The following is a 72,089-nucleotide window of genomic DNA, read 5'->3' as shown; positions in this document are numbered from 1 at the left end:
CTATTTATGTGGCACCTCTTTCATTTAGGGTTTTGGCCTTTACACGCAACATACACTTAGATGACTAGATGTTGGCCCACCCTTACATTGACCAATTCCTCACGAAAGAGGAGTTGCAAGTTGCTAGTCGCCTCAACTCTAGGGACATCTTTCATGATGTCTTGGCCTATATCACCCAAGCTTCCATACGACCATGCGAACTTTTCGTCATGCCCAGCTTGAATATAACCCTAACCTTTATACTTGGCTGTTGGCCAAGTAACTCACCCCACAAAGTCCACGCAAGCCCTCCTTCTCCCCTTGCTAATCCTAGGAAGGATTCCCTTAAAACTTAAGGAAAGGGGGGGAGCAAAGTGAGAGCCAAGTGATGTAGCAAGATGTATAATGGATGAAAATGATCAACTGAATTCAAATAGAAAAGAATGCAAGGAGGAAATAGATGTTGCTTTTGAATTATTTCCAAGTTTCATGCCTCTGAATCAGCACGGCAAATTGTCACACGCATTCTTTCTTGGGTTTTTGTTAGTGATGAGTCAATTCATAATGCTAATGTTGGCATGGTGTGATGATAGGCACCTACCATGGCACGACAGAGTAAACTCCCATTCACTAAAGAGGAGCTAACAAAGTATGGAATCAGCGTTGAGACACGTGGATTTAGTCAGTTCACGTTCAAGCATACCATGAATTTAGATGAAGCCATCCTGGAAGAGTCGGCAGTGAAGGAGTTGGTGGACAAATGCAACCTCCGAAAGTATATGAAAAAGGTCAGACAGATTGTACACTACAACATGTGCGCTGACTTCTTAAGGAGCTTTGATGAAGGTAGGAGCTGTGGCACAGTCACAGTAAAGACTGATGAACAAGAAAGAAGGGTGCAAGTGCCCCTTAATGTAGCTATTGTCAAGAAAGCCCTAGGGCTTGTGTCCAAGAAGGAGAGGCGCCCAAAAAGAGATGTGTATGCCATGATGGGAGTCAAAAAAGAGGATGTACACATGGTGGATGGAATCAGTTTGACTGATATTCCAGACCCCGCAACAAGGATGCAAGCTAAAATGGTCCACGCCCTTTTCTCAGGACACAGATACAATGCTCTAATGAACAGAATCGGGGTGCCATTGCTATAAAGCATCACTGCAGGAGTTCCACAGGAGGTGGATTGGAACGGCTTTGTTCAGAAAACTATCAAGAGTTCAGCCGCACTCCTGGATCCAACCATAACACCAGCTAGTTGGGAGTCTCCTGCCTTTACTGCACGATCCGCAAGAAAAAAACCAGCCTTGAAAGCCTCTACAATCAGATATGGAGGTGTCCTAACAGCAATCATCGATGAGGCTATCAAGGATGCTAGCATAGATAAAGAGCAAGCTGTGCACCAAATCTCACCTCACTACAAGGAAGAAGGCTCAAGTGAAAACACAATAAGCGACAAAGGAGAGCCGGAGGTACCACCCACTCAAGCGGCTAAACCACGAAAGCAAAAGAAGATCGACAAGAGCCAGAAGAAGAAGAAAGAAAGACTAAGCAAACAAGAGCGAGCTAAGATGAAGAGGGCTCAAGGAGAGTCAAGGAGGGTTGGAGGAGGAACAAAGGAAAAAGAAAGAGGAAGAAATCGAAAGAATTAGAGAAGAATCAAGGAGGGCAGAAGAAAAGAGGCAAAGAAGGGCGGAGGAGGAAGCCAACGAGCTAAGGATGAAAGAACTTGCCGAGTTGGCAGAGACCACTCGTAGATCAGTCGAAGAAACCCATGGGGGAGGAGAAATCAACCCTTTCATTCCCCGCCATGAGGCTAAAGCAAGTGGCAGTGTGGAAGCGACCCCAGTGGCTATAGGCAAGGGCAAGTCCCTGCTGCACCCCTTACCTTCCTCCATCATGCCAGTGCCAACCGACCCCACTACTTCCCCGCAACCCATGCCCTCGGTAGACACAACCCAACTAATGAGCATGATGCAGATACTTGTCAGTAAAGTGGTTGAGATTGTACCAAAAGTCGGAGCAAAAAGGCCCGCTGTCGTAGATGCTGAGTCCAGGAAAGATCCAAAACGACAAAAGCTAGAGGCATCAACCACTACAGCCCCTATTCCCATGCCGCCTAGTGTCGACTACGACGCTTATGTGGCTGAGCTTCTAGCACAGTTGGACGAGGTGAAAGAAGAAAAGAAGGTGGCCCTGGTGGAGCTAGAGAAAGAAAAGGAAACTTCAGCAGCCTTAAGGCTAGAAGTTTTAAAGCAAGGAGCCAACCGAAGAAGGGAGGTGAAAGCGCTACAAGATCAACTGGAAGCAAAAACCAAGGAGGCCCAGGACAATGAGAGCCGCCTAAGACAAAGGCTGGAGGATGAAGAGCAAAACCTGGTGTGGCAGAGCAGCAGAGCTTAAAGTTACTGGTGCAGCAGTATGCTGACCTGGAACACAGATAACTGCCAAGCTGGAAAGGTATGGACAAGTAGTAGCTCAAGAGGGCGAGCCAAGCGAGCAACAAGACGATACCATAGCTTTTCAACTATGATAGGGACTTGAGGAACAAGACAGGCTGGAGAGAGAGATAGAGTTCCTAGCACATAACCATAAAAAGCACTAAGTATACAAAGGTTGTCATGAGTAGAACCTTGCTAAGTGTAGACATGGAAAAAACCAACCATATAAAGCTAGAGGCTATCACAAGGCCTCACTAAGTGTGCAAAGGTTGTAGTGCATAGGTTACATGAGGATTACAAAGCTTATGATTGGATCTTGCAAGTACATACAAGGCCTTAAAAAGTTGATCTAAATTGTGGAAATAGAAGGACTGATGAGGCTTGTCCTTATGTTTTTCAGTGTCTTCTTCTTCTTCTTTCGTAGTTTCTAGGTAGGCCTTTTGTGATCTTTTCCTAGCATAACAAAAATTTTCAATGGGACCTGTTCTTTTGCAGAGGTCACAAAAATTTTCAATGTGATCTGTTCTTTTCCTAGCATAACAAAAATTTTCAATGTGACCTGATCTTTTCCTAGCATAACAAAAAATTTCAATGTGACCTGATCTTTTCCTAGCATAACAAAAATTTTCAATGTGACCTGTTCTTTTGCAAAGGTCACAAACAATGTCTTTCTTTCCTTTATTCTTGTTATTAACACAAAGAACGTGTTCTTCCTTTGAAGTGCTTGCTTCTTCTTTTCCTTTGAGCTTTTTCTCTTCTTCTAGGAAGAATGATTTAACATCTACCAGCTTTGGATTTGGCATATTAATTAGTGTGATGGAAATTTTGGAGGAAGACTCTTCAACAGAACTCCAATGCATACATCTTCATCCAATTTTAATTCGATCCCTACAAGTTGAGTTAGCAGACTTTCCATATAATTAAGATGTGTTGCAAGGATGTATTAGCCTTCATATCCGACCTAAAAAATTCAATCAACAATCCATATTTTGAAGATTTAGATTGGGCACCAAACAGTGGGTCCAACTGTTCCCAATTGGCATGAGATGTATCACATGTGTCTACATGGTGGATATAACTATCATCAAGCTCAAGCTTGATGATGGCTGGGCTTTGTCGTCATTCTTTTACCATACTACTACAAGAGTAGCATCTCTAGGTTTCTTTTCTTGGCCATTGGTTATTGACCAAAAACCCTTCTTCATCAGGATTAAATTGATCCTTGTCTGCTAAGTGTGGAAGCCCATTCCTTTGAAGCGGCATGACAATGAATCTTTTCCCATACTCGATGGTAGCAACAATAGCAAATTAGCTTCAACAACTAAGGTAAATCTAGCAAGAGAGCTGGAAGAGAAAACATTGTGCCAAAAGACATAATAGTTATTAGTGTTTAAACAACACTATTTAGTATCAAGGGATAGTATCTTGAAGCTTAATGCCGAATGTTGATGCTTGATCTTCTTGAATCTTCTTCTTGCTAAGTTTGAGGGTTGCATTTGCTAAAAATTCAATGGTATAGTGGATCAGAGTTGTAATGGGTTGTTTGAGCCAAGGGAGTGAGAAAATGAAGTAAATTTTGAGCTTGTCAAAATAGGGAGTAGCGACTGGTAAATCAGCTCCCACGAGCTCCACAAGTCAAATCTACTCAAACCCTTTGAGATGGAAGACCTACACTGGGTCTAAGTCCCCTAAGAGTGTTTGTACTCGTTGCCTGAGTTGAGAGATCTAAGCCTTCAAAGTGATCATTGTCAAAATTGCACCCAAATTTGGGAAAATGCAAATGCCATGCATGATATGCATCAATCTCCTTGATTTTTGTTCAAGGGAGTTGTGCCTTGACCTGAAGAACAACTCTAAGAAGAAGGCTTGAAGAGATATAGCCTAGTTGAAGAGATATGGCTGCTCCAACAAAGGTGGGTGTTGTTAGCTATGGAGGTCAAGAATGGTAGAGTGAAAATGAAGTGAGAGATGGAAGATTCTTATGGAGTTGAGCTAACCAGGAGTTGTGGGGAGCTAGATGAGCAATGAGCTTAGCTAAATAGAGCTCACTATGGCTTTGATACTATGTTGAGAAACATGGATCCTTAAGCAAGGTCTAGCTATGGAGGATGAAAGTCAATGACAAGAAGGATAATGACTAAGACTAGACACACTGATTGTTGCTCAAGTGAATTAGGTCCCGAGATAGATTAGCTTGGACTCATAAATACAATCTTGAGTAGAGAGACAAGACTAAAAGTACAAAGTACAATAGCATTCATTCTTTAACTCAATGTCAAGTACATGCTTTTATAGTTATAGGATGGTTCCCCTTTTCTCATTGTGTCTATGGGATTCATGCAACTTCTCTTAGGTTGTTGCATGTCCCTTGCCCTACTGCTCCATACAAAGAGGATATCTTAGGAGTGTGATTGCATAAATATTAACACTTGTTATATTGGATTATATTAAAAAACTCGCCACTCTCTAACATGATGATTTCTTTTGTGGTCCAATTTGTGGCATGGGCCACTGGACATGTTTGCAAGACTCTAGGTGGAACATGTTTAATGGAAGAGCATATATCCCATGTGTGGTCTACACTATCATTGTGGGACCACATTGACTAATGCAGCATTATAACAAAAACTTACCAATATGAGGTGCAAGTTTTCTTCTATGAGCATGGGTTAGTACATAAATGTATTACATTTGCATCCATTCCAAACTTTCAGAGATACATATAGTATAAGTGCTTGTGCAACATGATCTGTAAAATCCTGACAATTGCATGTTCGGTTCTTTGTGATGTGCACATCATAGCACTCTTACAAGACACTTGAGTTGGGTGTCTCTATTTTGAAAACCTTATCTTTTAGGGGTTTCACCATGATCCAAGCCTTTATAATTACATTTAGAGCATCAAATCTATCTTTTCCTTGTAGCTTGCAAGACACCTTGCTGATATTTGTGTGTGCCTTCATTGGCCCCTACTTTTTGTGGTACCTTATATTAAACAAAACCTCCACTCTTTAACATGTTAATTTCTTTTGCAATCACTACAATTATAGAATTGCATAAATTACCGCATTCTAGGTTGATTTCTAGGATCTCCTTGAGAGTGGATGCCCCTTGGGCCTTATTTCTTATGGTTTAATTCTCTCTCTCTCTCTCTCTCTCTCTCTCTCTCTCTCTCTCTCTCTCTCTCTCTCTCTCTCTCTCTCTCTCTATATATATATATATATATATATATATATATATATATATAATTTCTTTCTTTCTTTTATGTATGTAATAAAACTAACTTATTGATAAAACTTGAGTAAGGGGCTTTATTAATCATGAATGGCATTAAATAGGCATAATATAAGCTATATTTATTTTCACAACATGTGTTTTTCATCTTTTTTAAAATTGTCCATTATCATTGTAAAAAAGGAAAAGGTCATTCATGTATAGAAGGTTGATGCTTTTCTCAACCATATGGCCAATGCAAATGCAAAAGTAGGATGGAAGATACTAACATTCTGTTTAAATTAGGACAATTAGGACCAAAGAGAGAGGTGAAGAAAGGAATGCACACACACACACACACACACACTCTCTCTCTCTCTCTCTCTCTCTCTCTCTCTCTCTCTCTCTCTCTCTCTCTCTCTCTCTCTCTCTCTCTCTCTCTCTCTCTCTCTCTCTCTCTCTCTCTCTCTCTCTCTCTCTCTCTCTCTCTCTCTCTCTCTCTCTCTCTCTCTCTCTCTCTCTCTCTCTCTCTCTCTCTCTCTCTCTACACACACACACACACACATGCATATATATATATGGATACATTAGGACGGCCTCTTCTAAATACTTCTATTCATCAATTCAAACTTCTTCACCTATTGGTACCTTAGTGATATTTACACAACATATAGACCCAATATTGATGTTTAAACTGATGAAATTACTCTTTAAAAAAATTATCCCTATTGTTACTATTAACATCAATATTATTATCGTCACCATAAGTTTGTCACTATCTATGGCAATATGGGTGATGCACGTATTGATGCCTATACCAATGTGTGACACATACACATATAGCAATGGTTATATTAAAATAATGATGCTAAGAGCAATGGTTGTAGGTAAATTTATGATGCGAATAGCAACGATTGTAAACATTATTTTTGGGTGGTAGGGCTGCATGTAAGCAGCCATGCCACTTTCTTGCCACAAAAACAAGTAATCCATCGATTGAATGTATGAACAAGTACAATGACAACATAACACCCATAGTACTACAACAAGTGATATGATAGAACAAAAATAGGAAAAAAAACTACATTTAAAAGTTGCACAAGGCCAAAAAAGAGAAGAGTGCACCATGAATCCAAGCTATAAGCTCTTGCTATAGCTAGTCACCATCTAACAACTCATCTAAATGCAATTGATCATCAAAAGGAGTCTACAATATAATGAAAGATCAATCAAGAGTAGAAAATGTGTAATAAGAACTAAAATTTTGCTATACTCAAGAGACATGACATATCAGACTATCGTGCACATAGAGCTTGTCAATAAGTGCAATTAGATTGTCTTTTTGTATATTATGTCTCCAAGCTTGTAGGATTGCGATTTGTAATAGAGGACTACCCCAAAAAAGAAAAACTAAGATTGTTAAAAGTAGGTTTGTACAACAGGTAACACATAAGGTATGAAAGTCTATATACTAAAAACGCTATATTAGGGAATTTGGGAATTCCCAATATAGTTAAATTTTGGCCACATGTTCAAATCTTGTCCCCTTACTTTGAAAGTGGAGTCTACCCTTATTACTATATAGGTTGTTTTAAGTTCCACTTTGAAGCATGGGTTAAAATTTAGCCACATGGTCAAATCTTTACTCCTTATTTTGAAAGTGAGACCTAGGAGATTTCCAAATTCTCTAATATGGTGTTTAAAAGGGAACTTACAAAATCCTCTAGGTACATCCTATGACCACCACTCCTAAGATGATTCACAACTCTCCTCTCCAATCATGTCCTTGGTACTACCGCTATCATTTGTGAAGAGTCCATAGCCTCCTCTTTGAACCTCCTCTAGTTCTCCTAGTCTAGCCACTCAAGCTTCCTTGTGTCACTCATCATTACCTTCTATGCATTTGATAGTCTATGGGGCATGTAGGTGTGCATCAGCTCCATCATCCATCCTATGGAGAATTGATAGGTCGCATTACTGAAGGTACTGGAAAATCCTTATGCAAGGATGCTATGACATAGTCATTGCTCACCTCAAGTATATTTTTCTACGAATAATCCAATGCATTGTGCCTAAAAACTTATTGGCATAACTCATGCATACATGCAATGAGCCTCTTTCCCTCATTCCTATATACTGCACTAGTGGTTTGCCTCATCAGGTACCCATAGCTTGGTGGGATATGTTTGGTATACATTCTCTCCTACCTAGGATATAATTAAGAGACCCCAGTATATCTAGTGTACCTACAACAGTGGCACCTATAGGAGTGCCTCCCATAGACAACCGCCCATAGACAACAAGGTAAACCCTAACATCATAAGAGTGGAAGTGCCTATAGGTGTAGCCATGCTAGTGGGTGATGGGCATCTACTCAGATCAACGGGAGCGGGACACTATATCAATATCTTTGCAACAAGCACCACATCCATCTTCCCTAAAACTAGAATGGAAGTGAGGAGTATCAACCATATCTCTGTAGCGCTCCCCCAAAACTAGACTTGTATGACGAGGAGAGGAAGTTCATGGCTCTCCAAAGCATCCACCAACAAAGACCACCTCCTAGTCAAGTGAGATATAGTTGAGCCACCTCCATCTATGTCCAACCTCAAGTGTTGACTCTACTTGCTCAAAACTGATGTGTCGGAGTGTACCGATGTAGAATGCCTAGACATCGATCAAGACAACTCCGCATCTACTCTATCTCAGAAGTTCACCATCTAATTTGGATACATACTCATGAACATCTCCTCTAGCTCCTCATTTGTGAATTATCAACTCATACTACTCTTTGGACTATCTATAATGACCTGCACAACCAAAAATAGATATCAAAACATTCAATACAAAGGTAAAAGTGAAGCACAATAACAACATATATCAATGGACTTGCATATAGTACTGATGTAAGTAAGGGCCCAATCACTCTAGCAATAAGCTAACGTAAATACGATCACTTCTACGGCTCCATAGCTTCATCTTAGCATAGCTTAGCATACATCAGAAGGTCTATGCAAAGATTTCCACAAAAAGAAGAGACTATTTTGTTCTCTCAATGAATACTTGTACGCCAATCTCCTCTGCTACATTGCCCATGCTTGTTTCCTCCACTTTCTACAAGTCATTCTCCCCTACTTGCATGCTCTCCTTATCCACACTAGGGATACCGCTTTCATTATACACTTGAACCATTTTCCGAGGTACCACAAACGACCAATGAGGTTGTTCTGAGTTAGGATAAAAGATCACTTGTATGGAACCAATTAAGAACTTCAAGCAAAATAAAAGGTATTGGTGGCCTTTGATTTCCTAGATTAAAAGCAATAATATGAGCTCCACTTGCTCACAATGACTTAGCAAGACAAATGTATCTCGCAAATCATTCCACTTTTCTTCAGAATATACCTCTAAGAACGTAAACAACCCTTGTTGAACAGTTTCTCCCACTCCTCCTAATGCTACTTTAAACCATTGCACATCAAATGTGATCACAAAAGGCTATAATAATCTACTAAAATTACACTTTGTAAGTTGTCAAAGCACTCCGTCTCATTCACTAGAATATTTAGCTATGTGGCTTGTCATTAACTTTTTTGCTCAAACTTTGCCATGGTGCCACAATCCATCATTGAGTGCAATCTATTGATGCACTCTATTAAAAAATGTCACCCATGCAATCATACCATCCTATAGACTTTGTACTATACATTAAAATTGTTTGGCTTAGTTTTGTCACTTACAATTGCTAGATACAATAATTATGAGGCCACATGTTTGAAAGGGAAGTGGAATCCCGAAGGAAGAAGCTTGGCGGTGAGAGCTATGGTGGATGGAGAGCAAGAGCAAGAGAGAGAGTGAAACTCAAAGTGGGAACTCCAACAACCACAATGTGTGGCCGGACCTTCCTTTATTCAAACTATCACTAAAAGAATAAAGAATAAGTGAGTGTGACGGGCACCCGCCACCTGTAGTGTGTAATGGCGGGTACTATCAGTGTAGTAAAGTGTAGTAATACACGGGCAGCTAGGCGGAGGCACCTTTACCCCCAACAACCACCCACTTAAAGGCGAAATTGCTCGAGTGAGAGAGAAAAAAGAAAAGACAGTACAACATGTACACATGTACAGCAGGATGAGGAAAAATATGTCATCTCATCCAACGCAATCTCGTGGGGAAGGCAAAGCGCTCTGTAGTGAGGCTCTTCATGAGCAAGTCTGCAGGATTCTGCTCAGTCGAAATCTTGACAAGGTCAACAGACCTATCCTTAATGACCTTGTGAATGAAGTGATACCTCACCTCAATATGTTTCATCTTCACATGGAAGACCAAATTCTTGGCCATTCTTGGCCGGCAGATTCTTGGCCAACTAAATGGTACTCATAGAATCCGAATGCAGTGTAGGCATAGCATTTGTCATACCAAGGTCTGCAATCAAACGGCCTAACCAGATAGCCTCCTTGCAAGCTTGTGTGGATGAAATATAATCGGCCTCTATAGTAGAAAGAGCCATACACTTCTGCGTCGTGGACATTCAAGAGATAGCCCCTCCAGCATAAGTGAACACATAGCCAGAAGTGGACTTCCTACTATCTGCATGTCCTGCATAATCAGAGTCAGTGTACCTCATGACTCCTGTATCCTGGCTGCCATAGTAAATACACATATCTGTTGTGTCCTTTAGATACCTCATGATACCCTTCACATCTCCCAATGCTTCTTGCCATGTGTGGCCATATAACGTGCCACAATCCCAACTGTAAAAGCAATATTTGGACGGGTGGCTATCATGGCATACATAAGACTGCCCACGGCTAATGCATAGGGAATCTTGGCCATCTCGGCCCTCTGCTCATCGGTCTGTGGACAATCGGCCTATGAAACCTTCACATGAGAAGGTAATGGACAGCCAATAGGCTTAACATCCTGCATGCGGAAGTGGTCAAGGACTTTATGAATGTACTCCCTCTGTGACAGATAGAGTAGTCCCTGAGATCTATCGTGCGTAATGCACATACCAAGTATATAAGAGGCATGTCCCAGATCTTTCATCTCAAAGCTCTTCTTGAGCTGAGCCTTAAGAGCATCTAGCTCCTCATGAGCTGTCCCTACTAAAAGCATGTCATCCACATAGAGTACCAAAATCAATAAAGAACCGTCACGGGCTTTCTTCGTGTACAAGCACGGATCCATAACACTGCGGCTATAGCCCTGTGACTGCATGGATGCATCAAACTTATGGTACCATTCCCTAGGTGCCTGCTTCAAGTCATATAGACTCTTCTTTAGCTTGCACACTAGGTGTTCCCTGCCAAGGTCTACAAAGCCCTTAGGCTGCTCCATGTAAATCTCATCATGTAAGTCCCCATGTAAAAAGGCCATCTTGACATCCATCTGGTACAAGTCCAAGTCAAGCTGTGCAACCAAGGCCAAGACTAAGCATAGGGTGGTCATCTTGACCACATGAGAAAAGACTTCATCAAAGTCAACACCATGCTCCTACTTAAAACCCTTAGCAACCAATTGAGTCTTGTATGCTAGCTTGGGGTATTCAGGGGTACTTTTCAGCTTGTACATCTACTTGCATGGCAAAGCCTTCTTACCCTAAGGCAGGGAAACCAAATCCCAAGTCTAATTCTTATGCAATGAGTCAAGCTTAGACTACACTAGTACATAATCCATAGAGGGCGCAAAATGATCAAGAGTTCGTCTATCTCTAGTAGAATGCCTCAACCCAGGCTCTACTGCCTGACTGACATCCTATCTAACATCTGGGCCATGAGCATCATATGATGTTGCACGCTGGCTAGCTGGCCGTGGAGCGAGCTAAACGGGAGCAAGTGGCTCCTCCTGAAAGATAATTCTGCATACCTCAACCACTTTCTCTGGCTGCATATGCATTTTGTCCTCATCAAATATGACATCATGGCTGTGGATCACTTTCCACGCCTGTGGATCACACAGATGGTTACCCATCTCTCTTGCATCTCCATAGCCAATGAAAATGCATTTGACACTTTTAGGATCTAGCTTATTGCATTTGTCCTTGGGCACATGGTAGAATGCCTCACACCCAAAGACACACAAATGATCATAAGAGGGGGGCTTGCCTGCCCATATCTCCTCTGCAACCTGAAAGTCAATGCCACTGCTAGGCAACCTGTTAATGAGATGCACTGCAATAGTAACTACCTCAGCCCAAAAGTGATGCAGTAAGCCAGCCTGGCTAAGCATGCTACGGACCCTTTTCTATTCATGTGTTCAGCCATACCATTCTGGGGTGGGGTGTAAGGGGCGGTCAACTGACCCTTGATACCCCGCTCATCACAAAACTGCTCAAAACACATACTCACCCCCATTATCTAACCTTAGGCATTTTAGCCTTTTCCTAGACTGGTTCTCTGCTAATACACTAAGACATCGGATTTTCTCTTTATGGGATAAGCCCAAACCTTACGTGAGTAATCATCTATAGAAGTAATAAAATACTTTGCCCCACCTAGTGACTAACAGGGCATGGACCCACATACATCTGAGTGCACAAGAACCAAGGGCTCACCCACGCGTTTTTTACTAGACTTTTTATGCGTATTTCTAGTCTACCTGCCATACAAACAATGATCACAAGAATCAAAATGCAAAGAGTCAAAAGGCAAAAGATACTACAAAGCATGAAGCATTTTCATTCCTCTAAGGAACATATGCCCCAAACGAGCATGCCAAAGGGATACATGAGGGATAGAACCCACAGACAAAACATGGTCCAAGGTAGCTCCAGATACAAGTAAGGGATAGAGGCTGCCAGACTTGGCACCACTTGCAAGCACAAGCCTGCGACAAGTAATCTTCCATGCAAAGTCTCCAAAAGACACAAAATACCCTGCATCATCAAGCTGTCTAGCTGACATAAGGCTGCGAGTCAATGCAGGAACATGGAGTACATCATGCAAAACAAAAGAACTACCAGAAGGAAACTGCAGCCTAACATCTCCAATGCCCACAATGTCAAGAGACCTATCATCACCAAGATGCACAGAACCAAAGATGGTACGATAGGTATGAAACCAATCTTTACAGGGTGTCACATGAAATGACGCACTCGAATCCAAAAGCCAGCACTGTGCATACATAGAATGTATCTTAGAAGCCTGTAAGGCATTGCATGAAGAAGCTGTAAGTATGTAATCTTCATCTAAATCAGTGGCCTGCATGACATTAACCTCTTCTATCTTCACACTGGACTTTGTAGGTACAATACTCAGAAAACTTTTCATGCACTTTCTCTTTTCCCTTTTCCTTATGCTTATCATCGCACATCTTATGGCACTGCGGCCTAATATATCCTACTTTCCCACAATAATGACAGGTAAGATCAGACTTCCATCCGTGGGACTTACTGCGACCACGTGATTTGGACGTGGACTTCTGAGAGTCCCTGCCCTTATGATCATTATCATGCATGCCATGTTCTGCCACCTCTAATGGCCAATGTGCATGTGAAGAGCGAGAAGCATCATCATTTCTCCTATTGATTTCCTCAATCAATAAAGTACTCTAAACATCATTGATTTTCATCCCATCAAGCTTGTTCGTGCATATGGCAGTATGAAAGACATCCCAAGATTTAGGCAAGGTGCCAAGCAGAAACAATGAGTGCAAGTTGTCTTTGAACTCGATACCCTGTGACAATAGATTCTTCATGTCATGATAGCATGAAACTAACTGAAATGAGATGATAGGGATGTCCCCTTCTTCATGCGAAGGTCCATTAACTGCTTCAGCCAATACATTTGCGATGCAGGACTCTGCTGCACATAAAGCTCCTCAATCTTCTCCCATAAATCCCATACACTCTGATTCTCATCTTTAACAACATTATGATGGACCTCTTCTGAGAGTGACAAGATAATTGTAGACTTGCATAGCTCATCAACTTCCGTCCAAGCATCATCATCCATATCCTCGAGTTTAACACCCTTGAAATGCAAGGGTTTAATATCCAACTTCTACACCAAAACCTACCATATCTGGGACTTCCAATACCCATAGTTGGTACCATCCAACTTGGCAATGTTAAAGAGAGTTGTGTCTTTCAGAAGACCAGCCATATTGTCCCAAATCAATGCAAAAAAGAAAAATTGCATGTTGCTGAGAACCACCTGTCCACTAAATATGACCAAGATAACATCAAATAGTAAGCATTACTCTCATAGAAGTGCTCAAAATCTGCAGATTTCAACTTGCTGGAATAAATGACAGTAGTATGTAAAATTGTCCCAAAGTGAAGCAATCACTAATACATATGTCACTGCAACTGCCAAGTGGCAAGATACATCCAACCGTGAGTGTCAAGGGGCAAGAAGGTACCAAGAACTATCAAACCAATAACTTGTCAGGCAAGAGACATCTCATAGGTCTAGAAGTCATGAATGTAATGGATCTCAGGGTAAGAGAAGAGACCAAGCATAAGCACAACTAATAGAGCAAGAAGTTCAATGCATAACCATCCAAGATGCATACAAAACTGACAAACCTGTGACAGATATAGGTTCCTGCCCCAATAGGCGTATCAAATCAGCCCACTATAGATTAATTGCAGACATAAAGCTCTCAAGAGAGCAAATGAATGTAACTATCCCACAAGCTCAAGCTCAAGTGTAAGTAAGACTTTGTGTCCATCTGAATATACCAAGAGGCTCCCACTAGAAGTAAAGTCAAATACAAATAGAGCAAGCAACACTCTAATACATGGAGTACATAGCATCAGACATGCCAAATCCCAATAGGGTACATCCAGAGCATAGATCCCATGCTATCTCAGACCCGTAAAGCATAAGCCTGAAAACATTCAAATAGCATGTAACTCACAACCAAATGTAATGCCCAGTAGGTCCAGAATGGTCAAATACATCTGAAGACAAAGCTCTAAGTGACTGTTAAGCATGGGCAAACCAAGTGGCATCCATATCTGACCAAAGCATAAATGCAAGAAGCCTAAATGGCAAGCAGTGACAATAGGCATAAACCGGTCCAAAGCATGCCAACTGAAGCCAAATGCCAATGAATGACGACCAAGTTGGAGCCTAATCCACCAAGCTCAAAAACATTCCAGAACCAAAAAGAAGCATTTGACAATCTCCAAATACATCTGTATGATCATTCAAATCTCCAGTAAGCACCCCGTATCCAAGAACCAATGCATACACCAAGTAAATGAGCTTCAGCCCATTATATTATAGCAACATATTTACTATCAAATGAAGCTCAATCAGTGCCCAAATCTGCTCCAAATCAGTCCCAAAGCATAGACATAGCATCCCATAACATCGGGGCATCACCAGGCATCAATAGGCATCAAACGGGCAATGCCAAGAAGCATCAAAAAGTAAATGTCAAGTGCTGCCCTATTTTGATAGTCCTAAGATTGTGTATATAGCAATGGCTGAAGGTGGAAGCACTCGAATCGATCACCGAGAGCCAAGAACTAATGCCAGGGAGCCCAACAATGATTGGGAAGGTTGCTAGCAATGTTGGAAAGCCGAGGAAAGAGTTGGAAATGCTAGGAAGAGATCAGCCCAGCCCCCTAAAAATGTGCCACATTTTGCGTTGGCTGCTCTTGGGGGCTGGGGGGTCTTCAACAGTGCTCTAGAGCACTTGGCAATGTTGAGAGGGCTCCCATGCAGCCCTGCAAGGTGCCAATTGAAGTCCGGAAGCTCAGAGAGGAGGCGGGAGATCAAAACATATCTGTAAATGAAGGTGCCATGGCTGCCATTGAAACTTAGGTTGAAGCTCTTCAAATCCGGGCTAAAGAGAATGCTGGGCAAGCTCCAATGCCTTTGCTCTAATACTAGTTGAAAGGGATGTGGAACCCAAGAGGAAGAAGCTTGGAGGTGAGAGATATGGCGGATAGAGAGCAAGAGCAAGAGAGTGAGCGAAACTCAAAGTGGGAACTCCAACAACCATAATGTGTGGCCACGCCTTCCTTTATTCAAAGTGTCACCAAAAGAATAAAGAATAAGTGATTGTGACACGTGCCCGCCACCTGCAGTGTGCGGTGGCGGGTACTGTCAGTGTAGTAATACACGGGCAGCTAGGTGAAGGCGCCTTTACCCCCAACAATGTTTACCTTTGGACTACATCCCTAGAGAACTCTCACTTCTCTCCCATGACTATCTCCCCTTTATGTGATACTACTATCAATGTATCATGCAACCATATCATAGGCATGAACGATGGCAACTCCTCTAGTCCCTTGGGGTGTCAAACAGATCGCTAATGTGTACTACCCCAAAACTCCAATTGCATTGCCTCTCATTGACTTCTAGGGACTTCATATCTATGAAGTCGCTTCTCCATGGATGCATGGTGCAGTATATAAAATAGATTCACCTCCTCCATGGTTCTATCCATCCAATTCTCTATTCCATTTTCAGCTATTACATCTTTAGTTAGTTTGTCATCATCCTTTAGGGTCCATAGCATTTTATTGTCTATATTTATTGTCACAAACTACTAAGAAATATGTACCAAACCCTCAATCTTTCAACAATGCTACTCTCTAGGTGAACCTATCATTGCACAAAGCCTGTCATGAAGTGCTCCAAAAAGAACATCCATTGGTTATGTACCTATCTTGCAACCTTTGCTTCGTCCATAAGCTGTACTAGGAAGTGGGTCTATATAGTGAGCATACTTGTGTATAAGTACTTATCACGAATAAACAAACTATCTCAACTACTCATGAATTCAATTTGGGATGTCCTTATCTCATTTTGGATATCCATTGCACTAAGTTCGACAACTCGTAAATGGATGAACATATCTTGAGAGTGAGACAACCTATGATTGTGATCGGTAGTATGAACTATCACATATCCAATACTTTATGTATTACATGTCATTGCAAAATAGAAAATACAAGTGCTTAATCAGGTCAATGACTATCAAACTTGGCATATCTTATCCCAATCATGGGATTTGAGTCCTATTAGCTAGTTACCTTTAGAAAGCATAGACCTAAGAGAGTGTATCATATCCATCACTATGCGGATAAATCTGATGATTTGCTTCAACTTGCACTCCTCTTTAGTGGACAAGGACCTAGGAGCACAAGGTAGTTGTACACGACCATGGAGCTTATTTGTGGCCAATACACCTCCATCTTACTTGTCTCTTTCCAGTCCATCCTTGCCCCCAGCATCTCTCTTTCCTATGATATGATCCCATAATAAGCTACCAACATTCTTGAAAATTGTCTAATATGACAACTCATAGAAAATGAGAACCGTCATATTTCACTTGGAAGGAACTCTTTATGGACCATCTTCCACTCATACCAGCTTTAGGCATTCATCCTTGCAAGAGGTTGTCCAATGAACCCTTCTCTTAAATCATGGCTCTTCAATAACAAGGCTACATGCCCCTAATAAACTATATTTTTTAATAATGCGAGACCTTTGAAAGTCCAAACTTAAGTCCCCAACTTTGGTCCCACACATTGAACATGCATGGTAACCTCAACTAGTCAACAAAGCCTCCCTCTAGTCAACATGAGCATAAAAGTGTGATATTAGAGAAATCAATGAGAATGGAGACTTTTTTATTTGAGTACTCTCCAAAACCTAAAAAGTCATGTATGGTCCACATAAGAATGTCCCTTATATTAGTGGATTACCTCTCAAAATGCTTGCTCATGTTTTCCACTATAATTCCCTCCTCCCACAACATCTTAAGCTTCTCAACTAATGGATAGAGATATACATCCATATTCTTGACTTTAGAGCATCCAAGCATGAGCAAGCTAAGGATTAGGTGTTCTTTCTTTACTGAAAGTCATAGCAGAATGTTGTAGTTAACAAGGATTACTAACCACATACTCTAAGAGGTTGAGCCTCTAAATGGATTTATGCCATCCATAGCAAGACCAAACCAAGATTCCTTACCTCTCATACAAAGTCCAAAAAGGTGGAATCAATGTGACAACTATTAAGATGGCAAGCTTAATACCTACAGACATTGATGATGGACTATCTAGTTAGATAGGTTTGCATGTCGACACTTAGCACGTCAGTGGTCATTATATCCTCACACGTTCACTAGCATGTCACTTATTAAATGTGGTCATTTATACCTACATATAGCTAGCACAATTATAATGTTAATCGATTAGTATAGTTTGTTATACATTATTTGACTTAGTAGGTCACTTTCCTTTATATCATATCCTATCTACACTTTGTGCATATCATATTGTGAGAGAAAGAAGGAAGAAAACCAAGAAGAAAATGTTTTGGTCCCCATCTCTCTTCTTGTATTCTTGAGTGAGCTTCCTCCTCTTACATATGTTGTGTGTGTTCAATCCATAGCTCATGCAAGTCCCCCCACCACACTATTGGTGACATGGTATCAAAGAGGTACCCATGAGAGAGACTAGTTTTGAAGGGTAAAGTAAAGAAGGAGGAGTAAGGATTCAAGCAAGTAAGAAATTAAAAAGAAGCTCTCCCATTCTCTCTCTCTTTCCCTTGGATGGTGCCTGTGGAGATACTGAAAGTGGGGTAGAGCAAAATTCTTAAACTGTTTGAGATTGGTGAGGAAGCAAAATATGTATATTCTACAAATAAGCCCTTTAGGGATTTTTTTGATATGTTTAAAGCCATCTGAGGCCATTTTGGACCCCATTTTAGCTCTGCAGGTTTGCATATAGTTGTTTCAAGGCACTATAATTTCGGTTATGTTGGTCATTCTCCAATGCACAGATTAGAGATTTCAAATCTATAAGTTTTGAGGTGTTTGTTAAGAAGAAAACACAAGGTTTATCTACAAAGAGGTTACAAATTGTATGTATTATTGAGCAAACTGTGAAAAAGGTTGCTCGATTTTATTGATGTGCACATTTTGTGAAAGATCATAAAATACTTACTTGCTTTTTAGTATTTAGTTTTGTCATAATGGATGAGAATAGTAGAAATCCTATCATCGAGAAGCTAGACAATAATAATTATCTATCATGGAAGTTCCGCGTAGTGACGAACTTTCTTATTGGAAAAAGGCTTCTATGAGTTTGTTTCAGGTAAAGAGAAGGAATAGAGCTAAGTAAACATGTGACTATAGAAGAATAAAGGTGTGGAAAGAATGGAATGCAAAATATAAAAAGGTAATGTATTGGTTGTCTACAGTCATTCATAATACTATGCTGGGGCATATAAAAAATGTAGGGACTTCACATGCAGTCTAGACAACCTTTCAGAAAATATTTTCAGTAAATACAAAGACCACAAAAGATTTGACTCAAGCAAGAGTTTAATATCTTAAAGAAAGGAAAGATGTTCATAAATGAGTATATTTTGAAGGTGAGAATCATTGCAAATACATTGGTAGTTATTTATGCAATGCTTGATAATGAGGACTTCATTTCATCTACTTTGGGTAGCCCTAATAATGAGAAGGTGTAGAAATAGTTTGTTACTTTTGTGTATGTACGGAAGCCATTTCTAGATTTTGATGAGTTGGTCTCTCTCAAGATTGTTGAAAAGATTCGACGTATAGGTGAATCATTTGAAAGAAGTGTAAATAGGTCCAATCATTTTACTCAAGTTTAGGAAGGGGACATGATAGATTCTCTTCAAGAGGCTGTGGAATGGGTTGTATTGGTGGTAACTAAGAAAATAGGTTAAGTCAACAAATTTGGTGACATGTGGATTTTGAGATATCATGGTAAATCAAAAGGCAAGGGAAGCTCTGGAGAAAGAGTTGGATGGCAGAATAGAGGTTCTAGTAATTTTGGTATTGTCTACCATTGTTGTAGAAGAACATATCATATTACAGCCCATTGTTTTAATAAGAAGAATAGCATTCACAGTAACAAGTTGTAGTAAGGAAATTATGCATTGTATTCAAGGTAGAATGATGACAAAAATGAGTATTTTTTTGTCATGTAGTATATGATGAATGTTGTTATATAAAAAGGGGCATGTGATGATGTATAGTATGTTAATTTACATGCATCTAATCATATGACTAGCCATGCTAAATGGTTCGGATAGACATAAGATTTACCAAGTCCAAATTATGTAGAGATGGGTGATGATTTGTGCCATTTGATTTCACAAATCGAAAAAGTTCCTTTGTCCTTGTATAATAGTCGGACAAAGTGTTGTCAAATGTTTTACATGTACCATCCCATCCAAAGAATTTGGTATCTATTGGAGGGCTATTTTGTTGAAGGCTTCAACAATAAGTGCAAAATGGTTGTAAAAGGAAGTAGAGTTGGCTACATGTTTACTTTGGATACTAAAATACTTGCTATAAATGCTACTACGTATACTAAAGGCAAAGGTGTGGTTGTAGAAATTGAAATATGGCACAAACACATTGGACACGCAAATTTACAAAGGTAGAAATTCATGCAATCGAAAGGGCCTATATTCAAAGTTACAAATTATATAAAGTTTGTGAAGCATGTTGATTTGGAAAGCAGGCACATAAACTATTTTTTCATGATAGAGATATAAGCAACAAGAATATACTTGATGTGGTGCATATATATGTTAGGGGGCTTACCTAGAATGTATTTCTTGATGGTAGTACATGTTTTATTACTTTCGTTGATTGCTCTAAGAAACTCAAGGTATATTTTATGAAGGAAAAGAGTAAAGTGTTTAAGCACTTCAAAACTTTCAAGGCTATTGTTGAAATAGAAACAAGCTTGAAAGCTTGAGATCACTAGAGGGGGAGAATAGATTTCTAACGAGTTCAATTATTTTTTGAGGTCTCATAGGATAAAGTAATATTTACATATAGGTATATCCCACAACAAAATGGGGTTGCAAAAAGAAAAATTAGATATGTTGTAGAAGTTGCACATGCGTTGATAGGTGAAAATAATATATCCAAGCATTTTTTGATTGAAGATGTTCATACTGTTGTGTACATTATGAATAGGTCTCACATAACTATAGTTCATGGTATGACTCATGAATAATATTTTATAGGCAAGAAACCTAATGTATCACACTTGAAAGTGTTTGGTTGTATTTCATATGTTCATATGCCTAATGAGTTGAGAGGAAGAAATTAGATCCAAAGGTCAAAATTTGTATTTTCATTGGATACTCTATTGAGCAAAATAGGTATCATTGTTATTACCCTGTTACTAGTGAGTTTCAAGTGAGAAGGTATGTTATTTTTTATGAGATGCATAAATGGTATCCATCTAGTGAAGATGCATTGAATGATGTTGAGGATCATGATAGTCATGTGTAGACAAAAAAGTAGGAATCAGAGACTCTTAATAAACCAAAGACATCATCTAGTGGTAGATCTATAGTCAACATCCTTAGTGTAGGAGACTAAGAAGTAGTTCCACATCTTCACATGCATCTACTAGTGTGGCAAGTAATGACAAAGGGAAGAAGAAAGTGTCAAATGTTAATAATGTATCTACTATTCATGTGGTTCTTGATGGACTCTCATGGTTTAGAGATTCATGATAAACTTGGTATTCCTTCAATCATGATAGCAGGTGTACAAAGAGCACATGGTAATGTAAAGGCTCCATTGAGTGATCTAGTGGAACGTAGGTCTAGTAAGGTGAGATACCTTGTTAGAAGATTTGGTTTTGAAAGTTATGCAACTCATCGTTATGTCTATATTCTAAAGATAGGTGAGGATGTTAAGCCCACTTGTTTTGAGAAGGCTATTGGTCATGCTCATTGGAATGCAACAATGGATGAGAAGATGGATGTATTAGAGGCCAACATGACTTGGGATCTAGTACAATTGCCCAAAGGCAAGAGAAAGCTATTGGTTGTAAGTGGATCTATAAAATAAAGCATAATGTAGATGGCTCTATTAGCAAGTATAAGGCTAAGTTGGTTGTAAAAGACTATGCATATATGTATGGTATAGATGATGAAGAGACATTCTGTCCAATTACTAGGACAAAAACCATTAGATGTGTGTGTACAACCAAAGGTTGGAATCAATAGCAAATGAATGTGAAGAATAGCTTCTTGCATGGTGATTCGCAAGAAGAGGTATATATGGAGCAGCTAGTAGGTTATGAGGATTTAGAGTATCCCACATATTTGTGTAGGTTAAAGAGGGTGCTCTATGGCTAAAAGAAGCACCTAGATTATGGTCTAACCAGATCAGAGAGTATCTTGTCAACATTGGCTTTTATGTTTTAGATGCAAATCACCCACTTTATGTGAGGAAGGGTGATGCATATTTAGTTGTCATAGTCATCTATATGGATAATATAATTATCATAGGTGATAGTGATAGTGGGATTGCTAATGTCAAGGGCCTTTTGAAACAAAAGTCTCAGTTGAAGGAGTTGGGTGAACTAAGATACTTCCTTGGTATTAAAGTGATTAGATGTGCCAATGGTATATGGTTGTCTCAAAGATAGTATGGCTTGGATATATTATCCAAGTATGGTATGACGACATGTAAGCCTCTTTCAGGTTTATTGGAGAAAAATATACAATTAAGTGCCGATGTTGGGGATGAGATAGAAGATCCTACTATGTTCAAAAGATCGTAGGGAGTTTAATCTACATGACCAGTTACAAGTCCAGGACTTGTGAGTCAGTTTATATAAGTACCTAGGAAGCCTCATTTGGATATAGTCAGACACATATTGAGGTATGTGAAGTCCACATTACATTATTGACTTTTTTATAGTTGAGTAAAGATATGCAAATGTTTGCTTATATATATGTAGATTGGGTTAGTAGCAAGTTCCATAAAAGATCTCTGGTTACGCATTGTGACTATTGAAGTTTCCACATATTGTGTCTCTCTCTCTTAGTCTCTTGCTCTATCCACCATAGCTCTCACTTCCACTTGTGCACTTCCTCTCGGGTTCTACCTTTCAACTAGTATCAAAGCCAACCATTCAAGGAGCTATTTTATCCTTTGCTTCAGCCTAGATTCAAAGCTTTAGCTAAAGCTTTCATCATGGCAGCCATTACTTCTTCCTTTCGACATACACATTGTGTCTTTTCTTCTCCCCACTTGTTCCAGCTTGCTCATGGCTTGTCAAGGAGCTTCCTAGGGCTTAGAGCCTTGTTGAGTACTTGTTGAGCTAAGGAACAATTATCCTATCCATTTTGAGTGGATAAAGAGCATGCTACAGAAGTCATGGACAATTATGGCAACTTGACATCACTTCCATATTTTAGCCATAACTTTTGCATATGATATCAAATTCAGGTGTTCTATAGTTTGAAACAAAGAGCATGAAAAAAGCTACAAACTTGAGTTTATAGAGTTGATTCTTTGTAGTTTTTAGTCCTATGTTTTATACAAAAGAAAACCATTTTGATTTATAAACAAAGTCCTGCTTCACAGATGTATTGGTTGAAATAGCTCAAGGACCTTTGCATAAAGAAAGGGACTGCTGTGTCCGCACATTTGAATGGATTTCAATCTATTTTCAGCCAGTTGGCTTCGCAAGGCATTGAGTTTAAGGATAATCTTCCTCACTTATTCTTGCTTGTGACACTTCCTGAGTCATGGGACAATTTTCATTGTGCCTAGTATGCTAATATGCCTAAAGATGGTTTGAAACTCTTAGATGTTGAGGATGCCTTACTCACAGAGGAGATAAATAGAAAGAATGTGGATGTAACCCATACTTCTCAAACATTGACTATAAATCTCATGGTTGTAAGGCCTCTCTTACATGCTATTGTTGTGGAAAATAGGAAAGTATTCGGCCATAGTTCCGTAAGATGCATGATGATAAGCACAAGGAGAAAGGCAAGGGCAAAGTGCAAGATAACTCTGATGATCAGAGCATTGTTCCTAGTAAGTTCAACATGAAATTTGAGGAGATAAATGCCTTGGAGACTAAGTTTGATGATGGTTACATCTTGGAAACTTCTTCTCTTGATGCTAGTCAACTGATGCCTCGTTTACTTTTTCTTGATGTTGGTTACTTGATTCGAGGGCTTCTTCCATGGTACCCCACATAGGGATTGGTTTCATTCATATTGCAGCATGAAAGGTTTTGTGAGACTAAAAAATGACTTAGCACCGAATACTATTAGCATTTGTGATTTTTTATTGCAGTTTGCTTCTAGTAGCACTTTTATTTTGCATGACCTATGCCATGTTTCAGCCTTGACCAAAAGCCTACTCTCTGCTAGACACATGGATGACATAGGCTATCATGTATCTTTCGATGATTCCACATGAAATATCACCAACGAGAATATTGTTTTTTCTCGAGGTGCCAACATTGTAGCTTGTATCCCTTGCTTATATATGAGTCTACAGATCACATTTTGGATGTGGCTGACATACCACATATATCTATGTGGCATTGTTACCTTTGGCACATATCATTAAAGTGAATAAAAATGCTTACTCATTGTTGCGATATCTTCCACCTCTTGATTAAAAATGTTTTGATTCTTGTGACCATCATCTTTATGGCAAACAAACACATAGTTCTCATGAGAATTTTGGCATTACACACATGGATGAGACTGTAGCTCTTGTTCATTCTAATGTATGTGGTCCCATGCCCTATCAATCCACTAGGTGACCTAAACTATTTTGTGACTTCATTAATGATCATTCACATAAGATATGGGCATCTCCTATAAAGCAGAATTCAGATGTATTGGCTACCTTTTAACATTGGTTTGCCAGTCTAGGTATAGGTTGAAATGCCTAAGGTTAGATAAGGGAGTGAATATGTCTCTAAAGCATTTGAGTAGTCTTGCGATGAGCAATGTATTGAGCAATAAATAATTGTTCCTTACACCCCACCCTAGAATGGTATTGCAGAGTGCATAAATAGAATGATTTAAGAGAAAATATATGGTATGCTTAGCTAGGCAAGCTTACTGTGACATTTTTGGGCTGAGGTAGTTACTACTGATGTACACTTGATAAATAGATCCCCATGCAGTACTATTGGTTGCCATGTTATAGAGGAGATATGGTTTGGAAAATTTTCATCATATGCTCTTATGCACATATTTGAATGTGAGGTTTTTTGCCATGTTTCCAAGGACAAATGCAATAAGCTGGATCCTAAACCAATGGAATGTGTCTTTCTCGATTATGGGAATGGAGGTGAGATGCGCTATTGCCTATCTGATCTCTGTAGACTAGGAAGGTCATTCATAGCCATGATATTATTTACCATGAGGAGAAGATGCATATGCAACTTGAGCATGTAGTTGAGGTACATGGAGTGATATTTTAGGAGGAGCCTCCTATTACCATACAACATAGCTACACATCCTACAATTGATATTCCAATGGCTTGTTATCATGATGTTAGACAAGATGTACATGCCCCATAACCTATTTTGCAATATCTACTAGAGATAAATATCAACTTGATCATTTGTGTCCTTCATGGACTATGTCATGTTAACAAATTTTAGTGAACCTCCTACTTATGAAGAGGATATATGTAGAGGTGACAGTCACTCTTGGGAGAGGGCCATGTAGTCAAAGTTTGATTCACTACAAAAAAACCATACATGGGATTTGGTTCCTTCGCCCAATGTCACACATGTATTGCCATGTAAATGGGTGTACAAGTTGAACAGTACCCTTGGATATCCCAAGCCAACATGTAAGGCTAGATTGGTTGCTAAGGATTTTAGGTGGGAGCATGGTATTACCTTTAATGAGGTCTTTTCTCCTTTAGTCAAGATGGCTACCCTATGTTTGGTGTTAGCCTTGGTTGCTTAGTTAGATCTAGATCTTTATTAGATGGATGGTAAGACAGCTTTCTTACATGGGGACTTGCATGATGAGATTTATATGTAGCAGCTTAATGGCTTTCAGGAAAAGGGCAAGAAACACCTAATGTGCAAGTTGAGAAAGAACCTTTATGGTCTTAAGCATGCACTTAGGAAATGGTATCATAAGTTTAGTGCATTTATACAATCTCGCAGTCTTACTCCCACAGTGATATGGATTCGTGTCTCTATAACAAGAAGCCTTGTGATGGCAACCTTATTATTTTGGTACTTTATATGGATGGTATATCAATTGCGGGGAGAGCTCATGAGATGAGTTGGATGCTTTGAAAAATCAGCTTAAAAATAGCTTTGAGATGAAGGACATGGGGTAGGTCTCACATATTCTTAGGAAGCACATCACACGCAATCACTCTTAAGGGCTCCTTTGCTTGTCACAAAAGGAGTACACACAAAACATACTTAAATGCTTTCATATGTAGGATTTTAAGCCTATTGGCTATCCCTTATCTTCCCATACGAAGGTCAGTTAGGTAGATTGTCCCTAGTCAGATGAGTAAAAGGCTAAGATTGACCAAGATTCCTTATGCTCTGATAGCCACTCACCCTGACATAGCATTTGCACTTGGAGCTGTGGTACCCGATATGGCTATACCTAACTGATGACATTGGAACATCATTAAGGGAATCATAAGATACATGAAAAACACTGCAGATTCATATTTGCGATGATGGTCAGGATACTACATGCATGGGTTTTACTAACTTTGACTATGCAGGACATGCAAATAGTAGGATGTCCATCTTTGGGTATGTCTTCACTTTTGGTAGAAATGCTATTTCTTGGATATACTTAGTGAAGAAATGCATAATCTTATCTACTATTGAGGCACAATATGTTATAACCACTGAGGCTTGCAAGCATGCCCTATGGTTAGGCCATTTGGTAGTAGATCTTGGTATTATTATTACTCCTACACTACATTCAGATTCTATGAGTGCTAGTCAATTGGCCAAGAATCTGGTCTTCCATGCAAAGACAAAGCACATTGAGGTGCGCTATCACTTCATTAGGGAGGTGGTAGAGGATAAGTATGTTGACCTTGTCAAGATCTTGATTGATGAGAATCTTGCAAATTTGCTTACTAAATGTCTCTCAAGGAAACATTTTACCTTCCTTAAGAAGACGATGGGCATAGGATGAGATGTCGTATATTCCTCATCCTACTGTACTTTATGTACGTTTATACTTTGTTACTTTTTATTGTTCTCTCCTCACCAGAGACACATTTATCTTTAGGTAGGAATTTGTTGGGGATAAAAGCGCTTGTGCCTATGCTACCTTGTATTTACTTCACACACCCTAATGCACATGTGTACACTTTAGGTGGGAGGCGTCTATCACTACCACTTTATTCTTTAATTCTTTATTCTTTCAATGACTATTGAATAAGGGAAGGGCCAGTCACACATTGTGATTGTTAGGGTTCCCATATGCGGTATCTCTATCTCTTACTCTCTTACACCATTCGCCATAGCTCTTGCTTTCAATTATGTGCTTCCACTCGAGTGCTATCTTTCAATGAAGAGCTTGAGTTGCCCTTCCCCATTTTCCCCTTCTTCTTCTTCCAAGATGTCATTATCTTTTTACAATCCTTCAATAGATACACCTTCTTACTTATCATAGAAGAATCACTTCATCTTCTTCTTAACCATCCTAGTATGTAGTTGTAAAACCTTGAATATTAGGAGTAATGGCTAGAGATGGAAACCTCCCCTATAGCCTTAAGGTAGATTCATGCTCCAACAACACAGATTGCATGCGAAAAAAAATTCCCCTAGAGTGATTAAGGTTTGATACTTCAAGGCATTAGCCACACCATAAAACTTAAACAAAAGCCTACAAAGCATCAGCCCCATAAGAGGCACTTTAGGAAGAGAAGCTTGCATTCTATGAAGCTCATCTTTGATAGTTGTCACTCAGACGAGAAAGGACTAGATGGAGTTTGTCGACTTGAAACTTGAGAGTTTAAAGATGTTTATAGAGAGTGACAATTTGCATGCGTGATGGAGCCTTATATATTAAGTGAAACTTCACCCACACCTTGATAGAAGTCCAACAGGAAGTGACTACCTATAATACTTCCTTGGAGATGCATAGGAGAAGAGTTGAATATGCAATGCTATCATTGAAGTCCTAATCAAGGACTGTTTCCATGAAGTTATCATTATACCAACCAAATGGAAGTGGAGATGGTTGTTGAGGATGTGAAGTTGAAAAAGAGACAATATTCCATAATTTCTTCTACAAAACTTAAGCCTTCATAACAACACCCTTGATTGCCTATATTAGGTGCCCAATAATTGAAGGCTAAAAAAAGTGACCAAAGCCCAGGCATGATATGTGCTAAACTAATAGATAGTAGGAAGGTGGGTCCCAAAATTGTGTTACAATCTCTTAAATTGAAAATGCATAAGTTCTCAAGTAATATAGTCCTTGAGATTACTATTGTTATAAAGGAGGAGAATGCTTATTCAACAATATGCCAGGAAGTTATAGAATAGAGAGGTGCCCTATTCTCCATCCCCTTGTGCCTCCTCTTTGTGGAACATTTCTATAACACAACAATGGCTTGAATCAATCTAGTGAAGTTCGTGGAAATTTCCCTTGAGATATTTTAGCAGCCTCACCATGTCCTTGTGACACATCTTGTAACAAAAAACAAAAAATGGAATGTGGATGCCCTTTGCATGTACATAAAATCTAAGAATAGTTCTACCCTTTCCTCCATTCTCATGGGTTAGAAGGGGGTGGCTAAGCAAAGCAGTCCAAAAGATGTGCAATTTCAAATTGAAAACTTTGTTTCTATGAATAGTCTAAAAAGTAATATTTGCCCAAGTGTGAAGTACTTCATACCATAGTTTCTACAAACATGCTACATAGTAAAATTTCCCCCTATGAGAGGCTCTTCAAACTACAGTTTGACATATTGGAGGCCATCATGCTAGGTGCCCTTCTAGTGGCCGCTTTACCCTAGGAGGTGAGATAGTGAGACTTTATTTAATAATTCAAAACTTCCTTTGAAAAAGAAAAACAAAAACTTGCCCTAAACATTGGTTGGGATCGGGTAAGAAGGATGATCTTGTTAGAGCCACATATAAGGCATTGAAGAAAAGCAACTAAGATTGCATTGCTCTAGCTATGCAATGTCCCCCAATCACATGGATCAATGCAAATAATTTATTATACGCTTGACCATCCACTTGAACCACAACTAGTTGACTTCAAAGACAGTGATAATGTGCACTTTGTCATTTCATTTAGGTAAAATAATATGCATAGCACTGATAGAAGAGAGGTGCAACTAGCCATTGACCATAGGACAAAATGATGATTGAGGGAATGGAACTCATCTTCCTACAACAAAGCTTAAAGAACCCATGTGCAGACTATCAAGAATTAAGGATCAACATAATTTCTTCTTTCAAAAGATCTATGCATTCAATAGGTGTTGATAAATGAGACTTCTTGAATAGAATATTGTTTCTCTTGTACCAAATGAACCTCGATATAAGAGAAGAAATCAAAGTAACAAGTTTCCATGTAGCATCATCGTGAAAGCCTTGATCACCATAGAAAACTATTGCAAATCCAAAATCAGATTTGAGATTAGTCCCCTTCAGCCATTTCCTCATCCTATGCCATAAGGGTTGGATTGCAGGGCAAATCCAAAAAAGGTGCTTTTCATCCTCTTCATGCCTTTTACAAAATGGACAGAGAGGAGACATCAAATTTCTTTGTGAATCTTGCCCTAAATGGAAGCTTCTCGAGTAGAAGCCTCCACCTAAAGAAATTCAAATGATGAGAATGAGTGATTTTCCACACATTTTTTAGTTTTGTGCTGTCATGTAGAGAGGGAGGTATAAGGACAACACTTCTTCCACTTCTCTCTTTGAGTTAGAGCAATTGCTGAGGAAGGATGGGGTATAATCTTTCCTCTCCTTACTCCTTAAGAGTTGCTTGCTAGCTGGACTTGTGAATGCCAGCAAGGGGAGGGAGGGTAGCACAAACAATAGGCGACGTGGGCCAATCCTACCTAAGATGAAAGCAGCTTACCTAACCATTGATATTCTTTCAGTGTCAATCCAATTTTTTCTTTGATTGGTTCCAAAGGAAGCCAACACTTCTCTTCATGGTGCCACATCTAAGACCAATTTCAAACCTTTCATAGCCATCGCCTTAGCCAATGGATTGTTAGCTAGAGCAAGGGTAGAGATGAATCTCCATTCTTCTTGAATTTCGCAGACCAAGAAGCTTGTGAGATGACATATTGCCAACTCTTGACAAGCCCTTGAGTGGTTTGGGGACTGAGGTATCTTAATAGGGTCATGACACTAGCAAACTATATCTTGCCATGAAGCTCCATACCATCTTTGTCTATGATCCTTTGACTTAGTGATCCATGCAACAAGGATAGTGGACCATGGCTATCCTTTGTCCATTTTGAACATCACTTTTAAAGTAAGCACATTAGCTTTCTTTGCCAAGGGGTCTAATCCTGCACCTCCCTTGTCCTTCCTTACAAGTATAGCATCCCAATCGATTTGAGCCCACCAACCAAGATTGCCATTCTTTTTCTAAGGAAACTACCTAAAAAGCTTCTCTATTGAGTCCCATAATGCCTTACTAAATGAGAAAAGAGAGGCCATATACACTGTCATATCGATGAGAGAACATTCTTGAGAACCGTGAGCTTCCCAAGAAGGGAGAGTGGCACACTTAACCATTTGGAAATCTTCTCCTGAATTCTTTCCCAATATCAATTGAATCTTTGTCTTGTTCTGATGCCAATTTAAATCAGGGCCCCTAGGTATCTTATTATTTCTCATGGCTTAACCACCTTAAAGCCAAAATCTAACATCCATTCTTGCAGATCTTCCAGATTAAGCATAATGAATTTAGTTTTAGCTCTATTAATGATTGCGAGGATAGTGGAGCAAACTCATTAAATGTCTTAATGAGAGTGTCACTGAGTTTCTTTGAGCTACCACACTAGAAAAGCACTGCCATTAGAAAGAAATGTGAAGGAGAAACTGAGCCATTAGGTAAAGGCGTCGCTTTAATGGCACCCTCCTGGACTTTTTTTAGATCAATCATACGGAGCAGGGGGATTGGTAATTAATGCGAACAAGATTGGGGCAATTGGATAGCCTTGCCCAATAGATCTCTTAAGGGGGAAGGATCTTGTTAGGTTTTCATTGATGCTAATAGTAGTTGAGGCATTCGTAAAAAGTGAGTTAATCATGCCAATAAAGAATGGGCCAAAACCCTGAATGCCTTAAGAACACGTCTAATAAAGAGCCAATTTAACGTTAATTAAGATGAAGTTTGACTTGTGTGCCAATGCCAAATCAATAGAGAACAACAAATTCAATATAGCATCCTAAATAATTCTACCATTGAAAAAACCATACTGCCTTACATGGATCACTTTGCTTAATAAGGTCTTAATCATGAGTGCCAAATATTTGGAAATCACCTTGTAGGTGAAATTGAGCATTGTTAAGGGGTGCTAATTATCAAGCCCTAGTTGACCTCTCTAAGGATGCAGCTAGATCTCCTCACATAATTCATCATATCCACATGTCTTACCCACATGAATTTTCTAAAACAACTCAATAGGCAGCTTGTGTGGTTAAGGAGCCTTTCCAAAATGTAACGCAAGATAGAGCATACTACACTTCCTCTAATGTGAATGGTGGCATCAATTGGAGAAATAGGAACTAGAGTCCCTTCCAAAAATTTACGAAGCCTAACATCATAGTCATAAGGTAGTTTGGGTTTAGATCCAACAATAGATGAGAGGCGATTCTCAAATATCTTTACAATGGTGTGCTCATCAGTGTGTAGGACACCCTTCTCATCCTCAATAGTAGCAATAGTTTCACTAGTCTGCTTAGACCTGAGAGAATTGAAGAATAATGAATTAGGGGCACCTTTCCCATTGTCCCCTTAGGAGAGTCTTGGCCGTCTAGACTGCATATCATTATTGGATTTCATAAACTCTTTTCCTTATTTCAGTAGTGCTTGCACAATGAGGTCATGGAGAAATTTTGCGAGCACATGCAATAGCCACTCCCATATTTTGACTACAGCTTCACCTTCATTCCTTCTCTTGGCTGCCATTTTCTTACCACGCTCCTTAGAAGTCTTGGTGATAGCAACAAGGCATCTCGACCATCTGAATTTCAGACTAAGAGCTAGGTTCCTTGCTTGAGACCATGCACACTCCAGATCCTCTAGGAAGTGCTTACTTTCCACAAAGGAGGTATTGAAGTGGACCTCCTTGCATTCTTCCTAAAATGACAAGACAAAAGGCCTTTAGAGCATGCAAATTATCTGAAGAAGTAATTCCCATGAGAGTGTGGTAGGTGATTCTCCCACACATCCACCAGGCTCCTTGGGTACAATAAAATCGATCAAGTCTACATGCACTCCAAGTGTCACCAATATGCCTATTATGTCATGTGTATAGGATATCGGTGGTACCCAATGCTATCATACCAACATCCTTCAGTTCACAGCTAGGCTCCAACATCTCCTAGGCCTTAATTTCCCTTGGAGCATGCATCTAGAACCATGCAAGTGGTCAGAAGGGAGGCAAGTCATATTCTAGTCCCATGCAATTAAGGCATGGATTGCATACATATGTTCTTTGAGAAGAAGCCAATGCTTGGCTCTTTGCATTGATGCACTAGCCACATAAACAAAAACTAGCTGGAGATTTAACCCCTAACAATCAACGTGCGTAACAACAGCAAAGCCATCACCCATTCTCCATGCTAGACAAGGCTTGAGGGAATTGTGGACTAGAAGCACAATCCATCCCTTGCCCCTACCCCTTAGATCATATAGGACTGCATAGTCTTTAAATACCAATAAGGCAATAGATTTCTCATCAAACTTAACCTCTTGTAAAGCAACTATTGCATGAGGTTTTTATTTCCTTATGACATCATAGCAAATTTGTTTTTGCAAGTCAGAAGGGGATCATTTTGGTCTACTTAGAACAAGACATATGGGGCATCCATGAACTCATGATTGCCAATGGGTGCATAAAAGTTCTTATCAACTAGAGGTTACCAAGCAAGGTGATTACATGACACCTTGTTGGGGTTCCTACCTTTGTTACCCTTCTTTGCTTGCACTTTAAGTGGTATGTGTTCATTGCCACCCACCATGTTGCTCTGGCCATTCTTTTGACTCTGAATATTGGATGCATCAAATTTATCCTTGATGTCTTTCTTGATTGATTTTAGATTCTACGATGACTTAAACATCTTCTACTTATCTTTGTCCCCAATGGGTTTGTTACTCTCTTCCTCACCAGTTGATTGTGATTGCTGTGCTGATTCTCCCACCAAATTTTGAACTTCTTTCTTCTCCTTAGCTCCTTTCTCTCAAACATTGGGGGAAGGTCTTCGCAAAATGTCAACTACCGTGTGATAGAAACATCAAGAATTAATGAAGGGAGAGAACTTCAGGCAGTGTAATCTCTATGCCTGAGGTATCTAGCAACTGTAGGAATTTAGAAGGACCATTTCAACAATCCTAAAGAAGAACACAAAAACGATGATCGTTGTGAAGCTACCCTTAGGCATTTGCAATAGTGGGTATGTAAAGAACTTTGCCAAGGGTGGAAACAATTGTTGCCAACTCACCATCCAGTCATGGTGGCAAATCCAACACAAAAACCTAGATTGCCAAGCATTCATGAAGTAAAACTCCCTCATGTTAGAATATCGAAGACCAAGGAATAGTATATACCAAGTTACCACGGATAGCCAATCCATGATGCTAGAAGCTAGTCTTGCTCGAATTTAGAGGCGAGAAAAACAAAATAGAAGCCCTTACCAATGAAACGGAATTGTAACAGGGAAGCTTTGCCTTGGTAAGTGGCTTCAAACCACTGTGTGAACTCCTCCTCCAAGGGGGGTCATCCCAAGAAATACAGGTAAACAATAGTCATGAGGAGATCAACGTACCTTTGCCGAATCTTATCGAATGGCAACACAATGGATGCTTTGTGAACATTGGCTCCTTCACATATCTGGGCTTTACATTCGATGTTGTGTCTAGACTAGTCCAAGCACATACTCCTCTCAACTTCAGCCATATCTAGGACATTAGACTTCAACAACAGAGCTTCACCTACTTTTGCTTTGTAGATATATCCTCAGTTCTCTTCCTCTTTAATGAACCCTTCTACATGCATTCCAAGTGCACATGTGCCTCATCATTGTGCCGTGATGAGACCACCGCCGTCTCATTAGATTTATTAGAATAGAAGGCTAGGTCTAGAAGGCTTGTTTGCAAGCTCTTGTTCTTGTCGTCAACTTCAAAGAGGCGATGAGAACCAATGGGCCCACTAGTTGGTCGACTCAACTTTGGTGTTAACAATTAACCATCTGTGTATCTAATGAAATCTTTTGATGCTTTTAAGGACATGCATGGACTCTCAACCGGTGTGTAACCTGCCTTAGGCCGGTTACACACCGGGCTATGGATGACAGGAGGTGCAAGTTGTTCATTACTTTGTTTACACACTAAACTGTGCCCAAGAATATCATGAAAAGGAGGTTGGCCCATTGGTAATGAATGAGAAGTGTGAGGGGATTGTGGGGGTTCAATTCCTGTCAGTCTTGCAAAGCCACTTTTTGAAGAAAGGTGTTGTTGTCTTGTACATTGGGTGCGCCTGAATTTCGGGACGGGGAAAATCCTCCGCCCAGAAGTGTCCGTCACCCGCAAAAATCGGGCCCAATGGCCTTTTGACACATAGGACAACAGACGCCTCTTTTTCCACACTGTGTCCCGGTGTGTATCCGGCCTTAGCCCGATGAACGAACACACACACACATTGCTTTTCACACGAGTGGCTTAAGAAAGCAAACTTGGCCTCAAACTTCTTAATAGGCTTAAACCTTCCCCCCTTACAAACGTTCTCTCTCTTGCAACTCAGTGGTCCATTAATGGTTCCTTCGAGGCAATACTCGAGCGAACTCTCCCTTGTACCCCCTTGTTAAACACGACATTGCAGATCATACGCAGTACCATGGTCGAATCGGGAACTTACTGAGAGATTGCACGCCAGTAGCGATGGTGTCAAAGCGCAGGAAACTCTTTGAAAGAGGGGGAGAAGAAAAGCTTCGACAATCGTCGGGCGATGGCAAGCTGGAAAAAAATCTAAAGCAAAAGATAAGGGAGAACAAGAAGAAACAGAGGAAGAACAAGGGAATGATAGTGGACCATCAGCAAGGGCATTCCGTTCCTCCCGGTTCTTCACTGGCGCTTGCAAGCCATGGCATCGTGGATAAAGTCAATGCAAACTGGAAACAGCTTCAAGCTGTAGGTGCGCTTGCTTCTTCGAGCAGGTTCATCTGTAAAAAGTTCTGTGTTTCAATTAAGGTTTGCTAAGAAGAGGTGCTTGTGCTTTTGCTATTCATATACCGTTCACTGCTAACAGGATAATAAGTCAACCTCTATCACTTCTGGGTTACACTGGCTAAAATTCAAGTTTCCTTGTTAACTCTCAGAAACTAGTAGAGCACCACATCATCATTCCTATGTCATCGGTTAGTCATGCAACTAAGTGATTTCTAGATTGTCAAAGCCAATCCTTATATTTAGGTGTCCATCCAGAGCCTGAAGGTAGCTCAGCCTGCAAGCAAACAAATTTCACGCATGGCCCAAGATGAGCCAGCTAGGCCCACAGGTTAGTGCATCCTTTTTCTTCAAAGAAAATGGTTTTGGTTTGGCACTTGCATATGCATATGTGAAATGCATCATAGCACTATTCTTCAGATGATTTCACTGAAGGCACAGCTGATTGTGCCGTGCCTTTGTGCACACACAGTGTCCTTGTTCTGCAATTGAGAGTGTAGCATGTAAACAAGCATGGTGTGCACACGAAACTGCATTTTCATGATGTAAGCTTATGCCTGACATAAAAGATGCAACGTGCAGTGGTATCACATGAACAGACACAAGCTGGATCTCTTACTCCAAAAAGTTCAAATTGCAGGTATTGCCATTTACCCTTTTATGATCTTTTTGTTTGGCCTGCAATATACAGGTTTCCTTCCTGTATGCTGGGAACTCGCACTGATTTGTGTTTCACAAAAAATTGTTATGTGTACGGCTCAGTTTGACAAAAGTTTTGGCCATGGACTGTGAAATGGTGGGTGCCGGCTTAGATGGCAGGAGAAGCATCCTTGCTAGAGTCAGCTTGGTATGGACATCCCAGATTTTTCTTGACAGACATGCATTGGTTCACGTAACAACTTCTTCATTTGTGAGGGTCATTTCCTAGTTATTCAAAGTAGTAGAGTTCTATTTTAAATATTTCAACGATTCCAAGTTCTGGCACAAAGATTAGCAAATGGCAAATTTCTTTTCTTGCAGCAGAAATTTGAAGCACTAAAAAGAAGTGAAAAAAAACCGGTCTCTTTTGCAGGTAAATGTTTGGGGCAATGTGGTTTATGACAAGCATGTTCGCCCTATTGAGTACGTCACGGATTTTCGTACCGGTATTAGTGGGGTTAGGGCACGGGACTTGAAGAATGGTTTGTCCAAGCTCAATCAAACTTACTTATGCTACGTTTCTTAAACTATTTCTTCCTTGCTCGAGAGTAATTCAAATTTTATCCTTAAACAGCGGAGGATTTTGCAATTGTACAAAAGGAAGTTGCAAGTCTCATAGCTAGACGATTGCTAGTGGGCCATGCGGTGCATAATGATTTGAAGGTATGTATTTGATGTTTTGTAATCATTTCAAAAATTCATGAAAGTTTATCGAGTGATAACTTTCCAAACACTTGTCTTGTATAAGCAGTCCATGCGTTTCGACACTTGTAATGATTGAAGATGTGCATCCTATATCTAGTTCCAATTTTCTCCTCTAAAACCATCATTGCAGATAATATGTTTAACTATGTATTGCAATGGGACTATCTCAAGTCAAAAAGAGAATGAGGAAGGTTGATGTGCTTGAAACATGGCTTGAGCCATCTCTAGGGTCCTGGTTTAAGGTTATATCACCCCATGTTTGTGTTAGTAGTCGTGTGCCTTGTGTGGTCATCTCCTGCTTCTTGTGAGTCTTAGTCTGAGTTAGATGACTTATGGAGCTACATCTGGACAACCAAAGTACCTCGCTTTGGCAAAGAACCCAGCTGTCATGCTCATACGAAGCACATCGAGGTTCAATACCACTATGTTTAAGAGCAGATTGTGGATTCTGAGTTGGTGGTAGCCTATTGTCCCACGAAGGACAATGTAGTGGATCTCTTCACAAAGCCTTTGCCCAAGGCTTCTATGCTTCATCACATGAGGTTGTTGGGTCTATAGACACTCCCAGGATTCGAGAGGGGTGGTTAGCCTGCCTATTTTAGTCATACTAGTTTGTCATCTCCTGGTTGTGAGCTCTTGTTAGAGTCTTGATGGAGACATGGGAGCTGTGGCATTTTAGTGTGCATTTCTTTTGTTTTAGGCACATTTACTGTGCGTTTTCTTAGCTTGTCAGTTGGTTTACATCCCCGACCAATGTCTTTTTGCTCCATGATTGCTCAAGATGTTGCATCATCATTTTTCCCATTTTATTGTGTAGTCGGACTGCATTTATTGCAGCCGCAGGCATTTTACCAGCAAGTTGGCCATATATTTGCCCTATTTTAGGAGTTCGCCAAATTTGGTGGTTCTTTGCTATATATAGCGGCCACCCCCCACTTGGCCTATACATTCTTCTGCAGGTCGTGTACACTCCGTCTCTGATACTCTTTGACTTTTGTGTTGCCATCTACATTAGCCTGATCTGGTGCCCTCATCGATGTTGTGGTTTGCATGCAAGGATTGATCAGTCCTTTCATTGTATTCAGCATTCATTTTCAGTCAGTGCAGATTTCTTTCTTCTTTGTTTTGTCTCTCTCTTCCCTTCTCATTGTGTTGAAGGGCACATTAGTGCATTTCTTTTTGGGCTCTTTTGGCCATTTTTAGGGTTTTGATCCTTTTAGGGTTTTACTACTTTTTGCCTATATATAGGCAGCCTGCCCTTCTTGCCCTTCCATTCTCTTTATCCATCATTGGTCCTTTGTGATCAGCCAGCCCTCCTCATTCGCCCATCCCCTTGTTGCTATCTAGCATCCATAGTGACGTGTAGAGTTGTGCATTGGGGCTGACTGTTGCAGTCTTGTACCTTCAGTGATTGCAATCACATTGTTCCTTCTCTCACCTGCACTCTCTCTTTGTCTCCTCTCTGTGCTCACTTTCCTCTTGCCATTGCACACTCACAATCTAATGAGGTGCCCGTCCCTAGGAATGCCACAACATTTGTCAAAAGCTTAATACTTTATATTCTGCTTTGGCAAAGTGCAACATGTGAGTGGATTGCTTATCCACCATGCTCCTCCATTTCAGACCAATATGTGATCAATGTGACCCAAATGATGTCATGCATTAATGTTTAATTTTTGCCCCTAAAGTAGCCCCAAAAACTTTTGATGTTATGTTAAAAGGTTTTATTTGTGCGTAGCAGGACAAAAGCCAACAATCCCCTATAAAAGGACATGTAGGCATCCCAAACTCTCACACTCACTCACGTTTTTCAATTGATCACACTTTTTCTCTATTGACTCATCCTCTCCCTCAGAGTTGGTTGATGCGGTCCAATTGGAATGGCCGATTGTCTTGGAGCTGCTGTCCACACAGTTGGAGCTGCTGCCCATGTCTGCTGGTTGCTGCCCAGCTGCTTCTAGTTAGAGACCTGCCGCCCTTCTGTGTTTTCAGGCTTTCCATCATCTTGATGCTGTTGCCCATTTGTTGCAACTTGCTGCAATTGCCGCATTGTCATCATTTGCATTTGCTGGCTTCACCCTTTCTAAAGTCTACTGCCCATGATCTGGAGCTTTTGCTACCTGTTTTAGGGGGGCTGCCATGTACATTTTTTTGTTGCTGCTCCATATGTAGCCAGTAACTCATGTCCTAGAGGTGTTGCTAGTTAGCCTACATTTGTGTTTGCTAATTCTATCCTCAGATACGGAATCTTAATTCACATTTGTGTTTTGCTATTGCTGTCCTTGGGAGCTGTATTCTTCACTAACATAAGCTATGAAGGACTGCATTTTGCTCCCTTCATTATTGTTTATATTAATCCCATGTCTCCTTTGGCCTCCCCCCCTACTCGGAGGGCTCCATCCATAAAGGATTCCCCTTCCATAGGTGCTGCTGCATTGATCAGTTGGGACAATGTAGTCATCTCAAGCCACTTTGACATCATTAAATCCTTGGCTCACTCCTAAGCCCCAAGCCTAGAGACATGGAGGTGTGAGGCCTATTGTATCATCATTTGTCATTTATTGTTCTTGTTTTCTTTATGTTTTTGAGTTCATTCACTGCTAGTGTTCGCTGTACACTAATAACTTTTTCTGTCTGAATTATCATGTGAAGATCCCATACTGGTTTTTAAAATTATATTATTACTAGTGGCTTACCCATGTCATACCCTATTAATTCAAAGTCCATCATGTTGAGAGCTAAGAGTAAGTTTAGATGGTTTTGACATTCTTAGTATTGGCTCCCATCATAGGCAACTTGAATGGATGGAAGTCAACCTTTTTGAATGGTGCTCATTAGAGGGGATATATGCGGAGCAGCAACTAGGTTATAGCATTCTAGATTTAGAGAATCATGTTAACAGTCTATAGAAGGGCCTCTATGGTTGAAGTAGGTAACCTTGAGCTTCGTATGAGAGGATTGACAACTTCTTTTTGTAGCTTAACTTTTGGATTCCGGAATTGGATTTCAATCTCTACTTCAAATTGATAGATGGGTTGGTAAATGTTGTCATTCTTTATGTTGTTGATTGTATAATTACACTATGGAGCAATATTACTTTGTTGCGCATGTATTGAGGAGGGAGCTTGAGATGACAAATCTTATCTTGTTTGTTGGGCTCGAGGTGTTTTAATTATTATAGGTTTTCTTAATTCATAGCAAATGTATGTAATTGAGTTATTGATAGCCTTTGGTATGATGGCTTATAAAGTAGTTTATTGCTCCATGGACATAGGATCTAAGTTGTCCTAGGCTATGGAGAGTGTAATTGTTAGTGGTATGCATTTCATGGGTGTTAGGCTATTTAGTGGGCTTTTTATTAGGCATCTTTATCGATAGGTGGGTGTTGTTAGAAGTGGATGTAGCAATGGAAGCATGAAAGTGTGAGTGTGTGCATTTGAAAGGAAGCATGAACATAGAGAAAGGAAACATAGAGAGACTGCAAGAAAAGAAGAAAGAAATCTGCATTGAACAAGAAACAATTGTTGAATATAGGAAGAGGGTCAATTAGTTTGTGTATGCAGCCCTCAACGCTAGTGAGAGCACTGGATTAGGCTAATGATGATGGCAACATCAGAGATGGAGGAAGATGATGAAGCTCAAGTGTGCACTTGGCAAGGAAGAAGAAATATGATTTGCCAAGTTGGGGGGGGGGGGGTTTATATAAAGCCAACTACCCTAAATTTTTCAACCTACACCATGGGCCCTAAAAATGGGCCAATCAGCATTTAATGCTGGTCCGATCATCAATAAATGCTAAAGAAATGTTTGGTGACATGGCAAAAATGCTAGGTTGGTTGGATACTGTTTGGCAGATGGAGATAGCTTGAGAAATGTAGAAACTGCTTAGGAAAAGCACACAAAAAGCTGACAAAAGGAGGAAATGCATAGAAATGCACTTAGATGGCTACTCCAGAGTGAGATACCTTCATCAAAACAAGCAATAGACATGTCAGAGCTCCTAAAGTCTTCGTCTGACTAGATTGAGGTTCATAGGCAGGAGATGACAAGGCATGACAATCATGATTGCTAACACCCCCTCGGATCTTGGATGGGACTGAAGGCCAAAGAAGAAATAGATCTTGGAGTAGCAAAAAGAATGCCAATGTCGATGAAGTCTGTCAATATAGAATGCTGATGAAGAAGCTTCTCACAATCCTAGGAAGTTTTCTTTAAAATACTAGGGGCTAGGAAATCCATAATCCTATGAAGTCTATCAATATAGAATGCTAAAAGGAATGGGGTATGAGAGAACCACTAGAGAAGAGGGCGGGGGATGGCAAGGAACTTGTGGAATAGATTGTGCACAACCAGAATGGGTGTAGCAGTAGAAAATTGCCTTGGAGGACCTTGCATAAGAGAAAGGGAATGGAGTGTGTAAAGCCCACTCTCTTTCCAACTTGTCGCTAAAATAGCTCCTTAAGAAGAATCCTCAATAAACATGGCATGGTCAGTGAAGATAATTTGGGTATCAAGTCTAGTAAGGCCATTAACTAAGAGGAGTGGAAAGCCCAAGTCTAAAACATGTAGGGCTTTTGAAAGGGAGCGGGAGGTATGGTCTAGCAATAACGCCAAGTGCTAACATCACCAATAGGCATGGAACAAATGTCACCAACAATGATATTATGATTGAACCTTGTAATGGTTGGAGATCCTGTAACAAATCACCTTGTGGAGTCATATGACTCAAAGCACCATTGTCCACCAACCAAGGTTGATTAGAAGACACGATAGCCACTAAAGAAGGCTCCTCCTTCAATGCATGGATATAAAGGAATATGGACTCATGGATAACAGTGGGTGTAGAGGTAGAAGAAGGCTTCAATATAGATCCACCCTTTGCTCCTAGACAAAGGTGAGGGTACTTTTTCCAACATCTCTCCTTTGGATGTGTCCCCTTCCTACATTATGGGCATTTAGGCTTCTTTGAATCGGAGTCAGAGCCCAAAGAACTCTCCCGTTGTTTAGCCTTGGACTTCCCTTTCTTCTTCTTTTTCCCTCCTGAACTAGCAATAAAGGCTTTGGTGGAGTTGGATCTAGCTATCTCTTTGGCTTGCTTGTCATGCTCCAAGACAAGCTTGGCAAGCTCCTCCTATAGAAGCTTCTCATGGGTCCTCCATGTAAGAAGATTGGTGTAGAAGCCATGAAACTAGGGAGATGCCAGTTGAGTCAAAAGAATCATGGCTATATCCTCTGAAGAGATTATCTTGCCAAGGGATACAAGCTGATCCCTCATATCCTCCAACTTGTTGATGTGGTCCTTCAACGTGGAAGAGTCATTAACAATGAGCATTCATAACTTCTTCTCGAGAGTAATCCGATGGGCAAGTGTCTTTTGATGGTACAAAGAAGCAAGCTTTATTGACACCTCAGTTGCTTTCTGCAACTTGTGCACATGCACTAGGATAGAATCTTGAAAGCTCATAAAGAGAAGATCAAGCTCTAGAGTTGAGTTTAGGGCCGCATGATCCATCGATGATCCCATTGTGGGATCCTCCATTAGATGGGGAATGGGGTGGATAACAAACTCCCAAAGATCGAAGGTATCAAGGATACATGCCACCTACATGACCAAAACAAATAGTTTGAACCATTGTGTTGGCCTTCTTTGGGCAAAGAAGGGAGTACGAGCACCTATATAGAGCGCCATAGGTGGTATTTTGAGGCCAAGAGAATGGGCCTTATGTGAAACATGGAGAGAATGGGGAGGAGAGGGATCATGTGCAAATGGGTCAGGTGATCTCTTTCTGCACGATCATTGTTGTGTTGTATCTCCATACACATTGGTTATTAGACATCTTTGATATCTTGCAAGACACCCATAAAAAACCAGTGTTTTGGCTGTAGACAGCTTTGAAATAGGAGGAATCAGCTATAGGATCACAATGGAGTCGATGTAGGGGGTCCCCGTCTGGGGGAGATATAATATCGCCTTCACAAATATTGTTGCATTGGCTGAGGAGGTTAGCCGCCTAGCCAAGATACACTTGTGTTTGCAGCAGAGGATTGTTGCTCGACAGATGAAACTTGTTGCCTCTAGTAGGAGAGTGCATTTGCAGCAAAATGATGATGGAAACTGACACCTAGCACTAGGAATATTGCTGCCTCCAAGCAATAGGTTGTGTTTTCAAAAAACGCTGATGTGGAAGGGCCGCCTAATTGTCTGGGGTGGTCTCCTTTGCAGTTGATCAGCTCTATCTCACTTAGGCAATAATACCATGTGAGAGTGCCCAACGGAAAGGAAACACAAGTATAGAGACAAAGGAAACAGAGAGAGACCACAAGAAAAAAAGAAACAAATCTGCATTGAACAAGGAACAAATGCTGAATACAGAAAGAGGACTCATTAGTCCCTGCACAAAGCCCATAGCGTCAGTGAGGATACTAGATCAGGTTGATGATGATGGCAGCATTGGAGATGAGGGAAGATGATGGAATTGGAGTGTGTACTTGCCAAGGAAGAAGGAAGATGATCTACCAAGTGAGTCGGGGGGGGGGGGGGGACGCTATATATAGCCAACTACCTCTAAATCTGGCTGACTTGCACCTTGGGCCCTAAAAATGAATGGACCAGCAATAAATGCTGGAAAAATGTTTGGTGACATAGCAAAAATGCTAGGGTGGCTAGATACTATTTGGCATATGGAGACAGCCTGGGAAATGCAAAAAATGCTTAGGGAAAGCACACTGAAAGCCGACAAAGGGAGGAAATGCATAGAAATGCACTCAGATGGCCACTCTAGAGTGAGATACCTCCTTTGTCAAAACAAGTGATAGACATGTTAGAGCTCCTAAAGTCCTCGTTTGACTTAGACTGAGGCTCACAGGCAAGAGATGAAAAGGCATGACAATTGTGACTACTAATAGAAAGAATGCTGAAATAGACAGTTGAACACAAGAAAGAGGAGAGAGAAGAGAAATCACAAAAATATTGCAAAGGAGAACTCAGTGATGTGCTCGAGAAATGGAATCCATATACCAAACGTGAGAGTCGCATACAATAGTAAGTCACTTGCCGTGTGGGCATTGGCACTGGCTCCCTCTCTACACAAGGCATGCACTATAAGTGATGAATGAAGAGTGTGGAGGAGGAGCTTGAATAGATAGGCAGGAAAGAATGCAAATAATGCATCAGGTTGGCCAGCAATAAATGCCAAAATTGCCCCCAATATGACCACAAAAAAATAACTGAATATCACTAACATGTCCAGCCCATTGGAACACATGCTAAACTCACACGAGTTGACCACATTGCTAACATCCTCTCTCAAATCATGGATAATTTGATATAAGACAATGATAATGACTCATCATAGTCCATGCAACAAATATCTCCAAAATAGGACCATGGATGCCCAAGCAGTGGGTGATCAAGCCACCACCAAGGTGCGTTGGAGAGAACGCGATTGTCAATGTCGATTGTACAAGAACCTGAAAATAGAGATGAATCATAGCACCTCTTTGTGTCTGTTATCAATGCCTTGCAATAGTATATATGATCATCTTGTCAAAAATGCCTTTGAGCATACATGAGCGTGGATTCCTTACCTTTGGCCAAGATCGCCAAAGTGTCCCCTCGTGTGAGCTTAGGCAAGGAGCCTATTCTGCTTTTTGTCAAGTAACAACCCATGATGAACTTGGAAGTCAATCCCAGTGCTAGGATTTCAAAACCTGCTAGACTATGGTCGATGTGTCAGGGAAGTCCCTGTCTGGTGTTAGCAGTCTCGAGAGCTCATGTGTGAGTGTGAGCTATGCTGAGCATGACTAGGTATTTTAGACATTTTTTTATGGTCATTATGATGTGGATTTGGGCATTTATTGGTGGCGTGGCCGATTTGTTGCTATTATGGCGTTGTTTTCTCCTATTTATATATCGATCTTTCTCCTTAGTCAGTCACATCATCACCTACAGGTTTTGTGGAGAGCCAATGCTAGTGTCTACAAGTCAGTGACTTATTGTTATACACATCATTCTCGTGTTTCGTATATGGATTCCATTTCTTGAGCATTCTTTTAAGTTCTCTTCTTTGCAATGTTCTTTTGTGTTTTTCTCTTATGTTTAGTTTCCCATCCTCTTCTTTCCTTTATTTTCTCTTTCTATCCTCTCCAGATGGCTCCCCCTTGCTGTTCTATTGATGATAAATTACATGGCTTTGATTACGTAACCTAGAGTGATGTTATGAAAGCTTGGTTTATACACAAGCGGTATGGTATGTTGTATCTGGAGCTTGTGAGCGTCCTAATGCTCTTTCGGTTGATTTTGACGAGGACAACTATGAAGAAGCTATGCTCACATGGGATACTGATGATACTCGTGCATATTCTTCTCTTCTTTGTTGCATCTCCAAAATTCTTCCGGCTGTCATCACTTGTAGGACTTCTCACGCGATTTGGGCGAAGCTTCAACTATTATATAAGGCTCCTTTGCCTATACGTACCATCACTCTTTATGGACAGGTGCAGTAGATGAAGTTCGAGCCAACAGGCACTATTTAGTCTTTCTTACTTCGCGTCACATAGGTACAAGATTAGCTTTGATACATGTAGTCCCCCCCTCTAGAGGCTCATCTTGTGGAAACTATGCTTTGCAAGCCCTCTCTGAAGTTTGATAGAGTGACAAATGTTGTGCGGACTTAGATATCATCGACACCCATCGGTTTTTACAGATATCCTCAATGCTGCTTGAGCATGAGACATCTATTGAGAGGGTGTGCCGCAGCTGAAGGAGCGAGCAGGTGAGTGAGAGCGATAGCGTGAGAGAGAGAGTACGATTCAATTTTGGGTGTACTAGTAATGTGTTGGTACACAAAGAATAAATGTATTTATACTTGGGGCACGTAAGGGTTCATTCACATGTACAACTAAATAATACACGTGTACTATACACAGAGGTGAATAAAGGGCCTTTATCCCAACAACCTCCCACTTAAAGGTTCGAAGTGAACCTTTAACCAACTCCCAGTCGTATGCAATGCTCATGTTGAGCTTTGCTTAGACTTTTAGTGAGAACATTTGAAGGGTTGTCCTGTGTTTTGATCTTGGTCAATGTGATTAGACCATCTTCCAGAATTTGTTTGATAAAGTGATATCGCATATCTATATGCTTTGTGCGTGAATGATACATGGCATTCTTAGCTCGATACACAGGACTCTGGCTATCACATTCCAACATTGCAATATCCATAGACGTGTCGAGATCCTTTGCAAGTCTACTCAACTATATATCTTCCTTAGAAGCTTCAGTAGTTGATATGTATTCAGCTTCAGTAGTACTTAGTGCTACGATGTTTTGCAATTTGGAGCACCAAGAAACGGCCCCACCAGCAACTGTAAAGACATACCTACTAGTGGACCTATGAGTGTCCAAGTCACCTACTATGTTTGCATCACAATAACCTTGCAGACTAAGTGCACCTTGCCCATAGCAAATACACTTTCTTTGTATACCCTTTAGGTATCGAAGAATACACTTGACAGCTTCCCAATGTGGTTTGCCAGGATTTGGCATAAATGTGCTGACAACTCCCATTGCATGAGCAATGTCTGGACGAGTAGCAACCATAGTATATATAAGAGAGCCACAAGCAGATGCACAAGGGACTCCTTTCATAGCATTTGCTTCCACGTCATCTTTTGGGCTGTTGGCTTTACTAAGCTTAAGGTATGGAGGTAAGGGCTCCCCAAAAGGCTTAGCTTCAGCCATGCTAAATCTGTCCAGTACCTTTTCAATGCATTTTTCTTGAGATAAAAACAACAATTTCTGTGTTCTATCGTTGCGAATCCTCATGCCCAAAATATGCTTTGCATTCCCCAAATCTTTCGTGGAGAAAGCTGATTTCAGCTGATCTTTGAGAGCATCCAAGGTAGTCTTTCTTTTCTTAGCTAGCAACATATCATCCACTTACAAACAAGTATGATGGGGCTGCCATCTGTATCATTTTTCATGTACAAACAATGATTTGCATGGCTGCGTGTAAACCCATGAGAGATCATAAAAGTGCCAAACTTTTTGTACCATTGCCGTGGTGCTTGCTTCAACCACCATACAAGCTGTGTTTTAGTTTACACACCATCTGCTCTTTTCCAGGAACTATAGAGCCCTCGGGCTGTTTCATGTAGATTTCCTCATCAATGTCACCATGCAGAAAAGCTGTTTTTACATCCATTTGGTACAGCTCTAAGTCCAATACAATAGTGTGAGAAAAATTCACACGTAGATTGGTCATTTTCACAACAGGTGAGAAGACCTTTTGGAAGTCAATCCCTTCCTTTTGTGCATATCCTTTGGCAACTAGTCTTGCCTTGTACTTGGGTTTCCCATCAAATGTCTTTACTTTGTAAACCCATTTGTTTGGAAGAGGCTTCCTTCCTTTGGGCAACGACACAAGATCCCAAGTATCATTAGCATACAGAGATTTAATCTCTTCTTGCATGGCTAGCTCCCACTTACTACTAAATTTGCACGACTTGGCCTCTTTATATGTAAGAGGCTCACCCTCATTTGTAAGTATCACATAGTGCAAAGAGGGGTCATACCTATGTGGTTGCCTTCTTAAACGTGTAGACCTGTATACCCAATGATCTATATTTTCAGGAATTGGGTCTACATTTGGAGGTATGTTATTTTCAGCATTTATTTGTTGTTGTAAGCCATTTTCAACAGCACCTTCATTTTCATTACCAGCACTTGCATTTTCATAATCAGTAAGTCTATTTTGCTGTCCATGACCTCCTTGTGCTTCAATTTGCTGTCCATCATCATTTGGCTCAAAAATAACCAGCTGATCATCAGTTTTAGCCTATGGTACAACATCATGAGGCTCATCATTTGAAGTAATAGGTGGCTGCGAATTCTGAAATTTGACATTTTTCATGTCTTCATTAGAGGCTACCTTTCAGCAAATTTGCCTCATTAAACACAACATTACGACTACGAATAATTTTCTTGGACTGAGGTAATTACACTCTGTAGCCAAATTCACCCTCATCACCATAGCCCATGAAAACGCCTTTGGTGGATTTTGGGTCAAGTTTGTTTCTTAGCTTATCTCTAACATGCACAAAAGCATCACAACCGAATATCCATAAATGGTCATATGAGGCCGGTTTGCTAGACCCAACCTCCTTAGGGATGCCATTATTTAAGGACCGGTTTGGAGAGCAGTTGTAAATGTGAACCGTGGTTTTAAGTGTGTCTTCCCAAAATTCATGAGGGAGATTAGGAGTGGACAGCATGCATCGCACTCTTTCACATAAGGTCCGATTATATCTTTCAGCCACCCCATTTGAAGAAGGGTTGTAAGGAGCTGTAAGCTCCCTCTTAATTCCATGCAAGTCACAAAAAGACTTGAATTCAGTAGATGTGAACTTACCCCCATTATCAGTTCTCAAGCATTTCAGCTTTTTACTTGTTTGAGTGGTCACAAGTACACAAAAAGTTTTAAAAACAGCAAACACTTCACTTTTCTTTTTCAATAGATAAACCCAAATCTTCCTGGAACAGTCATCAATAAAAGAAACAAAATATGCAACACTACCCAATGATTTCACGGGTATACTACATACATCAGAATGCACTAAATCCAAGACATTAGACTTACGAGAGACACTAGAGTAAAAGGAAATTTTCATCTACTTTCCAAACTGACAGTCTTTACAAAAGTCAAGCTTAGAGCCTTTTCCATCAACCCTCTTCAAAGAGGTAAGGACATCAAGTCCTTTCTGGCTTATATGGCCTAATCTCTTATGCCACAACTCCAAGTGACAACCAATTTCAGCAACTACAAGAAACTTGCCATTCAAAGCTTTATAGTGCAAACAATACAAAGTGCCCTTCTTGGTTCCTTTTGCAATCGCCATGGAACCTTTTTTCAATTTCCACAAACCACCACCAAACGGTGTAGTGTAACCATGCAAGTCAAGCTGACCAACAGATAGTAAACTCTTCTTGATACCATTGACATCTTTCAACACAAGCTCTTGCCCATTATCTAAAGACCAGTGTATAGTACCAATCCCATCAATGCTGCAAGCATGGTTATTTCCAAGGTATACTTTTCCATAATTACCTTTATTGAACATAGCAAAACACTCCAAGCAAGGAGTTACATGGAAAGAGCCACCAAGGTCTACAATCCAAGTTTGAGTGACACCATCATCAACTGACAAAAGTGCATCAATCACATCAGCCTTGGTAATTTGCATATCCTGCATGTGACATACAAGGGCATCATAAGCAACTACACATAATACATCAGCCTTTGTATTCGAAAGCTCCTCTATGACTACACTGGAGGCCACATTGGCCTTTTCCTTGCCTTTGACTGCCTCAGATACATCTGTCTTATCCTCTTTTTTCTTTTTGACTCTTGCATTCTTCTTTCTCTCTTGTTCCTTCTTGTAATACTTGCAATCAGGCTTCTTGTGGCCCTTTCGACCATACTGATAGCAAGTAATGTCACTCTTTTCCTTTCCTTTGCCCTTGCTTCTGTTTCTCTGTCCAACATTTGCATTTTTCTTTTCAGCCTTGACTCTTACATTATAAGTTGAGTTGTTGCCTTCTCCACTAGACTTACGTTTAGTTTCTTCATTTAAGATTGAACCCCTCACACCATCATATGAGAGATTGGGGTTATTGCTGAGAGAAACCACCAAGGTCTCCCAAGAATGAGGCAGTGTCATGATCAGAAAGATCGCCCTCAACTTATCATCAAAATCCAAATTTACATCCTTGAGCTAATTTAAAATGTCAGTAAATGCACTCAAGTGCTGAGCTGTAGGCTTGGACTCATCCAGTCGCATATTCACCAACTTGCGCATTAAATGCACCTGATTAATAGGTGTGGTGATCTCATAGGTAGTTTTCAGCTTCTCCCATATTGCATAACTAGTATCTAAACCCTTAATGTCTGTCAAAATGTCATCAGTGACACCCCATCTTTATGTAAGCCACAACCTTTTTGTTAGCTTTGGCCCAATCTGCATCAGACATTTGTCCGGGTTTATCTTCCTGCAAAGCATCCTCAAAATCCTTTAAGAACAATATGCCTTGCATACGGTCTTTCCAAAGGTCAAAGCCTTGGCCATCAAACTGTTTGATTTCCATCAAACTCTTAATGTTTGAATTGGAAAGAGTTGTAGCCATTTTATCACGAACACAAGAGTAAATGCACTGAATTGCAGAAGCACAAGCTGAACTAGCAAATACACTGCTGTTCTTCCCCAAAGAGTAATAAATCTTTGCTGTTTTTGCATGAACTAGCCACGACACGGTCAAATACTGCAGAAATTTATCAAATTTTGCACAAAATCCCAAACTTCCAGGTCCAATAGTGCATAAATGTCAGCTAATTTGACCTAGTTGAGCAAAATTTTACTAATGCATGAAAAGCCCAAATTTTCCTGGTCCAATGTCAGGAAATTTTACTCCAATGAGCAAAATTCCAACAAATTTGACAAAATCCTCAATTTGATTGAGGTCAACACACACAATGTCTGCAATTTCTAACACGAATGTCACTTCCAGGCATAAACAAGATCAAATCTGGGAAAAGCCCCAAATTTCTATGCGAGATTTGCACAGATCTGTAGTTTGTGCTACCACACGCGAATCCTTGTTAAGGCAAGGGGGTAAAGTAGAGATTAAATAATTTTTTTTGATTTCTTTTGAAAAAAAACTAATCGAGTGGGGGGGGGGGGGAGGGGTGTCTATTGACCCACCAACGCATCGCGTGATAGGCGCGATTGATGTCGGTTGCTGGCCTGTTACGCCTATTGCTGTTACTTGCTATCGTCATTGGCTTGTCATGCCTGCTGCCCACTGAACATCCAATTCCTTGTAGCCATCACCTGGTCCCTGTTGAACGCCCGCTGGTCTTTCACGATCGGTCCATGTTGCTGCCTGGTTACCTGCCGCCAGGTCCATGCCTGGTCATTGCCTAGTTAGCTGGACTCGACTGGCCTTCTGTCTAGAACTGCCTCCATGACCTGTTAGTTGCGCCTTGGTCTTGGGAAGCGTGTAGAACCTTGGGCTCTGATACCGATTGTTGAGAGGGTGCGCCGCAATTGAAGGAGTGAGCAAGTGAGTGAGAGTGACAGCGTGAGAGAGAGTACGATTTGTTTTTGGGTGTACCAACAATGTGTCGGTATACAAAGAATAAATGTATTTATACTTAGGTCACGTAAGGGTGCATTCACATGTACAACCAAGTAATACACATGTACTATACACGGAGGTGAATAAAGGGCCTTTATCCCAACAACATCTTTACGCTTACAGGGGAGGCTTTCATTGTAGCGTGGTGGTTCTAGTGAGGCCTTATAGCTTCAGCAAGGGGCGATAGAAAGAAGTCGTTGAAGGCCCAATGTTATCATTGTGGTAAGAAGGGGCATTTGCACAAGGACTACAAAGAGTTAGTGGCTTTGAGGAGCAGAAGAAGTAGGATCCGAACTCTTTTGTTGAGTCATTCTCTTCCTCAAACTCTGACTGGGATCCTCTAGCTAAGGCCAAGGCATGAGCAGGATCATCTTCTTCCAATCAAGGGAAGGGCTTAGCGGCCCCTTCTTTTGCTTTCTAGTACAAGTGATGCGGTCATCCCTTGTGACTCTCCAGTGCGAGAGAGGTAGTGGTGAGGTGGGGTTGGTGAGCCTCAACTATACAGGTATACTGGTGCACAGGTTTCAGAGAGGGACTTCCCTAACGTATTGATTGAAGTCTGGCAAGCTCAAATCTTGGAGCTAGGATTGACATCTAGGTTCATGATGGGTTGTTTCTTGAGAGAGAGAGTGGGATTGGCTCCTAGTGTGAGCTTACATGTGAGGACATGTTGGTGGTCTTGCCCAAAGGTGGGAATCCATGGTCAAGTATGTTCAGAGGCATTTTCAACAGGATGGCTTGTATGATCTACATCGATATCAGGTTCTCTTTGAGACATCTTGGTGGTGGCTTGATCACCCATTGCTTGGGTATCCATGGTTCTAGTCTGGTGATTCTTTGTTGTATGGACTATGTTGAGTCATTATCATTGTATTTTTGTATTGGAGCAGATGACCCACGATTTGAGAGAGAGTGTTAGCAGTCTAGATAGTTCATGTGTGAGTTTGGGCATGGCTAGGTATTTTAGGCATTTTTCTATGGTCATTATGATGTGGATTTGTGTATTTATTGCTTGTCAACCAGCATTAAATGCAAGCCGACTTGTTGCTATTTTGGCATTGTTTTCTCCTATTTATATACCAGGCTCACTCCTCAATTAGTCACATCATCGCCTATAGGTTCTATGGAGAGAGGGGGACCGGTGCCAGTGCTTATGAGTTAGTGACTCACTATTGTATGCTTCATTCTTGTGTTTGGTGTGTGGATTTCATTTCTGAGCGTTCTCGAGTTTTCTTTTTTGGAGTGTTCTTTTGTGTTTTTCTCTTATGTCCTTGTGTTCAATAGTTTATTACAACATTTGTTTATGCTTTCATTGCTGCATCCACTTTTGACGTTTGGAACTTGTGCACTTGTATACTTGTGTAGATGAGCCTCGCTTGCCCCACCTCACCACCCTCTCACACTCCCTCTCTGGCAATGGAGAGTCACAAGGGATGACCGCATCACCTGTACTAAAAAGCAGGAGAAAGAGGGGCTGCCAAGCCCTTCTTGCGATTTGAAGAAGACGATTCTTTCCGTGCCTTGGTTGGAGGATCCCGATCAGAGGCGGAGGACTCTTGGGGGGAGTTCATATCTTGCTGCTGCTGCTTCTCCTTCTTCTTCCCCGAAGCTGCTAACTGTTTACAATCCTTGTGCAAGTGTCCCTTCTTACCACAGTGATAGCACTTGGCCTTTGATGACTTCTTTTTGTCACCCCTCTCTGAAGCTGCAAATGCCTCATTGGAGCCACCATACTAGGATGGATGCCTTCCTTGTAACCGTAAAGACACCTCATGCTCAAGCAACATTGAGGATATATGGGTTTTAGATGACATCTGGGCCCACAAAGCGTTGGCGACTCCATCAAACTCCTGAGAAAGCTTGTAGAGCATAGTCCCCACAAGATGAGCCTGTGGAAGGGTGGATTGTATATGTTGTAGTTGATCTTGTATTTGTGCAACATGAAGCAAGAATTGTGAGAGTGCGCAGCGAAAGAAGAACACGAACACAGAGGAGAGGAGAGAGGAAGCAGAGAATGAAGGAAGAAAATCTGCACTGACTGAGATGAATGCTGAATACACTGGAATGGACAGAACAGTCCCTGCACGCAGCCCGGAGCGTCAGTGAGGGAACCAGGACAGACTGGAAGCAGAGGCAGCACCAATGCCGGAGACGGAGACGGAGACGGAGGGAGGAGTGCTGAACCTGCAGAGCATGAATGAGATAAATGCTGGACTGACTGGGGGGGCAGCTATAAATAGCCCCCAGCCAGCAAACTGGCCGACCAGCTAAACTGGCCGACCTGGCCAGATCTGGTCCGACTGGCCAGTTCTGGTCCGACTGACCAGAACTGGTCCGACTGCCCAAAATAATGGGCAGTCACCCCAAAAAACAGCCCAGATCTAGGCTGTAAAATGCCCAGGGCTACATGCTGACTAAAGCAGCCTGAAAACACACTGACAGAGCTCCTCTGTCTCCTGTCAGACTCTGACAGGAGCTCACAACCAGGAGATGACAGACTGAGACTAAATAAGAGCAGGCTAACACCCCCTCTCAACTCCTGGGAGAGTCTGAAGACCCAAGAACCGCATGTGATGAAGCAAAGAAGCCTGAGGCAAAGGCTTCGTAAAGAGATCAGCTGCATTGGCCGCCGTAGGACAATAGACCACCACCAGCTCCGAATCCACGATCCGCTCTCGAACATAGTGATACTGAACCTCAATGTGCTTCGTACGAGCATGAAACACCGGGTTCTTGGCCAGAGCAAGAGCACTCTGGTTATCCACGCGCAGCTCCGTAGGTCCGGTCTGGGAAAAGCCAATCTCCGCGAGTAAGCGACGGAGCCAAACTGCCTCCATAGCGGTCGAACATAGGGCCCGATACTCAGCCTCTGTAGAAGAAAGTGCCACAGTAGGCTGCTTCTTGCTGCTCCAAGAGACAGCACCAGATCCAAGGGTGAAAGCATAACCTGTAGTGGATCGTCGCGAATCCACATCACCTGCCCAATCAGAATCACTCCATCTAGAAAGGGTAATCCCATCTCCATACATGATCCCAAAGGATCGAGTCCCCTGCAAATAGCGAAGAACCCGCAAGGCCGCCTGCCAGTGATCCTGGGTAGGAGTCTGCATAAAGGAAGACAATAAAGCCACCACAAAGGAGATATCCGGCCGAGTGTGAAGCAGCCAGATAAGAGAACCGACAAGGCACTTGTAACGGGTGGGATCGGTAAGAGGAACTCCAGCTGTCAAAAGCTTGGACTCAGGGTCCATAGGGCATGAGATAGGCCGACACTCAGCCATATCAAACTCCGAAAGAAGCTCGGAGATGTACCTGTGCTGCGAGATAAAAATGCCCTGTGCCATCTGATAGATCTCCAGACCTAGAAAGAAGTGAAGGATCCCTAGATCCGTCATGTCAAACTCCTGCTGTAGAATGGACCGAGAATGCTCCACCTGCTGAGTGTCGCTCCCTGTAATAATAAGATCATCCACATACAAGATGAGAAACACCGAAAGAGAATCCACAACCCGTAAGTAGAGGTTGGGATCATAAGCGGAGCGTGCAAAGCCACTCTGTAGAAAGAAGCGGTCAATCCGCTGGTACCAAGCACGAGGAGCCTGCTTTAGGCCATAAAGAGCCTTCCGCAGCCTGTAGACATGATCCTCCTTCCCCTGCACAAGAAAACCAGGAGGCTGTGAAACATAAATCTCCTCCTCAAGAACGCCATTCAGAAAAGCAGACTTGACGTCCATCTGATAGACAGGCCAACGGTGGTGAGCAGCAAGAGCCAAAAGCACTCGGATGGTGGACAACCTAGCTGTAGGAGCAAAAGTCTCAAAGTAATCCAACCCTGCACGCTGGGCAAAACCCTTGGCAACAAGCCTAGCTTTATGCTTGTCCAAGGAGCCATCTGCAAGATATTTGGTCTTAAAGACCCATTTCACACCAATCACCTTCCGTTTCGCGGGACGTGGAACAAGCTCCCACGTATGGTTTCGCTCGATGGAGTCGAGCTCGGCCTGCATAGCCTGTCTCCAAATATCCTGTGCAAGAGCCTCCTCCACAGTGGAAGGCTCGGAATCCTGAAGAATCTGTGACATAAGAGCATAGTTCACACATAGTGAACTGTCCCGCTGGGCCTGTAAACGGGCTGATCGACGAGGACCTGTAGAAGAAGCATGAAAGTGAGTAACACCTGAATCCTGCATAAGCCGGCGATACCATAAAGGAATCCTGAGAGACTCCTTCTGTGAGGGAGACCGGGGGGTCTCCGGAACCTGTAAAGCACCCAAATCGGAGAGGGACTCCCCCTCACCAAGTGAAGGTAAATCCTCCGCATCTGAAGAAGGCTGTATATCCCGTGAAGATCCCGAAGAGGCGGTAGAAGAGCTCGTAGAAGACGAAGGCACATCCACCAAAGGGGAAAGGGAAGCCGAAGGAGGAGGAGGAGTAGGGGGGGTGCTAAGGGTGATCCTGGAAGGAAGTGAAGGGAGAGAAGGTGGGGGGGGGGGGGGGGGGTCCGTCGATGATGAAGAAACATCGGAAATAGAACTATCAATCGGATCCTCAGAGGCCGAAGCCTCATCAAAGATCACATCCCTGCTCACCTCAACCTGTCGCGTTGTCGGGTCGTACAGCCGATATCCCTTCGTGGTCGTACTATAACCAACGAAGATAAGCTTTCTCGACTTAGAGTCGAACTTCGTCTTCCTCTTCTTCTTGTCCACATGGACAAAAGCATCGCACCCAAAGATGCGAAAATGGGACACGGAAGGCTTCTTTCCAAAGAAAGCCTCATATGGAGTCATGTCTTGTAATGCCGAAGTCGGAGAGCGGTTGCGTATATGCACCGCTGTAGCCACCACCTCACCCCAAAGGAAATGAGGAAGACTCCTATGCTCCAGCATAGATCGGGCCATCTCAATCATGGTCCGATTTGCACGCTCCACCACACCATTCTCTGATGGTGTGTTCGGATGAGAATACTCCACCCGAATACCATGATCCCTGCAAAACTGAGAGAAAGGTTGAGAAGTGAACTCTCCACCGTGATCAGCTCGAACACCACGGACTTTGGAAGTTGTTTGGGTCTCCACAAACACCTGCCACTCACAGAAACGGGAGTACGCCTCGCTCTTGTACTCCAAGAAATAAGGCCAAACATAACGACTAAAGTCGTCCACAATCAGCATCAAATACTTGGCCTTCCCAAGGGAGGCCGTGCCCATAGGTCCGCAAAGGTCGGTATGAACCAACTCAAGCGGTGAAGTAGCCCTTCAAGAAGCAACCTGCGGGTGAGGCTGCTTGTGCTGCTTGCCCCTCAAGTAGCTAGGGCACAAAGTGTGAAGAGGAGGGAAATCAGGAAGTCCCTCCACCATCTTCCTCCTAGAAGCCCGGCGAAGAGAATCAAGGTTCAGATGACCATACCGAGCATGCCAGAGCAGCCCAAGCTCATGGGAGGTCCGCGCAGCCAAGGCTGTGAGCGTATAAAGCCCACCCTCCTGTGTACCTGTCCAAAGGGCATCACCTGTAGAAGCATCCTCCACTGTGACTGCATCTTGAGTAAAAATGACTCGGGTACCTAACTGAGTAAGACCATGCACAGATAATAGGTTAAAACCCAAATCAGGCACATAGAGCACTCTGGCAGAGGAAGACCGCCTGTCAGAAAACATAGGTAAAGTCCCCACTCCATGAACAGGAACTGTAGAATTGTCACCAATGGTGACTGCACCCCCTCTGGAACGAAGATCCTGAAGCCAATCCTGACGGAAGGTCATATGTGAAGATGCTCCACTGTCGACGAGCCAAGGCTTCTCCTGTGTGGTAGAAGCTAGGGCAGTGTCTTCCTCAACAAAGAGATGCACAAACGCAGATTCTGTTGTGGCTGGGGCCGCCTTCGAGTCCTTCTCCTTAGGCTTCAAATGGGGATACTTCTGCCAACACTTCTCCTCGGGATGAGTGCCCTTCCCACAATGGGGACACTTGGGCTTCTTCTCCTTCGCATCCTTCTTATCTTCCTCCTTCTTGTCCTTGGACTTCTCCTTCTTTTGTTTCTTCTTCTTGCCACTACCTGTGGCAGCCGAAAATGCCTTGGTGGAGCCACTGGCTCCCACCTCTTTAAGTCGCTCGTCATGCTCCAAGACAAGCGGGGAAAGCTCCTCCCAGAGGAGAGTCTCACGGGTTCTCGTAGTGATGAGGCTGGTGTAGAAGACATCATATCGGGGTGATGGCAGCTGAGTCAACAGAATCATCGCCATATCCTCAGACGATATCAGACGACCAAGAGAGGCTAGCTCGCCTCGCATATCCTCCATCTTCGTGATGTGCTCCTTCATGGAAGAAGAACCATCAAGACTGAGCATCCGCAAATTCTTCTCCAGGGAAATCTTGTGGGCAAATGTCTTGTGCTGATACAAAGACGCAAGCTTTGTCCATACTTCCGCCGTGGTCTTTAACCTGTGAACATGTACAAGAACTGAATCATGGAGACTCATAAAAAGAAAGGAACGGGCTCGTGAGTTGAGCCTATCCCATAAGGCTGCACGGTCCATTGAGGTGCCATCGGACGAATCCACGGGGGGTCGGTCGATGGGCGAAGAAACAAGATCCCATAGATCAAAGGTATCAAGCATGCAAGCCACCTTGCATGACCATAGGGAATAGTTGGAACCATCCAACTTGTCTTCCTTCGGAAAGGAAGGGAGAATCGGCACCTGTATAGAGGGGATCAAGGAAGGCATCCGCACAGTGGATGCAGTCTTCACTGAGGAAACCTTCGTAGTAGATGGAACCTTCTGAGATGCATGGACTGAAGAAGGACGAGTGCGAGGAGGGTCTTCCCGATGACGAACTTCACGATAGTCCCGCCTCCGCTCAGAGGAATGATGAGAAAGAAGCTCATCCTCTGAGTCTTCAAAGCCTGAGAACTGGTAAGACATCTTCCAATTTGCAAAATACCAAGAAAGTTGTGCCGCTGACGAAATAGGACCAACAGTGTGGTCACCAACCACCAAGATGCAGGCAGAGAGTGCCTACAACCACCTAGATCTGCAAAACGCAAATAGATCTGATGCAGAACACCAGAATCGAGACCACCAGCACCTGAAACTTGCCCAGACAGAGGTTGCCTGCAGGATAGGAGCAGCCGGGGTAGAAGCGACCTGCAAAACAGCAAAACGCAAGCTGGAGGAGGGTCGCCCTGCAGTAGAAGAGGTTGCCTGGCAGCAAACGCAGGGTTGCTGCGTCACTGGATGACGTGGCAGCCCCTGTGTACAGCAAACGCAGGCTGTACAGCCTTCTGATGCAGTCGCCTGGCTGGAATAGACCTGTTGGCAGCTGTCTGAGGGAATCGCCTGGCTGTTGTGGAACTGTGGGCAGCAGCAGTAAGGTATTTCTCGCGTCCTCCGTGCTCTCAATCAGGCGATGATACCATGTGAGAGTGCGCAGCGAAAGAAGAACACGAACACAGAGGAGAGGAGAGAGGAAGCAGAGAATGAAGGAAGAAAATCTGCACTGACTGAGATGAATGCTGAATACACTGGAATGGACAGAACAGTCCCTGCACGCAGCCCGGAGAGTCAGTGAGGGAACCAGGACAGACTGGAAGCAGAGGCAGCACCAATGCCGGAGACGGAGACGGAGACGGAGGGAGGAGTGCTGAACCTGCAGAGCATGAATGAGATAAATGCTGGACTGACTGGGGGGGCAGCTATAAATAGCCCCCAGCCAGCAAACTGGCCGACCAGCTAAACTGGCCGACCTGACCAGATCTGGTCCGACTGGCCAGATCTGGTCCGACTGGCCAGTTCTGGTCCGACTGACCAGAACTGGTCCGACTGCCCAAAATAATGGGCAGTCACCCCAAAAACAGCCCAGATCTGGGCTGTAAAATGCCCAGGGCTACATGCTGACTAAAGCAGCCTGAAAACACACTGACAGAGCTCCTCTGTCTCCTGTCAAACTCTGACAGGAGCTCACAACCAGGAGATGACAGACTGAGACTAAATAAGAGTAGGCTAACAAGAATGACTGGATGGTATCTTGTGGCTCAAACTTCATCTGCTAGAGCTGTCCATGAAGGGTAATTGCACACATAGTCGAGGGAGTCTCGTACAATATCTAAAGCTTCGCCCATATCGCTGAAGTAGTCCATAACTGCTTCTGCACAAGCCGTGCTTTCATAACAGCAACTCCTTGTTGGGTAATTATGGCCATGTAACTTGTTGTTAGTAGGACAGCAAGGGGGAACCGTCTAGAGAGGATAGGAAGAGAAAATAAAGGAAAGAAGAGGAGAGAGAGAGAGGACAGCCAAGGCACAGCATAGACTGCACTGATTGGAGTTCACATGCAATGTAGAGATAAGCTGATCACAAAGTAAGTGTTGCAAAAGGACAAAATCTGATCAAACACAGTCAGAAGGTAAAAATTACAGCCAACAGAACCTGAAAATATGGTTGTCCAGCCTGTAGGAGTCAAAACACAGACAAAACAGGCATTAAATGCAGCAGTACCACAATAAAATAATGCAGAAATTGAAAAGGCAGACTGGTGGAGACAAAATGCAGACAGTAGGAGCAATGAATGCAGTAAATGCAAACTGCAGAGGTTGGGAACAGGGTGATTTGCAGTAGACAGGTGTTGCCAGGTTGTAAGGAGGTGGGAGTAGTCGGGAAATTAGTGATCAGCAGTAGAAGACTTGTAATCAGCAGAAAGCAACAGCAGGAGCATAGATCCTGAAACCTGATACCATGTTTGAAGTGGATGCACCAATGGAAGCATGAAAGAATGCTGAAATAGACTGCTGAACACAAGACAGAAGAGAGATAAAAGAGACAACACAAGAACACCACAAAGGAGAACTTAGAGATGTGCTTGGGAAATGTAATCCATATACCAAACACAAGACACTCGTGTACAACAGTGAGTCGTTGGCTGCGGGGCACTGGCACCGGCTCCCTCTCTCCACAAGGGCATTCATTGGATCTGCAAGTGATGAATGACAATGTTTGGAGGAGCTTGAATAAATAGGTAGAAAAGAATGTGAATAATGCGTCAGGTCAGCCAGCTTTTAATGCTGGCTGGCCAGCAATAAATGCCAAAATCACCATCAATATGATCACCAAAAATAACCTAAATATCACTAACATGTCCAGCCCAGTGGAACACATGCTGGACTCGCACATGAGCTAACTAGACTGCTAATAGGTGTCTCATTAGGGCTAGCTCATTTGTCTTGCTCTTGTCTTGAGGCCTATGTATATTCTAGTCCTCCACTCTTGTTGTATCGGATCACACCCAATCGGAGAGAGGGAGTTTGGAGGTACTGTCGGTCATCACATGTGCCATCACTTATGGTTTGTGAGGTACATCTCATATTCTTGAGTTATAGATCCATTGCCCATTCATTCATTCTCAGAGTTTATGTTCTCTCTTTCACTGTTCATTCTTCTCAGTGTTGAATAGTTGTGAGATTATATATGAAGGGTGTGTTTCTAACACGTTGGATTGATTTCAATTGGGTGTGACTTAGGTGCTCGGGGATTCAATGCGAGAGAGGGTGTTAGCAAACTTTGCATTGTTGGTCATCTCCTCTTTGTGAGCCCTGGTTAGAGTTTGACAGGGACATTTAGAACTTTTGACATGCACACATTTTTTAGTGTGATACATTCCTTGCCTTCCTCTGACATTCCCAGCATTTATCATGGTATGCGTTTCATTTTAGGCCAATTTTAAAGCCTTTGTGCAGGTTGGTCATATTTGTGTTAGATTGGCCCTTTTTGGCAGAAGTTGGCCAGTTTTTGGCTGTGTGGCTATATATGATAGCCTTCCAGCAATCTTCACTTTCATCACAGCATTTGCCTGTGTCTTTGTAATTGTTTTCTCCTCATCATTGCCTGTTCTTCCTGCTGCAGCAGTCAGACACCCTCATTGATGTGCCCATTCTTCCACACATGCAGGGGCTTCTCCCTTTGTGTGCAGCCTTCATTCAGATCAGTTTGATTCATGCTTCATTACTGCGTCCACTCTCTTGATTTCCCCCACGAAGGATTCTCTTTTTTTTTTTCCCGTAAAGGTTGCTGAAATCAAAGAACCAGTCAGAAACAAAAACTAAAAAGTTGGAAGTCTGATAGTACGAAAGAAAAAACTTGTTGAAGCCCTTCAACAGTAAGAGTATCCTGCACCGTCGTGCACGAGCAATGATCGAAGCCAAAAAATAAATAAATCTAGAGCTCTCTTTATCAGTTAGAGTTCTCTTTTTACTTGTAGCTTTCTTTTAGTGTTCATTTACACTTAGATTTATTGTTCTTTTTAGACAGATGATTGTAACTCATGGTCTCATGGGTCATTGTGACCTCTTGCAAACATTAATATATCATCTCTCTTTTTTCTTTTTGCAGTCATCTGTGTGTGTGTGTGTGTGTCCTGTTTGCATATTCTCTTCGATGATATAATCCTTCATGTGCTTTTTCGTGGGCAGTTCTCTTTCAGCCGACTCTCCAAGTGTTCTTGTTGTCTGTATATGCTCTCTAATGAGACTTTTCATGATGTTAGAGAATGAGTCTGGTCAAAACCTTTTGTGATTTACTTCTGCAAGCAGTATTTCTCTAAAAATTCGTTTTCTGTTGCCAGTCTTTGTATCTGAGCCATCCAAAGAGGAAGATTCGAGATACGGCGCTATATCCACCGTTGTGCAGGTGATGCTATAGTGTATTTGCTTATTGTGTTTTATAGCTAGTGGTTTAAATATGAGGAATTTTCTGATAGCTAATGTTTTGGATGTTGCCTGCAATACAGCACAAATGGACACCTCTCTCTTGCATACAAGCTGTGGCAATTATTCGATTAACATTTGGTTTTAACTGATGGTTTCAGTTTTTCTTTTTTGTAATACAGAAATAATGGCCGTCCTCGAGCACTTCGGCAACTAGCAGCTGAAATTTTACAGGTGAAGATACAAGAGTGCGAGCATTGCTCTGTAAGTCTTTTGCTCGTCTCTGCATCTGCACGGTCAATTCAAACATGCCTTATCGAGGAGGATTGATGAAGTTAAGCAAACAAACAGGTTGAAGATGCTCGTGCTGCTATGTATATCTATCAACATCTCAAGCAAGAGTGGGAAAAGGGACTGTCTGGGAGGTCTAGATCTTGAAGGTCCATTCAAAATTTCCAGTTATTTGGATATTTATTTTCCAAAGGACATATACCTGTTCCCCCTATATCTATAGTGAGATCATGTAAAGGGCTCCTGCAACTTCCTGCACAAACAAGTCATGCAATTTAGATGAAAGAAAGTATGCAGATTGACCTTTGTTTAAGCTCAGAGATTGACCTTTGTTTAAGCTGGTATTTGCTTATCTGATGGCTGGAGGGCAAATTTACTGATATCCACTTTGCAATATTGTTAAAGAAGTGGTTGAATTATAGAGTTGGTCTTACTTGTGCCTGATGTATCCACTTTGTGATATTGTTAAAGAATCATTAATCTTATTGTTTTTTCAAGCAAGTGGTTAAATTGATAAAGTTGTCTTTTGCTCATGCCTCATATATCTAACTTTCCTAAGTGTTGGAAAATTTGGTGTCATTAAGGTTATCATAGTGATTCCAAGTGTGTATAGTGATGCAGGCAAGGATGTGCCCACAATTAGCACATGTATATCGTCTATTTGAGCGTTGTGTATAGACTAAATAGTTGCTTCAGTCCAAGTGCTCCCCACCGTTCAAGCCAAAGATTTTGGTCTAGCTCGACAGAGACCACTCAAGTCGCTATCTCCTGGTGCTCATTCCAAACTCTACTTTCAAGCGTAGGTTAAGCCCGGAGTTTTCTTTGCAATTTTTACATCAACTCCTACAGCACAAGGGTAGCATGTAGGGCTCATAGGGGAGCGTTAGACTTCAATTCTTCTGCCGAAACACGAGATTTCTACAAAGACTTAATGGTCATTTTGGTGTGGGTGAGATCACCTACTTCAACAACTTGAAAACTTGGGGAGTAGAGAGTATGACATTGAACTCACTTGCCAGAGTATATACATGCTTGATTGAGTCGCAAAAGAAGTTGCTATGGAGATGATTGTAGATGTGGAAGAGGAAATGGAGTGCAAGAGGAGGTATGTGAGGAAATGAAAACAAGAAAGAAGACGGACCAAGTATGACATACTATTTTTTTAAGGAGTTAGTGAAGTTGCTTTACAAAGGAGTCTTATGCATGTTCGGGAGTCTACCCTAATGGGTTGACATGAAGAAACACGAGCAATTGGATGATGATCACTAAGAATTGAACACCACCAGTAGTAATAATTGTACACTTTAGCTTGATAGGCCAAACAACTCCCTTTCCCATAGTCATGCTCCTTCCACATGGGAGAGGTCATAGAGGTTGAAGATAGATGTTTTGATGTAAAGTGTTGGGATGGGGTATGTGTGAAGGATGTGAATGTGAGAGAGAGAGAGAGAGAGAGCACAAATCATCCGTGTCATAATTATCATTATTGTCTCTCACCATCTTCATGTTGACATCCTCTTCCATCCCATGATGTCATCATCATCTTCCCATACTCTCAATTTCATCTCCATTCCTCTTCACCACAAGCGTTGGTTTGGGTACAAGCCATTGCCTAGCATAAATCATCTCTCTCCTTCCTCAAAACGTTGTCATTGCTTATAGCCATTGCCCCTCTTTTCACCACAATCATTGCTTATAGCCATTGCTTGGCACGAATCATCTTTGTCCTCCATCAAATGTCATATGGTGGCCTTTATTTTGGATGTGATGGAGAAAGAAGAATAACCTTGCCTTCTTTTTAACCTTTATTCTAAGGTTTAATTTAAAGAACCCTTAAAGTCGAGTGCATAGACATGAGAATAAATTTACTTTAGCAAAGTGAAGGGACTTGAGGTGGGAGTGAAGGTAACAATTATAGTACCCTTGGTAGCTATGAGTACAAGTATATTGATAGCTTGTAGTAGAACTGGTAGCTACTTGATAGGTGCCAATTATATTATTAGTACTGTTGGTATTTATACAATTGGTACACCAGTTAGTAGTCGCTAGTGTATTGCTAGCAACTTGCATAACTAGTATATACTAGTGTAAGTGGAAGCTACTAGTGGTACTAGGGTCTACTAGGATATTAGGATTGTAGTGATTGTGACTTATCACTAGATTGTTTGTAGATTGATCAATGTGTAATATATTATCACTTGCTTCTAGATTATACACCTCGAAAGGAGGTGAAAGAAGAGGAACCATTCACAAATTCAAAGTTTGGAAATGGTAATGTCTACCAACTTGAAATAATAGCTTTATCACATGAAGTAGCAAGTACTATATACTGCCATGCTTAGTGTATTATTTCTTATGCATAGAATCTCCATTTGGAAAGGAGGGTAAGGACTACTAGAACCCCACCAATAGTCTCAGACTTGAAGATTGGTAACACCCATTTTTGAGGAAATAACCAACATTAATTACTGTATGTAAATTTCTTTCATTGATATCATATGATTCAGCGTCCTTACTCACAAATGTAGTTGCAAAGGAAGATTCAAAAAATGTTGAAGAAGGCCAAGATGATGGGAAATAAGTGACTTTTAATAGGCATGAATAAAGAAATGGCCGCATGAAAGAATCCTTCCTTTGCCCAAGCATTTGGATTGTTAAAGAGACTGAGAAAAAAAGCAAGAAAAAACTGTGAAGAACTAGATGCATATACCAACTTGATTGAAGTCGCTCAACATATGAGAGGTGCCACCACTACGAGAGCTAAAAGAAAATTGGCTTTGTAATCAATGTATTGTAAATTATAGTCTAGCTTTATCGAACTAGTTAGTCATTGCTTTGTAGGCATTTGTTGTCTTTATATTGCTCTTTCTGCAATTTTCTTTGCAATGAGAGTCTAATTATTTTTTGAATTCTTTGTGCAAAATATTATAAGAACCACTTTTGTGATTGGTTTTTCTTATGTATTGTCAGATATGCCTATAGAAAGAAGACTCTAGTGATGATGCTTTTAAAATAAAGACACTTACACAATTGACTAAATAAATACGGTAGTTTCGTCTTTGAGGAGATGAGTGGTAATGAACTCAGGTTACAAGATCTTACAAAATTTCACATGCATGTTGAAGAGAGGCAATGTGTGTATGTGGCATTTGAACAATGTCTATTACTAAGGACATGGAAAATAATGAGTTGCACATGCATGTTGTCATTTTGATGGTGTAAGTCCTTAAGATAACGTGCACATGAAAATTGAAGAGAAGCAACCTAAAGATATGGCTAGCAATGAATGTGTCATTATTGAGGATAGATGTAGGAAATGCTAAACAAGAAATATGTATTGTAAGATATGTTGGGTAAGAAAATGCTAAGGGAAAGAATATGCATGTGTAATATATGCAATTGCAATACAAGTGAGTTCCAACCTATCGAAAAGGTAAATATCCATGGGAAGATGAAAGTTACAAAAACTATGAATCAACATCTACAATGATTTTGGACCTCAATGGTGTGCTTGTTTCTTCCTCATACAGGAGCCTTGCCTTGTATTTTTCTAGAACATGAAAGTAGGGCACAATAACAAAATTTATGTTACTATGTAGTTAGATGCCAATGAATTCTTGGAATTGTGTATCATACATTTTTGTTGAGATGGCAAGCTCGACATGTGTGGACATTGATGATGGACCGCCTAGCTGGATGGGTCTACATGTCTACACTTAGAACATTGGTGGTCATTATGATCCTCACAAGGCCATTGACTTACCACTTATTGTATTTAGTTTGTTTCACCTACCTACAACTATCATAGTTATAGTGCGAGTCGATTAGTATAGTCAGCTATGCACTGTTTAACTTAGTAGGCCACTTTTCTTTGTGTTGTATCTTATTTGTACTTTGTGTACATTGTATTGTGTGAGAAAGAAGAAGAAAAACTAGCAAGAAAATGTTTTGGGCCTCCATCTCTCTTCTTGTGTTCTTGAGTGAGCTTTCTCTTTGTGTGTATATGGTGCGTGTTTGGCGTAGCAACTCAAGTAAGTTCCCCCACCATGTGATTTGTAAAAATTTTGATGTCTTTGTTTGGACATGTGTTTCATCAAAAAGGCTATAAGCATTCTTACATGGTACTTTCCAAATCTTCATAATTGGATTAAAGCTGTGTTGGTGCAATAGAATTGCAGCATAGAGGACCTCTTCATTATTGGCAAAGAATCGTCTTTTATAAGAAGTTGGGGGACTTCTAGAATGCATTCCTTGAATACCACTCAATCGGTACACTTTTGATTAGTGATAGTGTTTACAAGGCCATCTAGAATCCCTCGGGCATCATGTTGCAAGTGAAGAAAATTGTGCTTCAAAACTAAGAGGAGGCGAATAATTATTTGACCTCCACCATGGTAGATTGATTATCTCAATGGCTGAAAGTTGCAAATCACCAGGCGTATACAACTACCTATCAATTAGAGGCTAAAAGTGATGAAGAGAGCCACAAAGTCATGTTTAAATCAAGTCTATTCCATGGCTATGCCTAGGGGCTTCAAGAAAAATTTTAAAGCCTTGTACTAATTTTGTAAAAACATTCAAGTGAGAACTTTTTAAGCCTTGTCTCTTTAATGAAGATATTTATATCAAATCTGTGTGTGTGTGTGTGTGTGAACTTTAAATAAGATTTATGTAATTAGTATCAAAAGATATGTCTAGGTTCCTTTAAAGAAGTTATTGTGAAATAAGAATTAGGATTAGTACCAAAAGATATATATAGTTTGAGAAGGATAGTGTGTTTGGTAGGTACCAACTTACATGTGGTGCTTCTCAAAAATGTTAAGGTGAATGCTGGAATAGGGTATTCAATAGTGTGTAGTAGCAGCATTTAGTGGTAGCTACCACCTTACTCATTGTAGCTACAAACTTATTGTTTGTAGTTTTCACAAATAATGCGCAGTTTGTTCTAAATATTGTATGGTAGTAGCATTCTGTTGGTAGCTACCACCTTAGCTAGGGTAGCTATTGCTGTACTTGTGATAATTGAATGTTGTGTGGTAGTAGCATTCGGTTTAGTAGCTACCACCTTAGTTAGGATAACTACCCTACTTGTGATAGCTACCAACTTATGGTTTGTAGTTTTCACAGATAATATGCTTTCTAATTCGAGTTTTGTGGCTAGCCTCATGCACCTATTAACAGCAACCATCTTATATGTGCTAGCTACCAATGAGATAGACACTAGAAGAGGCATGGGTTTTGAAGTGCAATCTATCTTGAGTAGTGTCTACTAGAATTCTGTTGGCAGCTACCACCTATCTTGTGGTAGCAACCAAATAAAACTGGTTCAAGAGTTAACAAATAACTAAAAGTGGGTATGTATGCCAAATAAGGTTTGTCTATTAACATCAAAAGATATGTATAGCTTCCTTTAAAAAAGTTACTATGAAATAGGATGTATGTTTGCTATTATAAGATATATATAGTTTGAGAAGGATAGCATGTTTAAAATAACATGAATTTGGTAGCTACTAGATGGTGTCTCTCACAAATATTAAGGTTGATTTTGGAACATGGTTTTGAGTAGTGTGTAGTAGCAACATTCCACATTGGGAGCGACCATCTTACTGAGTGGTCTACTGTATGTAGTAGCAAATTTCACTTGGTAGCTACCAACTTCCTTGTGGTAGCTACAACCTTAATTGTGGTAGCTATTAAATTATTCTTTATAGTTTTCATAAATAATGTGCAGTTTGTTCTAAGTAGTGTGTAGTAGAGCACGATTCAATTGTAGTCACTACCACCTTAATTATGGCAGCTACTACCTTGTGGTAGCTACCAACTTATAGTGTGTAATTTTCATTGAGCAACTAATAAGTCTCTACCTATAGTGTGTACTTTTCATTGAGCAACTAATAAGTCTCTACCTTTCATTGAGCAACTAATAAGTTTCTACCTATAGTGTGTACTTTTCATTGAGCAACTAATAAGTCTCTACCTAAGCCTTATTTAGTTAGGGTAATACAAACACCAAGTTATCAAAGAATGAACAAAAAATTAGAAAGAGAATGGTGTAGAATGATCACTCATTTTATTGATTGTACAATGAGTACATGACAAATACATTGACAATGCTAGAATGATTACAACAATCGTAGCAATTGCATGCAAATTTGGTGCAAGCACGCATAATTATTGATATTCCCATTTCTGCACTGCTATTGATGTTGAGGTTAACTATGAATTAGAGTGTATGGAGGTATATATATAGGATCCACACATCCACGCACACAACACAATCTCTTATATAAAGAAATTTGAGCCTTAGGCATTAGCCTACAAGTAGATCACCTACCCTACATGTCAAAAGAGTAATGCACTTGAAAAATTTAAAGAGGAATAATAATACATTTTTCATTGAGAATACCTCTCTCTCTCTCTCTCTCTCCATTGAACAATCATAAATGCAATTACAAACTCTTGCTCTCTTGTCTCTCTCACACATTCTCACTCTCTTTCACACTCTCTCATAGTCAAGATGTTGAGTGAGTGAGGATTCACTTGCGAGTGCCAAGCAGGCTGCTATGTGGCCCAAGTGGTATATCTGAAGATTAGTTCCTCTCTCTCTCTCTCTCTCTTTCTCTCTGTGTGTGTGTGTGTAGAGGGTAATATCAATGAAGGTAACTAGACATAGCAAGTAGCACATCTCTAATTTTGTGAGTTTGTGAAAGTCCTCTCTCACTACAATAGAATCAAACCATGAACATGATTCTTAGATGTGGTTTTGTGAGCACATTTAAATTTGAATGGATATTCCCATAAAAATATGACATGCATGGACCATAAAACATTTATATAAGCATGACATTATATGCTAAATAAAATGGTTTATTTTACATTTATAGAAACACATTCTTATCTATGCCATATGTGTATATGAGAGAGAGATGTGTTGAAAGGCATTGATGTTGTTGACTTGTGGAGCACTCGAAGAGAAAGAAGTAGCCATTTTCTTCTATCTCAAAGGTATGGGCTCTTTCTACTTTGATGTAGTGAATCTTTATCGTTATGCACTTTGCTAATGGTCCAAGAAATAGGTTTGTTGCCATTGTGGTTCATGCAAGTAAGATGGTATTTTTTGCATATTCAACATCAGTTTATTTGCACTTTAAAAATACCCTAGGCTTGCTATTTACTATGTTTATAAACACGCTCAAACTAAAATTTACCCATTGTTTTTAATGCACACTATTTGTGGTGTGTTCAGGAACTTACAACACGATTTGATGTGATTTAAACAGCTTTAACCTCTTTGTATTTTACTTTGCATACTTTTCTAATTGTTAATTTGTTATGGATTCATGGTAGAGGGTTTGGGTTAGATTTGCCTTTCCTGGACTTTCTTGGAGAGACAGAAGAGAAAGAAGAGGTAGAGTTGGAAAAACATCAAAGGTATGGTTGCCTACATTTCTTTTGATTTTTGGTTAGATTTCTAGTACACATTGTTGTTACTTTGTTATTGCGTGAGTCGAGTGGGTAAGGCTGTCCATTTGAGCTATTGCTTGGTATCATTAGGATATTTTGGGGAGTGGTGTAAGGATTTCTTTGGTGTAAGGATTTCTTGAGTGTATATGTATGATGTTTCTGTACTTAGATGAGGATGATTGAGTATTTAATCCCAAAAGCTATAATTGATGCTAGTTTTAGAGGCTATGGGAGTTAAGCTATCAAGAGGAGCCTATGCTTGGAATGTGATGATATATATAATCACCAATACATTTTGGGACAATCCAATAGGTTGGATTTGAGATTGGTAGACATTAGATTTGTAGTTATTAGGTACTAGTTACTAGGTCATGCTTGTGTATATATGTATATGTAAGTGTCAATACCTATACTTATGGTATGGCTATGCATACATACACGTGCATGTATACTATGCACGCACGCACACACACACACACACACACACACACACACACACACACACACACACACACACACACACACACACACACACACACACACACACACACACACACACACACACACACACACACACACACACACACACACACACACACACACACACACACACACACACACACACACACACACACACACACACACACACACACACACACACACACAAAATCTATGTTAGATTGTGTGTGTGTGTGTGTATGTTATGCTATGCATATGTGTATGCATGTGCATATGCTATATTGGTAGGCTATACATGGCCTATGTGTAGCATATGCATATGGCTATGCATGGACTATACATAGCCCATGTGTGTCATATGCATAGCTTGTACATGGCCTATGTGTAGCATATGACACATATGATGTCCATAGCCTATGTGTGCAACTTATGTATATGCATAGATTATGTACATGCACACATGCATACATATACACATATGCATATGTATGTGTATGTGTAGCATATACATGTGTAGTCCATGCCTATGTGTGTGTATAGCCTATCCATATGTACCACCTATATGTGTAAACTATGCATGTGCATATGTAATGTCATGCCACTAATCCTAATGTGATGTGTTTTTGTAGATGTATTTGATTATCTTGTTGGGATGAGATCATCATCTCAAAATCCAGACTGTAACATTGAGAGAGAGAATGCAATACATGAGAAATTTATGTCAAGCATATGTTCGTTTTTTAGATATCTCCCTTTTGTTCTTGAGCTATATGAGTTTATGACCAACCCTATGCCCAAAACGACCTCACAGTCTCCCTAGCTAGAGCCACGACCACTCCATCATATCCATCATGGCACTAGTCCCAAGAGACTAGTAGTAGCCATGGAAGCAAGCGGAGGGAAAGGTCATGGTACGAATGCCAAACAAGCAAACAAACCTCAAAACATCATGTGGAAGGCATCTACATATCTAAGGTCCAAGTAGTATACATCCAAGAGCATTCGACCCAAGTAACTTGCAAAGCTCTTATTGTAGCATCAAATAACCATACATAACAATGAATGACAACCAATGTTAAGATTCCAAGCTCCAATCCCCTTTTATTGATGTTGCAACAATTGCTATTGTGACTATAAATACATGTAAAAATTCCAAATCAACTACCTCATCTCATCACTTGCACCTATAGAAGAACCTGAACATGTTGCATCATCCATATCGCATCTTTTCGATGGCTTTCACATCATGTTTGGGGGTAATAAGTCAAGGAAAATAAAAAAGCAAGGCATAGAAGGCAAAAGCCTACAATTTTAGCATGAAAAAAAAGGCAATGAACTTCTATAAGATGCATAGAGCAAAAGGCCAAGATACTCAAGATCCCTTATACATATGCAATGGGCAGTTTGATATTAACCATGATAGCCAATCGCCCTGACATAGCCTTTGCAATGGGAGTTATGGCATACTATATAGCTACATCTAGCCAGTGACATTGGGATACCATGAGGGGTATGATAAGGTACCTTAAAGACACTACAAATATGTGCATTTTGTATGGTGGCTAGGGTTCTGCAGTCATGGGTTACACTAACTTCGACTATGTAAGACATGCAGATAATAGGAATTCCGTCCACCTCTAGATATGTTGTCACTTTCGTTGGAGGTGTGGTTTCTTGGATGCCCATGGTGCAAAAGTGTATAGCCTTGTCTACTACTAAATAAGATAGAGTATATTGTAGCCACTTGGCTTGTAAGGATGGCTTATGGCTAGGACATTTGGTGCAGGTCTTAGTACTAATGCTACTCCTATACTGCATTCGAATTCTATGAGTGCTTTTCAAGTGGTCAAGAATTCGGTCTTCCATGCAAAGACAAAGCACACTAAGGTGCACTATTACTTCATCGAGAAGGTGGTAGAGGACAAGTCTATTGAGCTTGTCAAGATCTTGATTGACAAGAGTCCCGCAAATCAACTCACTAAAAGTCTCTCAACAAAATGTTTTGTCTTTCTTAGAAAGATGATGGGCGTATGGTGCTGTCTATTTCTCATCATATTATAGTTTGTGTACATTTGTACTTTGTCACTTTTTTGTTATTCTCTCTTCACTCGAGACACATTTTCCTTTAAGTGGGATATTGTTGGGGATAAAGGCACATGTGCTTATTGTTGAGATGTTGATCTCTACATGAGTTGGCATCCATTATGCACCTTGGTGATATGGTAGAATATTACTCACTGGTATGTTAGGTGATTGATATGAGGATACACCAGTGATTCTATAGTTGGACTACAACCATGTAGCCCACCCTTGGTTATGGCATATTCATTGTGCCACCTCTTCTTTCCTTAGTAGGTTCACACTTAGTGACCGCATGTATGTATGTTGTGGTACTTTCATATTAGTCTTTTATCATCTTATGGACTTAGTTATTTTGTGAAAGAAAAAGAAAGAAAAAGAAGAAGAAGAAGATTTCAACCATATCTCTTTGTGTGCTCAAGTCTCCATTGTTTTTGTGCGTGTCCTTGGCTCCTTCACTTGTCTCAATGTGGTGGGATATTACTCACTAGCATGTTAGGTGATCGATATGAGGATATGCTAGTGATTCTACAGCTAGACTGCACACACGTAGCCCACCTTTGGTTATGGCACATTCATTGTGCCACCTCTTCTTTCCTTAGTAGGTTCATACTTAGTGACCATGTGTATATATGTTGTGATACATTCATATTAGTCATTTATCATGTTTTGGACCTAGTTTTTTTGTGGAAGAAGAAGAAAG

At 41.1% G+C, this 72,089-nt stretch overlaps 1 protein-coding gene across 5 annotated transcripts; it reads left to right on the top strand.

Moving 5' to 3' along the window:
• Nucleotides 1–34,300: 34,300 nt before the first annotated feature.
• On the top strand, nt 34,301–61,863 carry LOC148008415 (uncharacterized). Of its 5 annotated transcripts, none has more exons than XM_087674246.1 (9): nt 34,301–34,823; nt 35,058–35,130; nt 35,382–35,439; nt 35,562–35,709; nt 35,872–35,980; nt 36,073–36,161; nt 61,012–61,076; nt 61,276–61,357; nt 61,445–61,863. In XM_087674246.1, the coding sequence occupies exons 1-9, from the start codon at nt 34,515–34,517 to the stop codon at nt 61,529–61,531; spliced, it is 1,020 nt and encodes a 339-aa protein (XP_087530372.1). In that variant the 5' UTR covers nt 34,301–34,514; the 3' UTR covers nt 61,532–61,863. The 5 variants fall into 5 exon arrangements, with proteins under 5 accessions (XP_087530372.1, XP_087530373.1, XP_087530376.1 ...); XM_087674247.1 differs by having other exon boundaries at nt 34,302–34,763; nt 35,046–35,130; nt 61,445–61,862; XM_087674248.1 differs by having other exon boundaries at nt 34,306–34,763; nt 61,445–61,860.
• The last annotated feature ends 10,226 nt before the right edge of the window (nt 61,864–72,089 follow it).

Source organism: Lygodium microphyllum, unplaced genomic scaffold (assembly GCF_053477565.2).
Source record: "Lygodium microphyllum isolate KBCC unplaced genomic scaffold, Lygodium_microphyllum_v1.1.10 scaffold_147, whole genome shotgun sequence".
Lineage (NCBI taxonomy): Eukaryota > Viridiplantae > Streptophyta > Polypodiopsida > Schizaeales > Lygodiaceae > Lygodium > Lygodium microphyllum.
The sequence above is the reverse complement of the archived record's forward strand: the minus strand, read 5'-3'. Positions and strand labels throughout refer to the sequence as shown.

Coding starts and splice junctions, on each gene's coding strand:
- LOC148008415 (XM_087674246.1), top strand. CDS start 34,515: ATGGTGTCAAAGCGCAGGAAACTCTTTGAAAGAGGGGGAGAAGAAAAG. Junction 34,824..35,057: donor AGTTCTGTGTTTCAATTAAG/GTTTGCTAAGAA, acceptor GTGTCCATCCAG/AGCCTGAAGGTAGCTCAGCC. Junction 61,358..61,444: donor AAGAGTGCGAGCATTGCTCT/GTAAGTCTTTTG, acceptor GCAAACAAACAG/GTTGAAGATGCTCGTGCTGC.